The sequence below is a fragment of the Salvelinus namaycush genome, unplaced genomic scaffold, assembly GCF_016432855.1.
Source record: "Salvelinus namaycush isolate Seneca unplaced genomic scaffold, SaNama_1.0 Scaffold204, whole genome shotgun sequence".
Lineage (NCBI taxonomy): Eukaryota > Metazoa > Chordata > Actinopteri > Salmoniformes > Salmonidae > Salvelinus > Salvelinus namaycush.
Window position 1 is genome coordinate 77,897 of NW_024058831.1, and position 60,948 is coordinate 138,844.

The 60,948-nt window shown below is 44.4% G+C and overlaps 1 protein-coding gene across 1 annotated transcript; it reads left to right on the forward strand.

Moving 5' to 3' along the window:
* The first annotated feature begins 40,414 nt into the window (after positions 1 to 40,414).
* Positions 40,415 to 58,580, forward strand: LOC120038022 (2-hydroxyacyl-CoA lyase 1-like). Its single transcript, XM_038983965.1, has 17 exons — positions 40,415 to 40,665; positions 40,988 to 41,092; positions 41,201 to 41,241; positions 41,543 to 41,623; positions 41,787 to 41,859; positions 42,047 to 42,124; positions 42,297 to 42,391; positions 42,704 to 42,816; positions 43,470 to 43,605; positions 45,242 to 45,347; positions 52,554 to 52,637; positions 53,998 to 54,099; positions 54,355 to 54,509; positions 57,220 to 57,378; positions 57,522 to 57,629; positions 57,767 to 57,953; positions 58,076 to 58,580. Exons 1-17 carry the CDS (start codon positions 40,615 to 40,617, stop codon positions 58,106 to 58,108), a joined length of 1,707 nt encoding a protein of 568 aa, XP_038839893.1. The 5' UTR covers positions 40,415 to 40,614; the 3' UTR covers positions 58,109 to 58,580.
* Positions 58,581 to 60,948: the final 2,368 nt, after the last annotated feature.

A 60,948-nucleotide genomic window follows, 5' to 3' on the forward strand; every position in this document is an offset into this window, starting at 1 on the left:
CCAAAACAAGAAAATGCAGTTACACACACATAACCTGGACTAGAGTACCCATGAACTCTTGCATGGACCCCGAGCACCATGTCCCACATCAGATATCCATGTTTGTGGTCAACGGGGGCTCAGATGCAGAAGTGAACAGTTCGTCAATGGCATGGTCAGACTGGCCGGTCGCAGCTGCCGAGTGTGAACGCTGCGTGTATCACATCCGGTATCAGGATAAATAAAAAGCAAGGTCTGCTAACTTTCTTTAATTATGTTTAATTACCGCAAACAATGAATGGCAAATGCAATTTTCGTATATACGGGTTCGCTGTATCACCACGCAGGGTACACAGGGAACTGGCAGGACGTACGTAAACAGCTGTTCTTATACCGTGATGACGTAGTTCCAACGCGTCTGTTGGCCTATCACAGTAGAGGCTGGGCGCGGTTTAGACTTTGCCCCGCCTTTGCTGGCCCTCGGATTTGTCCAAGCCCCTTGGCGCGTTCCTTTTGTCCACATCTGGTTGCTGGGTAGATTAGATCCGTCTTGTGTCTGTCGATTCTACACTGAAACAGTTCCTAATATGGTATTGTCCAGTATTCTAATCTCCTGGTTGGCCTAGAGAGATGCACCCCTCCCCTCTCCAGACTGTCCACAGCTTTTATGGCCTGTGTTGGTCATTCCTTACACCTACACACACACCCCCCTCTGTATTGTGTGTGTAACAAAACAATATTCATCTTCAAACAATATGCTAACAGGCTATAGTGCATAAACATAAATCCTAACAATTTCCCCCTTTTTACACCCCCATGGGGTGTAACCAACTTATATATCCATATACTGGGTTGCCGTTGAACCCAGGAACATGAAACCTTCAACCAGGAGGATAGTTTATTATTTTTTTTATTTTTTTATTTTTTTTTGCAAAACAATATAAAAACATCAGTGGGGTTTTAGATGCCCCCTTTTGACACCCCCCAGGGTGTCATCACAACAACATGATTACATACAGAATATATATTTTAAAAATGTAACCCTCTGGTCTCTCCCTCTATACATCTTGTACCAGGTGGGCTCCTTGCCACCCGGGAACTTCAAACCTTCACAACAGGGAGGACTAATGTAATGACCTGGATAAAAAGTATATTGTTTCTTTTTATTATTATTAATTTTTATTTTTATTATACGACCACTTCACCCACAGCAAACCAAGGTCATCCTCAGTCAGACCCATCTTTCTCCTGTAGTTTGACTCAGTATCAGCATCTCCATCCGGAGCATCAAACAAAGGCATCATACCAGCAGCCTTCGCTACATCTGTAACAGATTTCTTTAGACAAGGTATGATGCAAGCAGCACAACACATTAACATAAGAAATACAACTACTAGGGTCAGAAATCCAGTAACCATCAATGTAGTGTACTTACCAAACCAACCACCCAGCCAGGGGAACAGTCCATCCTCCTCCACACCTGCAAAACCCTTTATCTCCACAGATAACTTTTCCAACCCGCTCAGAGCTTTTGAAATGCTCCCATCCGGACTGGTATTATTAGGAACAAACGTACAACACTGTTCTTCAAACATCTTACAAAACACCTCTCTGGTTGGCCAGAATCATATCTAGTGCTAGCCTATTTTGTCTAGCGGTTCGAGAGGTGGCATCCAATTGTTCAGCCATCCCTATAAGTGCGGTGTGGTTAACTCATTGTTGATTATAGTAAATATAATTGATCCAGGCAGTTTGCTTATCATCAACAATAGCTGGGCCAATAATGGGCAACAAATGCCACAGACCATCATTTCTGTTTAACGCCCAGAATTCGTGGGGGACCCCTACAGGGAACCCCAACAGGTTGGTGTGGATGTTATCTGTACCCTCGGACCAAGGAGCGTCACGTTTCTGCCGTCTCCTGGGTTGGTCCCGCGCCTCTGTGTCATGTGTAGCTCCCAGGAGTTGGTTAGCTGTAACCTTAATAATAGTCAATGGTGTTATCAGACTGGCCAAAGCACATGTGCCCTGCCAGTCTCCTTTCAAAATGGAGGTCAACCGCCTGACAGGTCCACGCATCCACCATACATCAGCAACACCTCTAGTTTGGTTCAGCCCTTCAACGGGCCAGGTGGCATTAATAGTGACATTAGTGATGCAGTAGGGAGCCTCCCATAGTCTATACCCCTACCTGTACCAGTGATACAGCTGTAATATCCCCCATATGCCTCAACTCCCCACGGTGCCTTCTGGGGGGGACTTCTGGGAACACAAGACTCAGAGCTTTACACAGGGTCGAATTTAGCTTATGGTAAAAACCCTCCAATATGCACATCCAACCTCCCCACTGCTTAGGGCAAATGGGTGAGTAGCCAGAACAGGTCTAGCATGTCCACAGATCAGTCTTTTCTATTAAGTGTTCTGGCGGTGTATCTCATATAGGCTAACCACATGTTCTCCCTACCCTCATATCCAGTTTCAGTCCCCAATTGGTCACTGTCTGCGATATCCCTTACATTTATTACCTGTACCGGATTGGAGAGCTTAGGTGATGTGGCACACGGTCTTGAAGTGGTGGAGGAGTTCGGCTGAACCTGGCCTTGGCCTGTTGGAACTGGTGGTGGTTTTGGCAGTACTGTGACGGTAACCATCCCCATCGTATCCGCCCCGATTCTTTCCAATCCCAGGGTATAGGTACCTGCATCGGAGAGCTTAATAGACTTGATGGTTAGTAGGATTTCATCACCTTTACAAACATCAGTCTGCCCCTCACTCCTTCCCCAGATAATGGGAAACCTGTCTACTTTTGTCGGGTTCCCTATGCTGTACGGGTAACCCCTCCTCCATTCCCAATAAGCACACCCATGCCCATTACACAGCTACACTGGCACACTCCTATACACAGGTGTTAAAACCAAACATTTTGGCTCAATTCTCCTGGTTCCACAAATATCTCAATTTCTTCCCTGCTTATCCAGATTAAGTGATCCTTCATGCTTGGTTAATACAAAATCCTCATCGTCTAAACTATGGGTCAGGTTACCCTCTTTAGCCTTCTCGGGGGCTCATGGTGTATCAGGAATATGGCTCCCACAAATCAGACAGCTCAGAACAACCAATACTCCTCTAAAGCCCCACCCTCTCCCAGAGAACACATCATCAGCCAGAGGCCAAGCCACACTTTCACTTCTATGAACGCTCACAGCGGGGAAAGATCGGGTATAAGGAAATCTTCAGTAGAGAGTTGGCCCCCAGTACCCTGTTGGTTCTGGTTCTGCTCCTACCCCTGTGATTGTTCGACAGAGTCAGTGTGTCTTACCCTAATACAATGTGTGATATGCCCCCCAGGTAGCTCTTTCAGTTATCCTCACTGCGAATGCAGTCACCAGGAGTGCTTGGTATGACTCCTCCCACCGTGGCTGCTTCCAGTCCTTTTTCTTTAGTGATTGGACCCAGACCCAGTCCCCTGGCCCATTCATGTGGGTAATCTCCTCCTGTAGTTCTCCTGTAGAGCATAAAATCATGGACATACGGGTTTGGTTAATTAACAGTATTTTAATGTGTTCTGCTAGAACCTCTGTCATTCTATCTGTTCTATCTGATTAGCTAGAATGTCATCCATTATTATCCTAGTCCACCATCTCTAGAAATGTTTAACTAATAGGCCACACCACAACGTGTCCTATTCCATCCCCCTTTTGATACATGGCTCCGCCCTTGTATCAATACTGGCACAAATCTAACAATTCTCTGTCAAGTGTCTTATCTACTTTAAGAGTTATCAGTGCTGTCCCTTAGTTCCTGAAACCAACCAAGTCTTCATTGTGTTTTTAAGCCCATATGCTTAAAATCAGCTTAAAATGTCCAATGGCGCCCTCTAGTGACTTTTCACCATCACTACTATCTATCACATTACCTTAAACTCAGACGCCAAGGCCCTTATATTCTCCATTTTAAGTGGCTCTTCAAGGAGGTTGATCAGACAACCCTGAAAAGTAACTTTGGAAATCATACCCCCACTTTTATGTGTGTGTATCCCTTTAAGATATTTTTTCGCTGGGAAATTTAGAAATCACCCTCTAACCCAAACGTTTACTACAAACAAAACCTAGTAGTTATAACTGTCCCTTTAACATTAGCTATCATAAACTTTTACGATTAAACTATTCTGACCTTCCTATTTTCTATTTGAAACTTTTAACAACTTCTGAAAAGTGGCTCAAAGCTATAATGCACGCATTTTCCCTCTAAATGACACAAACCATTTTCTCTGTCCCTTCTCAGTCACAACATCATTGCTTCGATAAACCAAAACCAATTTATCACCATTGTATCACTAATGTTGGATCTTGAATAGAATTTACAACATCAATCAACATCTCTTAATCAAAATTATACTGCCCGAAGTACAGTAAATAGTGTACCTGAACGGTCAAACCCATTTGCATAACGTTATTGTGTATCCCAAATACTGTCGCAGTTTTACGTTAACTATCGTAAAAGTAAAATCAACTTTCTCCACTCCCAAATTTTTTAAAACCCCATGTACCTCGCTAAATTTATATCGCAAGAATGTATTTTAGTCTCTCGGTACCAAGGCTGAGATACTAACCCGAGTCTCCCGCGCCGCAGTTAAAAAATCTTCTCCGTCATAGCCAACCCTATCTGCGCCTCCCTATCTTGCCTTCTCCATAGCATCTGCAAGTTAACCCCTTCGTAACTCTCCCTCTCTTTTTCTGGCTTCAGACAACCACACTCTAGCATCTCTACCGTCTGCTATATCAACTTTATCATTAATTGTAATCTTTCTACATCCATACTCTCAAACTCGTACATTCCTCTCCACCCCGGGCATTAGATTCACCCAAACATTCCACCGGGTTCCCCGTCGACTGGGAGCCCCTCCTTCCACTCTCTATCTCTTTCACTCCTCTCCTTACCATTATCCATCTCTAGAACAGATTTCAACTTCCTCAAAACCTTTTGTTTCTGGAGACATTATATATTCCGTGCGTATACTCACGTATGTGTGTAAATTAATTAAAAGAAATAAAATCTACCTTATTTCTCGTATAACACTTTTTTTTTTTTTTTACATAAACAAAATTAATCTCAACACATTCAACTATGCACTGTGGGTCCCCTAAGATACCAGCCCCGACTGCAATATCTAATATACTTTCATTCACGCGGTAAAATTATTCCATACAAACTTTGTGTCCCCAAACACTTTAAAACCCGCAGGTCATTCAAACTTGGTATAAGTACACCGACTTAACTCAATGTACTACATTTATTCTATAAACTTATCTTATTTCAAATATAACTGGCCCCTGGCCACTATTATTACTGTTATATTGCCGTTTATTTGCGTTCTCACCTCATATGTAGGCCCCAACCTACGTCATACAAACTTGGCTCAGCCTAGTACATTACTTTCGTTATTGTATGATATTACCCTCAATTATACTTCTAAGCCCCAACTTACGTCATACATTCAGTACATTTCATTTACACATTGCATCTTTGAACGATTTTGATCAAATAAAATTGCATTTGCCATTACCTGGTCCACGGCATTTTAGACTATTCGTATATTGGATATAAGGAATTTGGTAACTTACATCGAACAAGCGTCGCACAAAATAAATTTGGATAATGCCAATGTGCAGAACTTCAGTATTTTATACAATAGGTATCTGCTTACCTTTTTTTTTTTTTTTTTTTAAAGACCGGTCTTTGTGAGTAACGCCGTCCGACGACAGTAAAGGTATCTTAGCTGGCTCGTTCTATGTCCAGCGAGTTCCTTAACCCGGATTACGTCGGGGTCACCATGTGAACGCTGCGTGTATCACATCCGGTATCAGGATAAATAAAAAGCAAGGTCTGCTAACTTTCTTTAATTATGTTTAATTACCGCAAACAATGAATGGCAAATGCAATTTTCGTATATACGGGTTCGCTGTATCACCACCCAGGGTACACAGGGAACTGGCAGGAAGTACGTAAACAGCTGTTCTTATACCGTGATGACGTAGTTCCAACGCGTCTGTTGGCCTATCACAGTAGAGGCTGGGCGCGGTTTAGACTTTGCCCCGCCTTTGCTGGCCCTCGGATTTGTCCAAGCCCCTTGGCGCGTTCCTTTTGTCCACATCTGGTTGCTGGGTAGATTAGATCCGTCTTGTGTCTGTCGATTCTACACTGAAACAGTTCCTAATATGGTATTGTCCAGTATTCTAATCTCCTGGTTGGCCTAGAGAGATGCACCCCTCCCCTCTCCAGACTGTCCACAGCTTTTATGGCCTATGTTGGTCAGTCCTTACACCTACACACACCCCCCCCTCTGTATTGTGTGTGTGTGTAAAAAAACAATATTCATCTTCAAACAATATGCTAACAGGCTATAGTGCATTAACATAAATCCTAACACGAGGTAGCGTCGTCAGACTGGCCAGTGGCAGCTTCAGAGGTAGCGTTGTCAGACAGGCCAGTGGCAGCTTCAGAGGTAGCGTCGTCAGACGGGCCAGTGGCAGCTTCGTCAGACGGGCCAGTGGCAGCTTCAGAGGTAGCGTCGTCAGACGGGCCAGTGGCAGCTTCAGAGGTAGCGTCGTCAGACGGGCCAGTGGCAGCTTCAGAGGTAGCGTCGTCAGACGGGCCAGTGGCAGCTTCAGAGGTAGCGTCGTCAGACGGGCCAGTGGCAGCTTCAGAGGTAGCGTCGTCAGACGGGCCAGTGGCAGCTTCAGAGGTAGCGTCGTCAGACGGGCCAGTGGCAGCTTCAGAGGTAGCGTCGTCAGAGGACAGGGCATCATTTGCCGGAGAGCTACCATGGTTTGGAGAAGCTTGGGATTCTACTTCATTAGTCTCGAAATACTCTAGAGAGAAAACATAAAGGAACAGTTGGGTATTCTACAGCAACACAGCTGTTCTACACGGTCTAGGCCAAATTGCCATTAGAATGTTGAGCAACATGAACCCAACACAGATTTAAAAGTATATGTTTCAGGCCGTACCTTCTGTCTTGTTTAGCGTCAGACCCTATGGATCGGAGCAAGGCCAGGGCATGCACAATGGAGACGTCATTTGATGACAGCTCTGAAAAACGTAGGTTAAGGTACACAAGCAAAATGACCAAATCAAAGGGTTTGACAACATTATTTAGACAACTGAGTTACTCTATGGTGTTGAATGAGTGTCAAGCACAGCAGCACCATAGACACAGTACAAAGCTAGAAGGGTTGTGGAAAGAAACACTTACCTCCAAGTCTCCTCTGCAGAGAGACTTGCTCTTGCTTCTGGGACTTTCCAACAAGGTAACAAGAAACTGAGGAGAAAGTGTTGACAGAAGTTGAGTTGACACAAAATAGCTACATATATTAATAATAGCAGATGACCAATGCGGAACAAACAGACAGTCAAATTTTAATCTCCAACTGATAAAGTTGAGCATATTTCCCAAACAAATGCCTTCAATCCAAATAAAACATTAGTGAACCAACCTTTCACAACCCCCACAGTCAACACAAAGAGCAGCAATTCTCTCACACCTCCCATGATCATGAAAATAGTCTGTGTTATCAACAGGTAATATCTTCACATGGCCTGTATGAGGCTTATATAGGCCACTAATGACAGTTTACCTGACATGGTCTCAGATCAGCAGTAGAAAGAAGTAGGCCATATTGTTTTAGGTGTAATATTCAAAGATATTAGGGGGAAATAAACACTGTACCCAAATCCACTTTTTACAATGCTCCTGGGAAATGGGTAGGCCTCCACCATATAGTCCTCACAGTTTTACAGCTGTGTTATATTCCTTTATTTACATAGATCACATACATAAATATATATGTTAGCTGTAGGTAGCTTTGGGATAAAATTCCCATATTGTATTGTTACTAACATGAATCATAAATATCATATATTCCTCATTTGCTCTGTAGGAGGTTCGTCATATGAAGGACATTCAAGTGGATGTGACCCCTAACCTGCAATAGGGGCTCAGTGGGGTGACAGACATCCTGTAACGGATCTCCAAGCTAGTGTCTGAGGACCTGGAGGAGGCTGTGTCTACAGCTGTGGTTCAGGACATGCATGGTAACCTACCCTAACCTCACTGTATGAAGGATTTTATTTTTATGGATAGTCATCTCCAATCAGTTCAAATATTACTGTTGTTGATAACACACATTACTAAAATTATTCACACTTGTCTTCCTATTTCCACATAATCTGTCATGGTTCCCCACCCCAACAGGGCATAAAACCAACCTCTCTTTATTGCTACTGCCAAATCCAACAGCATTCGAGTATCTTATTGCTTTTCTTCTAACCCTGAATGGCAACTTTTTATCCTAGTACACAAGCATGTCACTTTATCCATCCACACCCACTCTACTGCCGCATGGCCACTGCGGCTGAGACTTTCACCCTCTCGTTGCAGGTATAGCAGGTAACCAACCCCACCCTAGGAGTTACCCTCTACAGGTATCAACCTGTTCGGGTTTACCTTCCAGGACTTACCATATACCACAAAGCTACGACCGGTCGTAATACAATTGGATTACTGAATAAGCTCAGGCTTTCTAGGTCCGTACCCTATAATTGGTTCAGCCTACGACTCTCATCTCCCCAAGTTGTCAGAACTAGTGATAACAGGTGTAGGAACTGTGCCTACCTTGTTTTTTTTTTGTTTTTTTTTGTTTGTTTTTTTTGGGGTGGATCAGCTTAATATTGCGGAAAGAATGTTGCTTCCAATGTAATTGTCTGCATCATTTCCAATCCCCCATATTTTTTTGGGTAAATATATATATCCATACACGCATGCATACATATATACATATATACATACACATACCTATATAGACATACATACTTTTTTAAAGAATATACCTTTATTATTATTCCCCGCAACCCTACCACCGCTCCCCCAATTGGAGTAAACTAATAAACACTTCTGCTTTTACCTTCAATTTATACATCTTATACCTATTTTACAGACACAGACTACTTTATAATAGTTCTCTCTTGTTTGTTCTTAGTCCTTCCTCTATTTCTGTTGTCCATCCAATTTTATTTCCACTTGTAACTGTGCTATTTCACAAAAGCTCCGCACCTATACAAATTTCACAGATCCCGTATGCCCTACATTGTTTATCTTGTTATTAGTCCCACCCTTCAGTTCCACTCAACCCTTCCCATCTATCTTCCAACATCATCCATTTCGGATTTTTATTTGCCATATATTTTTCAACTGTGCTGTGATGCTTCACAAAAGATTTGAACCTTCCTATTCTCATAGCTTCTACAGATTGTAAATTAAAAATAAACATTTTTGCTAAAATAATTATTATATTATTGATTGATTGACTATGGCTTTTCAAATCCCCCAGTATTGCTATCTGTAGCGTTAGTTCTAGGCAAATGTTGCAATTCTTCAGCCATTCCTGGACCTGTGACCAAAAACGAGCTACATATGGACAATACCAAAATAAATGATCTAATGACTCTGCCTCCTCACAACAGAATCTGCAGAGCTGGGAAGATTGTATACCCCATATATATAACATTCTATTAGTTGCAAGAATTTTGTACAGTAATTTAAATTGAAAAATTCGAAGTTTTGAATCCGGCGTTGTTTTGCGTATCAATTCATAAACCATGTGCCATGGAATGGGTACATCGAAAATCTCTTCCCAACTATTTTGCAATTTATATGGCACAGCTGTCAGTTTTTTGGTCCTTAAATGAAATTGGTATATGTTTTTATTTATCACACTTTTCTTTAACCATTTATGTTCTTTAATACAGGGCCGACATACAAGTTCCTTACTTTTTTCCCCTTCTACTTGCCTCTTCCATTTTTGTGGTAATGCTGCAATTAATTGGTTGTAATTTTGGGTAGAGCAGACATTTCCATATGTCTGTGTTAGCTGCATGTGTGACATAACTCCACCAGTCCTATTTATGATATCATTCACAAAAATTATACCTTTTTTAAACATTTCTTCGATAAATACAGTTTTTTTATCAATTACTATATTTGAATTTAACCACAATATTTGTTGTACTATTTGTTCCGTCCTTTCAGGTGGATTAAACTGAAATTGCAACCAACTTTCTAAGGCTTGTTTAAAAAATAAGGATATTTTGGAGATTATTTCCTTTTCAAACAACCGAAAGTGAGCAGGTGTAATCTGAATAAAGGGAAAAAGGCCCTTCTTGAACATAGGATGAGACATTCGTACCAATTTACTAGAGAACCAGTTTGGATTTAAGTATAACTTTTGTATGACTGATGCCTTTAGTGAGAGGTCTAATGCTTTAATATTTAATAATTTCTGCCCTCCGAATTCATATTCGTTATATAAATAGGCCCTTTTAATTTTATCTGGCTTGCCGTTCCAAATAAAATGGAATATTTTTTGTTCATATAATTTAAAAAGCAGGTCACTAGGTGTAGGCAAAACCATAAGCAAATAGGTAAACTGTGATATGACTAAAGAGTTAATCAGGGTGATTTTTCCACAAATAGACAAGTATTTTCCTTTCCATGGTAGCAAGATCTTATCTATTTTTGCTAACTTTCTATAAAAATTTATTGGAGTGAGATCATTTCTTTCTTTTGGGATTTTTATACCGAGTATGTCCACATCTCCGTCAGACCATTTAATTGGTAAACTACATGGCAATATAAAATGTGTATTTTTTAGTGATCCAATACGTAATATGGTACATTTATCATAATTTGGTTTTAATCCAGAGAGGATAGCAAAGGTATCTAGATCCTCTATGAGGCCGTGGAGAGACTCTAGTTGTGGTTTTAAAAGAAAACATGAATCATCAGCGTACAATGACACCTTAGTTTTTAAGCCACGGATTTCTAATCCATTAATATTAATGTTTGATCTAATTTTAACAGCTAACATTTCGATGGCAATAATAAATAGATATGCCGATAGTGGACAACCTTGTTTTACTCCTCTAGATAGTTTAAAACTTTCTGAGATGTAGCCATTATTTACTATTTTACACCTAGGGTTACTATACATAATTTTAACCCATTTTATAAGAGATTCCCCAAAATTGAAATATTCTAGGCATTTATATATAAACTCCAGTCGTACTTTATCAAAAGCCTTTTCAAAATCAGCTATGAAAACCAGACCTGGTGTCCCCGATATTTCATAGTGTTCTATTGTTTCCAGTACTTGCCTTATATTATCTCCAATGTATCGTCCATGTAAAAAACCTGTCTGATTAGGATGAATAATATCTGACAAAACTTTTTTTATTCTATGCGCCAAGCATTTTGCTAGGATTTTTGCATCACAACACTGAAGTGTAAGAGGTCTCCAATTTTTTAATTGGACTGGATCTTTATATATACCACTTGGGTCCTGTTTCAGTAATAACGATATCAGACCTTCTTGTTGCGTGTCTGATAATCTACCATTTATATAGGAGTGGTTAAAACAAGCTAATAATGGTCCTTTGAGTATATCAAAAAAAGTTTTGTATACTTCCACTGGTATGCCATCCAGCCCTGGAGTTTTCCCATCCTTAAAGGCCCCAATTGCATCAAGCAGTTCCTCCTCTGTAATTTGGCCTTCACATGAGTCTTTCTGTACAGATGTTAATTTTACATTATTAATAGGAAAAAAATCCATACAATTAGTTTCAGTTAGTGGAGATGGAGGAGCCTGAAACGAAAACATATTCTTAAAGTACTTTACTTCCTCTTTCAAAATATCATTTGGTGAATCATGCGTGACTCCATCATTTGTAACAAGTTTTAATACATTTTTTTTGGTAGCATTTCTATATTGAAGATTGAAAAAGAATTTGGTGCATTTTTCCCCATATTCCATCCAGTTCGCTTTATTTTTATAATATATTACACTGGATCTTTCTTGAATAAGTTCCTCCATTTCTTTTTGTTTTTCCTCTAACTTATTCTGTGCCTCTATGGTACTGTTTTTATTGCTATCTAACTGTACTGTTAGTCCTTCAATTTCCTTTGTTAATATGGACTCTTTTGATCTAAATTCCCTTTGTTTTATAGATGAGTACTGAATTGCATGGCCTCTAAAGGCTGTGCCTACCTTGTTTCTGTTTCACTGATTCAGAATCTCTAGTTCGACTGCAAATCGTGGTGAACCCTGCTCGCAGTGCCAACTGTTAGGTTCTAATTCTCAGAGTAAAAACTCGATGGACACTATGAAAGCTTAAACCAAGTTTATTCTTCCCAGAGGGTCAAGACAGCTGCATTAGACAAAAAACATATTCACACAAGCACTGATATTTAATCCTTTCTCCTATGCTGAGTCTACTCCTACACCTCTGAACAGCCAATGCATCTCTGTTGCTCGACAGAACCTTTGTGATATCTGTTCTTCCTCACTTCATCTGACCTGACCGCTACCCCAAAGTGCTCACTCCTCCCCAACTCAAGGCTGTCATGGTGATTGGTACCAGACTGTGTCTGGTAGATTTTTCAACCAGAAATTTGCATAGTGTAGCTCTAACTCCAAAAAGTTTTGGGAGGCGGAGCTAGCATGTTGGAGTGAACGGCGGTGTGTGAGAGGCTCCTGCAACTTTTTTGCGAAATAATCTAACTTAACCTACTTTATGATACTTTTTACAACAAACGTTTCTTTCTAATACAACATCGTAACTTTCTGTGTAAAAATGCCGAGTAATAAGCGACCAAAGGACAATAAATCCACATCGGAGGCCTACTCCACACCAAACAACGAGACAGGCATGGCGGAAGGCACAGGCAACAACGTGACACTTAAAGAACTTACCCAGGCTTTGGGAGAACTACGTGTTGCTTTAGCTGAGGATCTTAAGGCTACTATTGCTGAACTGGACACCAAAATCGAGGGCACCATTCGAGCGGTCGCTTCGCAGGGCCAGAGTATTGTGGACCTTGAGAGGGCTTCTGAATTCAGCGCTGGTAGGATCGACGAGTTAGAGAAGCTGTGCTCGTCACTACAGGGTAGTGTGCAGAGGCTTTCTGTGAAAGTGGTCGACCTGGAGGGCCGTTCCAGACGTAATAACCTTCGCGTTGTTGGTCTGGCAGAGGGGGTAGAGGCGGGCTCTCGCCCCACCGACTTCTTCGCCAAGCTATTGAAGGATGCAATGGGATCGGATGTTTTGGCTTCGGACCCCCAGCTGGACCGTGCACATCGCGCCCCTGTCCCAGTGCCTGGACCGGGTCAACGCCCTCGCCCAGTAATCATCTGTTGTCACAGTTTCAAGACCAAGGATCTTATCCTGCGCGAGGCCCGAATGAGGGGCAACCTGTTACATAAAGGGCACCCCTTCCGTGTCTATGATGATTATGCGCCCGATGTGGCAAAGGACCGTGGCGGCTACAGAGATGTCATGACCAAACTCTACAAACTCCATCTTCGCCCAGCCTTGCTCTTCCCTGCAAGACTAAGAATTACCCCGCCCTCCGGTGAGAAGATTTGGCTCTCCTCGGTTTTGGACGCAGAGAAGTTTATCCGGGAACATACGCCAATCCCCCGTACAGGTTAGAGTGCCTTGTCATTGTGTGTTAGGGTCTGCTCATGGAATCGAATCCATACTAAACCATAACGGGTGAAACCGTATTGAACGGTCTCAACAAGGGCTACCGAACATGTAAGATGCTGTGGAGGGCGGTCTTGGCTCTCAATTAAAGTCACTTTCATTCTGGCTGTGTTCAGAGCGATGCCTATTTAGGATGCCTTCCAGGTTTGATCATTGACACTTTCGGATGAATATACTTATATTCCCCCATTTTTTTGTTTTGTTTCGTTATTTATTTTTTAATTCTTACATTTATTGTTATTACAATACCATTTATTTAAAGCTTGCAGGGGACTGGGGGTGATGGTGGGGAAGGGGCAGACACAGACACCTGGATAGCAAGTTGTTGTTTTGTGCCGTTCTGCCTTTGTTATAGCCGAGGGCCGCTCTCCCGATTAGATCCCCACCAGCCCTCTGTAGTGTCTATGTAGGTGTGCGTACATATAATTATTATTTGTACTTTATAATTATTTTCTCTTAGCATTTTACTATTATGTATGTGTATATTTTAAATTAGTGTAGATTATTACTCTGGGGCATGAATGTTTCTGTATGTATGGGTATGTATGTGTATATGCGCATATGTATATATGTATGGGTGTGTGTGTGTGTATATGTATATATTTTTTTTAAATATATACTTTTATATGTATTTTTTGGGGATGTGTGTGTGTGTGTGTGTATGTGTGTGTATGTGTTTGTATGTATATATATATGTGTGTATGTATATATATATATATATATATATGGGTATGTATGTATATATATATGTGTGTATGTATATATATATATATATATATATGGGTATGTATGTATGTGTATGTGTGTGTATGTATACATGTATATAACCTTTTTATTTATTTACTTTCTGACTGGGGGATACGTTTAATTTAGAAAAATTCTTGTTTCCGATCTAACCCACAATATGTAAATGTACGGCTGTCTAAGTTGGTTGCTGATGGTTCATGTTTAGACCGGCAGTGCTTAGCAAAATAATCTTGTGATGCTATATCTTGCTTATCTCAGGGATAGATAGACCCAAGATGACGCTTAAGTGCGCAATATGTTTAAGTTGCAACTTATTCTCTTTAGGTTTATTAGATGCTAATTGGACACTTTATTCGCGGGAGCCTCCTCAGTTCATATGTTAGTAGAAGTTCTAGGATAGTGAGAGGTGAACGTACAGTTGGGATTTTATTTTTGTTTTACCTCTTGTTCGAGGTCGCGCCGTGCTTTTTTGGCATCGGCCAGACAATGTGTTTATTTTTTATTTTTTTTTATTTTTTTCTCTCCTATTTGTGTATGCCTGTTAAAGGTGGGTTGATCGGGGGGGTAAATAGTGGGGAAAGTAGGGGAACAGGGTGGGAAGTAAAGGGGCTTGCAGGGGGGGAGGGGCTGGTTGGATACTGCTCGGGTGTAGCTGCTACATATGCTGATCGTGATGGTTTGGTGCGCTTTCTTACCTTTTTATTGAGTTACAAGTTATGCAGGCCACCATAGGAACTACAAATGAGAGGGGGGCGGGGCTCACATTCACTTCCTGGAATGTCAAGGGTTTAAACGAACCAATTAAGAGAGGCAAGGTCCTAGCCCACTTGAAAGCACTCTCGTCTGATATTATATTTTTGCAAGAAACCCATCTGAAAAATAATTCTCACAGCAGACTTAAATGTAGGTGGGTGGGGCAAGTGTATCACTCTAACTTCTCTGCCAAAACGAGAGGCACAGCGATTCTGGTACGGAAAGGAATTCCCTTTCTACATAAAACCACTATTGTGGATAAAGAGGGTCGTTATGTGATCGTAATAGGAGAGATCCACTCTACTTCTGTAACTCTACTAAATATCTATGGGCCAAACATTGATAACCCCTCTTTTTTCAAAAGAGTCCTTGCCCTGATTCCAGATATCTCCCATACTAACCTGATCATTGGAGGGGACCTTAACTGTGTGCTAGACCAATATTTGGACAGATCCTCTACCCGGCGAACCCCCACCTCCTATTCAAGTGAATTCTTGAATACCTACATAAAGAATTCTAACTTATTTGATATATGGAGGATCACTAACCCCCCCTTTCACTCTCATGTTCACAATGTTTATACTCGAATTGACTACTTTTTGGTTGATGCTAAACTACTCCCCTATACCTGTAATGTGAAGTATCATGATATTATAATCTCGGACCACAGTCCACTCACCTTCTCCCTGAGATTGGGTGACATTGTACCAAACGAGAGGGTCTGGAGGTTAAATCCTCAGCTCCTCACAGAACCAACATTCTGTGAACATCTTAAAGACCAAATAACATTTTTCTTTGATACCAACGACAACACAGAGACTTCCCCAGCATTACTGTGGGAAACACTTAAGGCTTATTTGAGAGGCTGTATCATCTCCTATCAGACTGCCAGGAGTAGGCAAAACAAGGGAAAATTGGTAGAACTGGAGGGACAAATTCACTTACTGGATAGGGAGAATGCTAGACATCCATCTATGGAGAAACATAAAACAATTACCTCTTTAAAATTTGAATATAATCAGATTCTCTCAGCTAAAATTGCTAAATCTTTTCTCTACGCCAAGCAAAAATATTTTGAGTTTGGTGACAAACCACACAAATTACTCGCCAGACAACTTCGAAAAAATGTGAGTGACCGAATGATTCACAAAGTTAAATCTGCATCTGGGGAATTACTCTCTTCCCCCAAAGACATCAATGACAGATTCCGTCAGTTTTATGAGACTCTATATACATCTAAAGCCGATTCTAACCCCTTAATTATGCAAAACTTTTTGGATGACTGTAATCTTCCTGCCCTGAACCAGGAAGATTCTAACTTCCTGAATGAGGAAATATCTCTTGAAGAAATTCGAGAAACAATCAAAACTCTAAAGAGTGGCAAGACCCCGGGCCCAGATGGATACCCTGGTGAATTCTATAAAACATTCAGCAACATGCTCTCTCCCTACCTGCACAAAATGTTGGTTCAGGCCAGAGAGGATGGAGCTCTCCCATCTACTTTGGATGAAGCATTCATTACAGTTATACATAAGAAGGGTAAAGATCCGGAAGAGGTAGGGTCATACAGACCAATATCCCTCCTCAATACAGACCAAAAGATTTTAGCAAAAACCCTGGCTAACAGGCTTAGCACTTTAATTGGCAAACTGGTCCATTCGGACCAGACCGGCTTTATCCCGAACAGAAACTCATTCTTCAATCTCAGGCGCCTCTTCAACATTATGTATTCTCAGAGGTTACCAAACGTGGACCTTGCCATTATATCTCTTGACGCCGAGAAGGCTTTTGACCAAGTTGAGTGGTCCTATCTATTCAAAGTCCTACAGAAATTTAATATTGGAGATGGGTTCATAAATTGGATCCAGCTTTTATATAGGAACCCCTGTGCGAGAATACTCACTAACCAATCATTGTCGCCCCGATTTAACCTCTACAGAGGGACAAGGCAGGGTTGTGCGCTGTCGCCTATGCTCTTCGCCCTAATCATTGAACCTCTCGCTCAGGCGATTAGATCTGATGCAGCAATACACGGCTATAATACTAAAGATACTCTAAATAAGATTTCCCTATACGCAGATGACATTCTCCTCTATGTAACAGAACCCCAAGCTAGTATTCCAGCTATTCTTGATGTGATTAATTTGTTTGGTACCTTCTCGGGATACAGAATAAATTGGAACAAGAGTGAATTAATGCCCATACGGTTACAAAACACCTCCTGGCTAGAACATCTTCCAGTTAAGTTATCTTCAGAAAAATTTACCTATCTAGGAATTGTAGTTACCAAACAATACTCCTTACTATTTAAAGAGAATTTCCCCTCGCTGATGCAAAAACTAAAGACAAACATACAATTTTGGAGAACTCTCCCAATTTCTCTGCTCGGAAGAATTAATGCCATTAAAATGGTCTTCCTCCCACAACTGCTCTACCTATACCAGAACATCCCAGTATTCATACCTAAATCCTTTCATAAACAACTGGACTCAATTATCAATCCTTTCATCTGGGATTATAAAACACACAGGATAGGTAAAAAACACCTCTGCAAATCCAAGATGGAAGGAGGATTGTCTCTCCCAAATTTTATATTTTATTATTGGGCCGCTAACCTCCGCGCGGTTACGTTTTTGCTGGATGACGCACGTCCGTCACCCAGCTGGCTTAATATGGAGCGGGAGGAGTGTCACCCCTTCTCTATTGGTGCTGTGATTTTGTCGCCTGTCAATCTGGAGAGGTCACTTTATCGTAACAATCCTATTATACATTGCACAGTCCGAATCTGGAAGCAAATTAAAACCCACTTTGAGCTTAGACCAATGTCATTCATGCTCCCTGTTGCCAGGAACCCCTCCTTTGCCCCCTCCAACCTTGATAACACCTTTGAGCAATGGGGAGAGTTGGGGATAAGTACCATAGGGGATTTATATATAGAAGGGACCTTTGCTTCCTTTGAGTTGCTGAGGGAAACTTGTAATCTTCCCAGAAGTAACTTTTTCAGATACCTACAAATCAGAGACTATGTTAGGAAACACCTCCCAACATTTGGGAACGCTAAGCCTTCCATGTTTGACGGATGCATAAAAACATCCCCCACCTCAGACAAACTGATATCTCGTTTATATGATTCTTTTCAATCGGTTAGCACACCCTCTACAGATGCCATTAAGGCAAAATGGGAGGAAGAACTAGGGACTGACATTTCGATGGCAGACTGGGAAGATAGCTTGGAGTATATCCACACCTGCTCCATTAACTCCAGACATCGGCTCATACAATTCAAGGTATTACACAGATTACACTATTCCAAAACCAAACTGCATAGGATATTTCCTGATACATCCCCTATGTGTAATAAATGTCAGGCTGCACAGGGTACACTTCTCCACTGCTTTGCCCTATGCTCTAGCTTGTATGGTTACTGGTGTGGAATTTTTAGGATCCTCTCTGAAGTTCTGGAGACTTCAATTGACCCAGACCCGCTTCTGATAATCCTGGGAGTGTCTGATTCCCGAATCGGATTAACCAACCCCCAAAAACAACTCATCTCTTACAGTCTCATTTCGGCAAAAAAACTAATCTTGTTGTTCTGGAAAAAGAGGGAAGCGCCCACTACCAAATTATGGCTCAGCGAATTGGCAAACACTGTACACTTAGAAAGGATTAGATATATTCTGAACAATAAATTATCAACATTTGATCAGATCTGGCAGCCTTTCCTCTCTTACTTGGACCATTCGGCGCTGTGAATTTGTACTTTTTAACGCACTCTCAATTGTAATATTTTAATCCACCTCTGGGCAGCACGTGCTGGCACCGCCACCCGAGCAGTGGGGAGGGGAATAAGGGGAAGGGATAAAGGGGGGGAGGGATAAAGGGGGGGAATAAGGGGGGGGTGACACCCACCCTCTTTCTTTCTACCTGTCCTTGTTTTGTATGTCTTGTTTTGTAATAATTGTTTTGTACCCAGAACTCTGGATCTTTTTATTTCTGTCTGCTCTTTTATGTTTAGTTAAAAATTGTATACCTGCCTTTCATACCTATACACCATTCCTGTGTGTGTTCAATAAAAAATATTTGAACAAAAAGTTTTGGGACACTGTAAAGTCCATGGAGAACAAGAGCACCTCCTCCCAGCTGCCCACTGCATTGAGGCTAGGTAACACGGTCACCACCGATAAATCCATGATAATCGAAAATTTCAATAAGCGATTCTCTACGGCTGGCCATGTTTTCTTCCTGGCTACCCCAACTCCGGCCAACAGCTCCGCACCCCCCGCAGCTACTTGCCCGAGCCTCCCCAGCTTCTCCTTCACCCAAATCCAGGTAGCAGATGTTCTGAAAGAGCTGCAAAAACTGGACCCGTACAAATCAGCTGGGCTAGACAATCTGGACCCTCTCTTTCTAAAATTATCCGCCGCCATTGTTGCAACCCCTATTACCAGTCTGTTCAACCTCTCTTTCGCATCGTCCGAGATCCCTAAAGATTGGAAAGCTCTTCAAAGGGGGTGACACTCTAGACCCAAACTGTTATAGACCTATATCCATCGTGCCCTGCCTTTCTAAAGTCTTCGAAAGCCAAGTTAATAAACAGATCACTGACCATTTCGAATCCCACCGTACCTTCTCCGCTGTGCAATCCAGTTTCCGAGCTGGTCATGGGTGCACCTCAGCCACGCTCAAGGTACTAAACGATATCATAACCGCCATCGATAAAAGACAGTACTGTGCAGCCGTCTTCATCGACCTGGCCAAGGCTTTCGACTCTGTCAATCATCGTATTCTTATCGGCAGACTCAACAGCCTTGGTTTCTCAAATGACTGTCTCGCCTGGTTCACCAACTACTTCGCAGACAGAGTTCAGTGTGTCAAATTGGAAGGCCTGTTGTCCGGACCTCTGGCAGTCTCTATGGGGGTACCACAGGGTTCAATTCTCGGGCCGACTCTTTTCTCTGTATATATCAACGATGTCACTCTTGCTGCGTGTGATTCCCTGATCCACCTCTATGCAGACGACAGCATTCTGTATACATCTGGCCCTTCTTTGGACACTGTGTTAACTAACCTCCAAACGAGCTTCAAAGCCTCCTTCACTCACGCCGCCTAACTTACCCTAGTAAAACTGACTATCCTACCAATCCTCGACTTTGGCGATGTCATCTACAAAATAGCTTCCAATACTCTACTCAGCAAACTGGATGCAGTCTATCACAGTGCCATCCGTGTTGTTACCAAAGCCCCTTATACCACCCACCACTACGACCTGTATGCTCTTGTCGGCTGGCCCTCGCTACATATTCGTCGCCAGACCCACTGGCTCCAGGTCATCTATAAGTTTATGCTAGGTAAAGCTCCGCCTTATCTCAGCTCACTGGTCACGATAACAACACCCACCCGTAGCACGCGCTCCAGCAGGTATATCTCACTGGTTATCCCCAAAGCCAACACCTCTTTTGGCCGCCTTTCCTTCCAGTTCTCTGCTGCCAGTGACTGGAACGAATTGCAAAAATCGCTGAAGCTGGAGACTTACATTTCACTCACTAACTTTAAATATCAGCTATCTGAGCAGCTAACCGATCACTGCAGCTATACATAGTTCATGTGTAAATAGCCCACCCCAATCTACCCACCTCATCCCCATATTGTTTTTATTTACTTTTCTGCTCTTTTGCACACCAGTATCACTATTTGCACATCATCATCTGCTCATCTTTCACTCCAGTGTTAGTCTGCAAAATGTTTATTACTTTGAAACTATGGCCTATTTATTGCCTTACCTCCTTACGCCATTTGCACACGTGTATAGACTTTCTTTTTTTCTATTGTGTTATTGACTGTACGCTTGTTTATTCCATGTGTAACTCTGTGTTGTTGTTTGTGTCGCACTGCTTTGCTTTATCTTGGCCAGGTCGCAGTTGTAAATGAGAACTTGTTCTCAACTAGCTTACCTGGTTAAATAAAGGTGAAATAAACAAAAAATCCCAGAGGATCCCAGATGGCTAACAATAACATATCCTGACATAATGTAAACGTTATACATTAAGCGCTCTCCCTCAGTGACATGAATTAGTATATTTCATATTCTCAGAACCCAACAGTAGGTTTTAAGGTGTGGCTGCATGTTTGTCGTGGACGCATTGTCACTCTTGATGTTCTTTTTCCAGATTGCAAGTGAAACACCTTTAGATGTAAGTGCCAGTTGGTAACTTTCTCACACTTGCTTGTTTAAGGTATGGATGCAACACCCCAGTATGTCTGCAGGGGCTGGTCACTGAGATTTACCATGTTTCACATGCTACTAGACTAACCTTCCAAGTAAATATGTTACAAGTCTGAACTGGCAGTCCTTGTCTTTCCTCAACTAATTGAAACCTCAGGGACAGACATGCTAAACGACTTTGATGTCAGAGCTCCCATCAGCCCTCTACACCTCGCTGTGAGTAAAGCCTACCTGCTCCTGAAGTGGTCTCCATATGACAAATGGTACCCTATTCCCTCTTTAGTACACTACTTTTGACCAGATCCTTATAGGCCCTGATCAAAAGTAGTTAACTACATAGGGAATAGGGTGCTATCTGGGATGCAGGCATGGTGTTGATTTTCCACAGGAAGTTGACTGTCCAGACAGACTCACACACCAAATTCCTATCTATTCCTGATTAGTGTGAAATACATGCATATTCTACACAGTGATGATGAGGATGACTTCCTTATTTTGCCATTTGAGTTAATCAACCTCAGAGGAGAAGTAGAGTGTTTGTTTCTCAATCCCACGCTTGGCAGGGACCTCAGATGTTGATGCTGGGCGGGAGCAAAAATGGGCTCCCGATTGAAAGACTCTGGTCTACTTTAGAGGTCTAGCACTGTATTTCTGTTCGGGCGTACCACTGGTCTACTATAGGACATTGATTATATTAAGAGTGTATATCTATTCAGGCGTACCACTGGACTTTGCTTGAGACTGTGTTTGTGTTTCTATTCAGGCGTACCACGGCCACCACCATGCTATGGAGGTCCTGGTTCAGTCTCTGCTGGATCTAGACGTGAGGGACAGCCAGGGGCGCACCCTCTGGACCTGTCTGCCTTAAAATGCCATGTGGAGTGTGTTGACGTCCTCATCAACCAGGGAGCCTCCATCCTGGTTAAATACTTCACCCTAAAGAGGACCCCCATCCACGCTGCAGGTACACATAGGATATCACACAGAGCTTCTGTAATTAAAAAGTTTTCCTGACCAAGATGGCCATTTGTTTGGTAATGTTGCTAGGACGACAATGTCCACTCTAGGGATGTTACATGGTATAGTGTGAACATTCCCACTAGACACTGATCTAAGGTCATTTTTTGTCATGTTTTCCACTAATGATTGAGGATCTAGGGAGGGTAAGCTGATCCTACATCAATGCACAGGGGAGACTTCTATCCTGAGCCAGGTACACAGCTAGCAGGTGACAGGCTTCGATGGCCTCAGCCCCAAAATTCTTTATTATCTGCTGTGTTAACATCTTGAGGATGTCATCTACCAACACCATTGTTCTACAAATCTGTCTGTTCATGTGAAGGTTATAGTCATCCAGCAATCTGCTCATATCCTCTCTGTTTATCCTCCTCCAGCTACCAACGGTCAATCATCTCACATTCTTATATCCTCTCTGTTTATGCTCCTTTAGCTACCAATGGTCAATCATCTGACATTCTTATGTCCTCTCTGTTTATCCTCCTCTAGCTACCAACGGTCAATCATCTGACATTCTTATATCCTCTCTGTTTATCCTCCTCCAGCTACCAACGGTCAATCATCTGACATTCTTATATCCTCTCTGTTTATCCTCCTCTAGCTACCAACGGCCAATCATCTGACATTCTTATATCCTCTCTGTTTATCCTCCTCCAGCTACCAATGGTCAATCATCTCACATTCTTATATCTTCTCCGTTTTTCCACCTCTAGCTACTGAAGGTCAATCATCTCACATTCTTATATCCTCTCTATTTATCTTCCTCTAGCTACCAACGGCCAATCATCTGACATTCTTATATCCTCTCTGTTTATCCTCCTCCAGCTACCAATGGTCAATCATCTCACATTCTTATATCTTCTCCGTTTTTCCACCTCTAGCTACTGAAGGTCAATCATCTGACATTCTATATCCTCTCTGTTTATCCTCCTCTAGCTACCAACGGTCAATCATCTGACATTCTTATATCCTCTCTGTTTATCTTCCTCTAGCTACCAACGGTCAATCATCTGACATTCTTATATCCTCTCTGTTTATCCTCCTCTAGCTACCAACAGTCAATCATCTGACATTCTTATATCCTCTCTGTTTATCCTCCTCTAGCTACCAACAGTCAATCATCTGACATTCTTATATCCTCTCTGTTTATCCTCCTCCAGCTACCAATGGTCAATCATCTCACATTCTTATATCTTCTCCGTTTATCCTCCTCTAGCTACTGAAGGTCAATCATCTGACATTCTTATATCCTCTCTGTTTATCTTCCTCTAGCTACCAACGGTCAATCATCTGACATTCTTATATCCTCTCTGTTTATCCTCCTCTAGCTACCAACGGTCAATCATCGGACATTCTTATATCCTCTGTTTATCCTCCTCCAGCTACCAATGGTCAATCATCTGACATTCTTATATCCTCTCTGTTTATCCTCCTCTAGCTACCAACGGTCAATCATCTGACATTCTTATATCCTCTCTGTTTATCCTCCTCTAGCTACCAACGGTCAATCATCTGACATTCTTATATCCTCTCTGTTTATCCTCCTCCAGCTACCAACGGTCAATCATCTGACATTCTTATATCCTCTCTGTTTATCTTCCTCTAGCTAACAACGGTTATTCGGAGTGTTTGCGTTTGCTGATTGGAAATGCTGACCTCCAGAGTGCAGTGGATGTTCAAGACGGGAATAGACAGTAACTCATTTGGGTTTCGGATACAATTCCTGAAATAAAGAGATTTTGACACTAGGGCTTCATCCCAAATGGCAACCTATACCCTACTTGATGCACTACTTTAAACCAAAGCCCTATGGGCTCAGGTCAACAGTAGTGTACGATATAGGGAATAGGTTGCCATTTGGGACTCAGCCTGGTTATTACCAGTTTGTAATATGACCTGTTGTCTTGTGTATCAGAACCCCTCTGATGCTGTCGGTGCTGAGCGGACACACAGACTGTGTGTACTCATTGCTCAACAAGGGAGCCAGAGACAAATGGCACAGAACAGCTCTACACAGAAGGGTAGTGAGGAGAGCTGGCTGTACGCGCTCACACACAGAAAGAGAGGGGGAGGCTTGTTCTGATCTAGGGATGGGGCCATTGAACTACTAGGGATGGCTTTGGTGTGGGATCTAGCATGGAATATAAATTATGCCCAAATATACCTATTATGATTCCTTATTATTTAATAGATTATGAATTATTCAAATCCATTCTTGTCTCCCCTCCCTTCCTCCTAGGCGGTGACGGGTCACGAGGAGTGCAGCACAGCGCCAGCTTCCTGGTTCGGAAAGGTAAGGGGCGGAGCCCTGTCCACCTGGTGGCGATGTCCGGACACATCGTGGTGCTGGGGTGGCTCCTACACACCGCCCAGTCAGTGTGGACCCTCCCCGTCATCACAGACAACCAGGGCTACACGCCACTACACTGGGCCTGCTACAACGGTACGTACTGGATAGAGGGACAGCGAAGTGAGCCCGAGGCCACAAACAAATACACACATAAATATAGCGTGTCTTAAATCACCACAGCCAGCTTCGGGAGGGCACGAACCGAGACAGTCCGCACAGGAGCCTTAAAAGTCCCTCAGACTGAGAGAGAGAGAAAAGGGAGGAGGGAGAGGGGGAGGAACAACAGGCTGGCTGGCCCACACTCATCCTCTCGTACCACCAGGTGTCCTTCCAGCAGATACTGGACTTCAGAGGAACTGCTGCTTCTATACCCCATCTTTACCTTTACCCACAAAGGTCCTAAACGGTAGAAAGTGTCCGGCCAACAGACAGACACCTTATGATGGCAATAACCTGTAGTCCAAGGGGATAGTAGCACTTCACTGAGAGCAAAACAGACAGGGACCAAAAGATGTGGAAGAAGCATTTTCAAAACCTGTTTTGACTGTAGATATTGGGCTGAGTGTTTGGGCTGAGAAAAGACATAAGGAGTGATGTTTCATTTAAGTTTCATGAGAGTGATTGTCTTGTTTATCCGCACACTAAGACAGTCAGAACGCACCTAGCCTCTTGTCTGTAATCCATGTGGGAGGAGGGGAAATCATACATTTTTTATGAACAAACATTTTAATAAAATCATTCATGTCTTAAGCTCTGTGGGAATCAAAAAATTGTAGTATTTGCTCTCATGAGTAATTGTAAAGATTTCATGATCCCAAATGGAACCCTATTCCCTATACTGAATAGTACACTACTGTTGAACAGGCCCCATAGTGGTCTGGTCAAAAGCAGTGCACTCTAAAGGAAATAGGGTGCCATTTGGGATGCTGGTTTTGCATACCGGTATGTGAGCAACAGGACTTTTTGATGGGACATATTACATTTGTGTTATTAAACCTACCTGTCCTTTGGCCTCTAGAAAGTATTTTAGAAAGTAAATGATTAATTCATGTGTTCTTTCTTGTGATATTTATGTAATAATTTTATGCCTTCGTTAGTTACTGAGGGGTGGTTAGAAGAGTAGGGGCAGCTGTATGAGCGAAAACAATGATGCACACTAAGTACTACAACGTTTGTGAAAAGCATCGATACTATCCCGAGGCATGTGAGGTGGAAAACATGTCTCCCTTGGAGAGGAGAAACACTGTGTAAACCAATGGTAGGACAGCAGCAATTAGATTTTCTTCTGTTGGAAAATAAATATCTATATTATTTGTCTTTGGTCTTATAATCAATGTTTTTTAACAGGTTTTGCTTGCTTTAACTTCTTCAAAAAATGAAACCACTCAATCCTTGTATGTGATTGCATGTTCAAATCCCAGTTTTTGTCTCTTTTTGAAAATCATTTTAACTGGAAATATGTGCAATACATTTGCTATGTTCACCAAATCAGCAACAAGAGGTTCACAGGTTTTGAACTCTGTGTTATCGGTGTGGGTTATGTTTTCTATTCTATTTTGCATTGCGTCCACAACATTACATTTTTAAAGGCAATAGTAGCCTACATTTGTTTACAACTCGCAGGATTTCCATGCGTGAATTTACAACCGCACAGAGCGTTGCATCAGCACGAGATTGGAAGTGCGTCAAATCTGTACAGCATTGTTACGTCATCACTGATACACGTTGAAACTGATGAGAAACCGCGGGAGCAGTTCAGTGATTCTCGCTAGTGCTGGAGGAGCGTTCATTTTGGCAAGGAAATGTTCTGATTTTGCAAGGACATGGAGAATAAAGAGTTCAAGGTAGGCATGTTATTTAAGCAATAAGGCCCAAGGGGTTGTGGTATATGGTCAATATACCACGGCTAGGGGCTGTTCTTACGCACGACGCAACCCGAAGTGTTCGGACACAGCCCGTAGCCATGTGGTATATTGGCCATATATCACGAATCCCCGAGGTGCCTTATTACTATTTATTATAACTGGTTACCAACATAATTAGAGCAGTAAAAAATACACGTTTTGTCATACCCATGGTATACAGTCTGATATACCATGGCTTTCAGCCAATCAGCATTCAGGTCTCGATCCACCCAGTTTATAATTATTTTTATATCCCCATTTATATTAATTACTGTGGATTAAATATTGTTAAATAAATAAAATTATGTGCTATTCATTCTGTAATATCAAACTACAAAGTCTATGGCCGGGGAGTCATGAGAGTTGGCTAAAGGTACAGTAGAATCTGTTGTGGGTCAAATGGGGGACTAGGGTCAAAGGTTATTATGACACCACCTTCACATTTCCGTCCTAAATGGCACCCTGTTCCCTATGTAGGCTAGTGCACTACTTTTGACCAAGATACATACACTGGTTGGCTGACGTCACGAAAAACATGCGCGCTCATCAATGGCCGGAATGCGTGTATCTTGTTATGACTCTAAACCTCAGCTAGCAAGTGCTCATTATGCAAATGTATTTGTTTGCAATTAACATTTAGAGACTAAATATAGTTTACATGTTGTCAACATTCTAAGCAAACCCTGTCTATTTACCCTGTCTATTTTACCCACAGTTACTTGCCAGTGTTGTTGCTAAACAACCAACCCGTCTATATAGCCCCACAGTGGAGGTGTCATAATACCCATAAAACCTAGCGGTCAAACAGGGAGGGAAATGGTTCCAATCGTTTTTCCACCATTAATTTTTCCCATAGGCGATTTTAGAAACACATAAAACAAGGGCTGTGTTTCATGTGGGTTTACCGTGGTGTGACATTTTTATAACCATGTAAAGCTCTCATGGACAAGGTGACTTTTAGCAATACATTTGGCTCTATTTACTCTCAGATTCGAAATGTCTAATTAGCATCAAAGTAGACATGCAAAACTACAAATCCCTGCAAGCTCCTAAACGTCATTTCTAGCTGACACCTTTGCTAACAGGTATTGTGTCAATTTAAAACTTGCACTAAACAGTTCACAGAATTGTCCATTTAAAGAAATGTAGCCAATTTATTAATTACTACATTTAGCTAACATTAGATAGTTAGTCAAGAGATTCTTACCTTTGCCTCGATCAGCATGATCATCGTGGCATTTGAAATTCTTTATGATAGCCACATTAGCAGCTAATTAGCATTTCATTTTGGGGGGGTAAATACAGGCGAATATATTGACAAAAGTCACCTTGTCCTAGAGAGATTTACACAGTTATCAAAATGGTAAGCCTACCTGAAACACAGCCCTTATTTTAAGTGTTTCTAAAATCCACTATGGGAAAAATGTATGGTGGGAAAACGATTGGAACCATTTCCCTGTTTGACTACTAGGTTTTATGGGGATTTTGACTCATTACTGTGGCACTCTATAGGGCTCCGGCCAAAAGAAGTGCACTATATTGGAAATAGGGTGCTATTTCGGACACAAGCATAGATATGATGCATTATGATGTGACCGTAGAAATAGAATCACTAGAAAGGATAGAGCCTCTGACCATGGCAATTTGACTGGTAAACTGAACTGTACACCTGACATGATGTTCTGGTGATTCTATTTCTATGCATATGATGCATTATGATGTGACAATGAGTGTTGGGTTAATGGTGCTTTCAAGGCAAGTGATCTTGGTCAAATCATGACTTCCATGGTCTTTAGGTCGGAAAGTTGGAGCTCTAAAAAGATGCCAGAGTTTCCGACTTTATTTAATTTAAATTTTTTGTCATTTTTTTGTGATATCCAATTGGTAGTTACGATCTAGTCTCATCACTGCAACTTCCCAATGGGCTCGGGAGAGGTAAAGGTCGAGTCAGGAGTCCTCCGAAACATCACACGCCAAGCCGCGCTGCTTCTGACTTGGAAATCCAAGTTGGATGACTGTTGAAAACGATTTTTCCCTGTCGGAGTTAGTTTTTTCCACCCGGTTGTCTTGAACACACTGAAGTCGGAAGTCAGAGAGTTCCCAGTTGTTTTCAACACGGCTAAAGGCGACACAGTAGGTGACATCCAAACATGACTTTGTGCTGTCTTTCAGGAGTCAGAGGTCAGTGGGAATGACCTCACCCTCATAGACCTGGATGACCCCATCAATGACGGTGATGTTATGAAGGAAGACAGGTAAGTGATTTACACTAATGACACATTTGTGACTGGTTACAGGATCACATAGGTCTACAAATACAGATTCTGTAGTAGGTCAAAGGTCCTATGGAGAGGTAGGCCCAAAGCCATGTATTTAGAGAGATGGGACATCTATCTGCATTATGTTGCATTTACATCAATATGTATACATTATATGACACAGTATAATCAAAGATATCCATATGAGAGCTGGCTCCCCATGCGCAATATTGACATTTTAAACAATAATATGTAACTGAACATCTATTTTATAATTGACTTATTGGGTAAATGAAAGGCTCAAAGGCGCTAACATGGAGTCCTTTCTAAAAGTTTGCCAAATTCTCAAAATACTGTATATACCTCTGGATAGGCCGAGTCATCTCAGAGTATTGGAACCATATAATTCGAGTGATTCTATTCTAATTCTAGAATGATTCATTCTACTTCTATGATTCTAATTCTATAATTGGAACACATCCTCACACTCACATTATAGCACATTATAGTGACCTTAGAGAGATTCCTTTTTCTGTATCTAGATCTGATAAAGATCACAGAGAGGTTGAGAGACAGACCACGTTGGAAGAGGCTGTTCTAGAGACAGATATCCAAACTCTGTCACTAGAGGCTGAAGGAGAGATTGAGATGCAGGAGGCTGATCTGAAGACAGATGGCACGTCTCAGTCACAGAAGGTTGAAGGAGAGATTGAGTTGGACGATGCTGTTGTCATCCCACCTCAGTCACAGGAGGTTGAAGGAGAGTGTGAGTTGGACGATGCCGTTGTCATCCCATCTCAGTCACAGAAGGTTGAAGGAGAGATTGAGTTGGACGAGGCCGTTGTCATCCCACCTCAGTCACAGGAGGTTGAAGGAGAGAGTGAGTTGGACGAGGCCGTTGTCATCCCATCTCAGTCACAGGAGGTATGATGTTTTGTGTTTTAATGACGCATTGAAGATTAAAATGACAAATTAATTTTCAAAGCTTGAGCTAGTAAAGGTCTTCTAATCTAGGAGGCCAAAGGTGAGAGTGAGTTGAAGCAGGTTGATCTGAAGACAGCCACATCAACTCTGACACTGGAGGTCGAAGGAGAGAGTGTGATGCAGGAGAGTGATGATCTACAAACAGCCGGGACATCTCAATCCCAGGAGACTGAACGAGTGGCAAAGGTAAATGCTTCCAGATAACAGTGTGTGTGTACATTTCTGTTTGTGCATGCAGACAGTAGTTCGTAAACAGACATTGCATTAACAGTGCTATGGCGAATTTGATTGAATTCCAGCCTAAGTCTGCTTTCTGTCGTCCCCATCAGGCTGCAGTGGTGACCTTCACTAGCGTGACCCGCAAGGCTGCAGCCTCCCAGACCAGCCTCACCCTCAGCAGGGGAAAGAGAAGCTACCCAGACCTACACACCTTTGTGCAGGACATGAAGGATGGGTAAGTTTCTCTTTGGCTTCCCCATGCATCCCCTAGATATGTTCCCTATTAGAGCCTTGGTCAACAATAGTTCAGTATTTAAGGAATAGGGGCCATTTGGGACGCACCCATAGGGACAATCTCAATTGCATACTCCTCACGTCCTCTCTTCTCGCCTCCTTCTCAAAACCCATTGGATGAGAAAGCCCTCCCTTTTGACCTTCTCGTCCAATGGGTTTTGAGAAGGAGGTGATGAGTCTCGGGCAAATACAAGGGACTCAACTGACCAAATGACCAATCAGGGATGTTTGGATGTGGCCTAGTTCCGTAGAGGTCCATCCATAACGTAATCTAAGAGAATAGAGGTAATGTCATGTAGTTTAATTGTGTACCTTTATTTATTTACTTTTCAGCCATTGGAATCTGCTGAGTGAGAATATGCGTGCCGGGGTGAGTTATAGTCACTTCTAAAGTAGTTCATGTTGGTAAGATGGACCAAACATTCCAAACTCTTATTGGTGGAAATCGTGCAGGACCTTTAATTTAGAGGTTCCCAAACTTTTTCACTCAGGCCCCCCTTTCCAGCATTGGGGAACATCCTGAACCACTGCTTTAATTGACTAGCTTGAGTAAACACATGGTGCAGCAGTGCAGCTCCGTTAACAAACTAACTCTGTATGGTCTTTCAACATTTCAGATGAGCAGACATGAGTTTAGTGCCAGGTGCATGGATATCACAAATTGGGTGATGGAGTCTACATCCACTGTGGTCATTCCCGCCCTTGACCTCACCATGCAGATAGAGCTCTCTGATTCGTCAAGCTCTTCTGGATCAGGAAGTAATGAGGCAAGAGAAGGGACCTCTCTTGGCCGCAGCGTCAGATTCAGCTTTAGTGGAGGACCCAGTAGGCGCACCAGTTCTAGAACCACTTGCAGCACACGAACTCCCACCCCTTTCCCCTCCTCTCACAGGTACTTACCCCTATCCCCTCCTCTCATAGGCACCTACCCCTATCCCCTCCTCTCACAGGTACCTAACCCTATCCCCTCCTCTCATAGGTACTTACCCCTATCCCCTCCTCTCATAGGTACCTAACCCTATCCCCTCCTCTCATAGGTACTTACCCCTATCCCCTCCTCTCATAGGTACTTACCCCTATCCCCTCCTCTCATAGGTACCTAACCCTATCCCCTCCTCTCATAGGTACTTACCCCTATCCCCTCCTCTCATAGGTACCTAACCCTATCCCCTCCTCTCATAGGTACTTACCCCTATTCCCTCCTCTCATAGGTACCTACCCCTATCCCCTCCTCTCATAGGTACTTACCCCTATCCCCTCCTCTCATAGGTACTTACCCCTATCCCCTCCTCTCATAGGTACCTAACCCTATCCCCTCCTCTCATAGGTACTTACCCCTATCCCCTCCTCTCATAGGTACTTACCCCTATCCCCTCCTCTCATAGGTACTTACCCCTATCCCCTCCTCTCATAGGTACTTACCCCTATCCCCTCCTCTCATAGGTACCTACCCCTATCCCCTCCTCTCATAGGTACTTACCCCTATCCCCTCCTCTCATAGGTACTTACCCCTATCCCCTCCTCTCATAGGTACTTACCCCTATCCCCTCCTCTCATAGGTACCTACCCCTATCCCCTCCTCTCATAGGTACTTACCCCTATCCCCTCCTCTCATAGGTACTTACCCCTATCCCCTCCTCTCATAGGTACCTACCCCTATCCCCTCCTCTCATAGGTACCTACCCCTATCCCCTCCTCTCACAGGTACTTACCCCTATCCCCTCCTCTCATAGGTACTTACCCCTATCCCCTCCTCTCATAGGTACCTACCCCTATCCCCTCCTCTCATAGGTACCTAACCCTATCCCCTCCTCTCATAGGTACCTAACCCTATCCCCTCCTCTCATAGGTACTTACCCCTATCCCCTCCTCTCATAGGTACCTAACCCTATCCCCTCCTCTCATAGGTACTTACCCCTATCCCCTCCTCTCATAGGTACTTACCCCTATCCCCTCCTCTCATAGGTACTTACCCCTATCCCCTCCTCTCATAGGTACCTAACCCTATCCCCTCCTCTCATAGGTACCTACCCCTATCCCCTCCTCTCATAGGTACCTAACCCTATCCCCTCCTCTCATAGGTACCTAACCCTATCCCCTCCTCTCATAGGTACTTACCCCTATCCCCTTCTCTCATAGGTACCTAACCCTATCCCCTCTCACAGGTACCTACCCCTATCCCCTCCTTTCATAGGTACCTAACCCTATCCCCTCCTCTCATAGGTACCTAACCCTATCCCCTCCTCTCATAGGTACCTAACCCTATCCCCTCCTCTCACAGGTACCTAACCCTATCCCCTCCTCTCATAGGTACTTACCCCTATCCCCTCCTCTCATAGGTACCTAACCCTATCCCCTCCTCTCATAGGTACTTACCCCTATCCCCTCCTCTCATAGGTACCTAACCCTATCCCCTCCTCTCACAGGTACCTACCCCTATCCCCTCCTCTCATAGGTACTTACCCCTATCATCTTCTCTCATAGGTACTTACCCCTATCCCCTCCTCTCATAGGTACCTAACCCTATCCCCTCCTCTCACAGGTACCTACCCCTATCCCCTCCTCTCATAGGTACTTACCCCTATCATCTTCTCTCATAGGTACTTACCCCTATCCCCTCCTCTCATAGGTACCTAACCCTATCCCCTCCTCTCATAGGTACTTACCCCTATCCCCTCCTCTCACAGGTACCTACCCCTATCCCCTCCTCTCATAGGTACTTACCCCTATCCCCTCCTCTCATAGGTACTTACCCCTATCCCCTCCTCTCATAGGTACTTACCCCTATCCCCTCCTCTCATAGGTACTTACCCCTATCCCCTCCTCTCATAGGTACCTAACCCTATCCCCTCCTCTCACAGGTACCTAACCCTATCCCCTCCTCTCACAGGTACCTAACCCTATCCCCTCCTCTCATAGGTACTTACCCCTATCCCCTCCTCTCATAGGTACCTACCCCTATCCCCTCCTCTCATAGGTACCTAACCCTATCCCCTCCTCTCATAGGTACTTACCCCTATCCCCTCCTCTCATAGGTACTTACCCCTATCCCCTCCTCTCACAGGTACCTACCCCCTTTCCCTCCTCTCACAGGTACCTACCCCTTTTCCCTCCTCTCACAGGTACCTAGCCCTTTTCCCTCCTCTCACAGGTAGCTACCCCTTTTCCCTACTCTCACAGGTAGCTACCCCTATCCCCTCCTCTCATAGGTACCTACCCCTATCCCCTCCTCTCACAGGTACCTACCCCCTTTCCCTCCTCTCACAGGTACCTACCCCTTTTCCCTCCTCTCACAGGTAGCTACCCCTTTTCCCTACTCTCACAGGTAGCTACCCCTATCCCCTCCTCTCACAGGTACCTACCCCTATCCCCTCCTCTCACAGGTACCTACCCCTAGCCCCTCTTTTCACAGGTACCTACCCCTAGCCCCTCCTTTCACAGGTACCTACCCCTATCCCCTCCTCTCACAGGTACTTACCCCTTTCCCCTCCTCTCATAGGTACTTACCCCTTTCCCCTCCTCTTCTTGTAGGTCTTTCTAAAAACATTATTCCCATGTCCCTTGTTATAGGTACAAATATCCATTCCAGATCCACTTAGTGAGAAATACTACTTAGATACTTCCAAATTCTTGGATCATATTTTGTATTTTGTTACCATGTACTATTCATTTCTGTTGTGCCTTCTGCAGGTCCATGACTTCCTTGCTGAGTGAGGATGAAGAGCGATATGTCTCCTCACCTGAGGGTGGTGATAGAGAGATGAGACACAGACCCCACTCAGCACCACTGAGATCTGTGTTTGGAATCTCTGAGGATTCTGTCTTCAACATGGTCCAGAGCGGCCAGTCGCAGAGTGACATCGTACTGTCGTCCAGTTGGAGTAGACGGGAGAAATACAGACCTGTCAAAATACCAACGGACACCAGGTTTATGATGGGTATTGTAGAGTTGGTTATGAACCTTCTCAACTCCAGATTGGCTGAGCTAATGCGAAGTCTCAGTCAGGGAACTCTAGGTCCGCTGTCTGGTAGTATCTCAGCAAGTCAGCAGTTTGCCCAAGAGATGGTAAGCATGGTGTCTGCTAAGATGTATTCCCATGCCATAGAGCATATTGCGCATGGCCACAAGTCTCCCCTTGAGTTAGAGAGGGAGCTTGAGGCCATATTGGGTCCTCTGGCTGGACAGGTTATAGTCATCATCATAGATAGCATCTTCAAGGCTAAAGCCAACGGAGGAAACAAGGAGCGAGCGACCAGCCCCTTTACCTATTTTCTCACTGCCATTTCGGCAGAAGTACAAAGCCTAGTTGTTCAGAGATCGGCTAGCAGACCGTCCACCAGACTGTCCAACAACGACCCACTGCTGAACATTTCCAAGTCAAAGGTCTTAAGATCAGTTCTGCTCAAAATGGCAGAACTCTTTGGTCAAGGTCCAAGTGAAACCTGTCTAGTTCCACTAGTCCAGAGTCAGTCCGACAACTCTATTTGCGACTGGACTCTGAATGCAGGCACCATTCATCCAAGTCAATTTCTGTCCAACAACAGAATGACAGAAGTGTCATCCGATGTTGTGGATCTTGTACTTGAGGTTTTTGGGATAACAGGATTTTTGGATAGCAGGAGCCCGTCAAGGCCACAGAGTGCCTGCTCCTACAACTCAGCTAGTGGAGCAATAGACATGAGAGCTCTTGCTGGGGACTTGGTCAGACAGGTGTCTGTCAAACTCAGACCCTTTGTCTCTGAGAGTCAACTCTCCACCATGTCCATGACAGATCTGTCATCATCTATTTCTGACTCCACCTTGAAGCAGTTGTGTTGTAGCTCTGCTGTTGCTGCAGCAACTGTCTGTCAAGCAATCAAAACGGAGCTCGAGAGCCAGAGACCTACCAACCTGTCAGCCAGAGACCTACTATCGTCTCTGGTAGAGACCATTGAGGACATGGATATCTCTGACGTCCTCCAGGGCCCGTCGGCCATTTTGGAGGAGGCTGCTATGATAAAGCACCCAGAGATGTCCACCTCGATAATATACAGGTCTTTGCTTCTCGACTCATCTCTCGCCTCCTCTAACATGGTCACTGAGAGCATTATCTTCAACAGTCCACGCCCATCAGAGGAGAATGTGAGTATTCAGAAGGTGCTCCCTGCTGATAAAGTTGACATCCTCCATGGTCAACCAGTGGAGGAGTATATCATCAAAGCTGAGCAATGCATCACTCAGGTCATTCAGGATGCAGCTGTGACATATACTGGCGTGCTGGATAAAACCGACACTTGTGGGAAACTGTCGGATGTTCTGTCTGTCTGTGTTTCCGCTGAGAATATTGAGGAAGCATCCTCTGATCTATTTGGTGGAATTATTTCCGACCTGCATGAGGTATTTGAGGTCAATAAGGCCTCCATGCGTACGAAATCAGGTCGCAAAATGTTCTGGGTGGAAGTGAGTTCAGGTTCCCAGAAGATTTATACCAAAACCCTGGACAAACTGAGGAAGCTTTTCACTTCTCACCTTCTCACTGAGGGAAAAAATACTCCTGTGCAAATTGAGCTCTATGACACTGGACTACTTGTAACTGAGACCACTGTGGAGGTATCTCCTGTACAGAAGACAGACAGTAATACCTCTTCTATGTCCTCAGCCTCAGCCCACCAGCTCACCCTCGACACCTGCACTAAAGGGGTCATCAAACAGGTGATCTCGGTGCTGAGGTTGGAGACTTCAAAGGAAGACCGCTTCGCTTCCGTTGGGGAGAACACGTCAAATGCGTCCTTCGACTTCAACCAGAAGTTGGACTCGATCATTTCGAAATTGGAGGACCTCACCATTTCGAGTGACGTGACGTCAGCCGAGATTGCCACGCTCACGCGATCTCGTAGTGCAGCCAGCAGAACCTCTAACATTTCCATCCAGAGCTTTCACAGTGCTGAGTTCCGAGCTAAGGCCAAACAGATTGTGCGTGAGGCCATTCTCAGAGCTGCTAGCGAAGCCAACTGTTCTTTGCCACAGAGCATGCCTAGCATCACCTTCTCACACCATGTGGTTTCTACAACTGAAGATATAGTGAATATGATCATGCAAGACCTTGAAAGTGTATCCCAGTACACAGTGGAGGACGCAGACTCCTTCCCACTAGGAGAGAAAAAGCTGCAGTCCCAGCTCAATCCCAGAGTTGTCTTTGACAACTCATTTTTTGCTGCTCAAATCATGTACCACAGAGTAAAGGATAGACTGAACGTCTTTTTGTCTTTTCCACCCGTGTCAGTCACCACAGCCAAAGATGTGCTGGACTTCACCCCTGTGGAGACACTCAGATGTTCGAAGTCCCCTGACACTGTTCTTCTTAAGGACAGGAGCCGCCCTCCGTCTGTGAGAAGTGAGAAGCCATTTTTAAAAGTCAGTTTGACTAAAAGGTTTAAAGCCCTTGTGTCTTCGAGTGGCTCCTCCACAGACCACCATGTAATTGACACATGCAGTGAGGATGTCAGTCTGCCCACCAGGAGTATGTCAGTTGTGAGCGACACCAGTTTGAAGAGAGCCTCTCCTCTCCATGGTAGTGGATTGAGTGAAAGTTGTGAACCTCTTGTGGCTCTACAAGACGGAACAGTGGCAGTCAGCCAAGAAGGCTTTAGCAAAACTGCAAAGAAGACACTCAGCTTGATCCTAAATGTGATCAAGTGCAGATTGGCCAACTCTGAGAGTTCATCTGTTGGGAAGAATGCAAGCGAGGAGTGTCTGATAGCCACTAACATGTTAGACTCTCTACTGGAGAGCCTTGACCTGTTGCCTGACATGAGCGCTGCCGATGAGATCACAAGGACAGAATGCCATACCTCTAACGCAATGGACAAGACAGGTTCACAGTCAGCGCTTGTGAGCCAACAAGAAATTAACATATCTGACACCGGTATCATAGTGAAAACTATAATGGACACATTGAAGACAGACGACCCAAAATTGACTTCAGCAGAAGAAAATCTGGATAGTCTGCTGTCAATTGAAGCCCTTCAAGATGCGTCTGGCAACCTGATCGCAAAGGTCCATGGTCTCATTCAGGAGATAACCATAAGACGCCAGCTTCAATCCATGACTGGCCACAGAAGCCTCTCTCAACCAGCGCTGCCAAAGCCAGCACTGAGGAAGCTGTCAAAGGACGATGCGTCAGAGCTCGTTTACAGCTTTGCCCACACTTCTGTTAGCAGACTCCTGGGGCAGTGTTTGGGTAGGCCTATGCCACCCACTGCTGACAGGGTTTTGGATCAGGTCATCAAGTTGATGACAGACATGGTGATGGACAGTCTGACTGATCTGTCCAAGTCTGCAATGGAGGGTGGTAAGTGAAAGTACCTCTTTTCATCTGCATAGGACTTCATTGTAACATGATGCTCAATACATTGCGTTTTATGATGTGAACTTTGCTGGTTGTGTCCAAAATGGCACCTTCTTCCATGTTTAGTGCACTACTTTTGACCAGAGCCAGACCCTATGGGCCCTGTTCAAAAGTTGTGCACTATAAAGGGAAGAGAATGCCTTTTGGAACGCAGTGACTGCTTTCCATTGTTGCGTCCTCTTCTCCCAGTTATTGTACCCAGGTCAGTCACACCAGCTTGCTCTTCTTACTTAGACACCAGCAATGCCGCAAGTGACATCACTCATGGTGTTGTGGCTGACATTAATGCTACTGAGGAATTCCCTGCCAGGGGCCTTAGCCCGGCTGATGTAAAGGCTGACGGCATGGCCCGCCTTCCCTCTGCCAGAGGGGAAGAGACTAAGAAGAACAGGAAGTGGCGCTTCCTACCCAAAATTGGCAAGATTCCAAAGATCAGGATGAAGGTAGGGGGCTCTGGGGCTGAAATGTACCCTACAGATTCACTACACCCCTATTGTCTCTCAGCATTAGAACAATGCTGTTGTCATTGTCTTTAGGAGGTTGAGTGAGGCCGCTGTAATACAATCCTAATACACATGGGAGAGAGTCAATGGCTGTGTCCCAAATTGCACCCTATTCCCTATATAGTGCACTACTTTTGACCAGAGCACTATGGGCCCATGTCAAAAGTAGTGCCTTATGTAGCCAATAGGGTGCCTTTTGGGATGCATGCCATATATTTTACACAGGCTCAGTTGTCCTGATGTGTTTTGTCAACAGCTGTTCAAGACAAAAGGGGAACCGAAGAGCCACCCTGAACAGGATGCGCTGCCTACCAAACGTCTCAGAGAGACTCGTATTTCACAGAGTAAGTGATAAGCATCGATAATGTCATATTGATGTATCACCCTATGGCCAGCTTGTTAAAACAGTGACTACAGATACAGGTGGACAGACAGGCAGACAGACAGACGGATAGACAGGCAGACGGACAGACAAACACACACGTTCATTTTCTGATTATGAAATATTCTTATCACAGATGCTGAGTGTGAGGTTCCAGAGGTTCCATCCACTTCCCTACCCAAGGAGGACCTGACAACCACACTGGCCCCTGCTCCCCAGGAGTCCCAGTCCCGTAAACGCCCTCTCATAGTCAGGGTGTTACGAGCTATCTCCAGAGCCGTCTCCAAACCATTCAGAGGAGCTTTTGGGAAGAAGAATTAGCCAAATGCCTGATTTTATTACTATTTTAATCAGAGCCTTTATTTAATAAAACATTACTGCATAGATTTCTGTCTATAGTAGTCTTACTGTTTGTGCAAGGTAATGGTAAAGTACTTCAAACCACATAATCAAACGTATTCATAGTGAATTACTGTTTATGATTATTGATTGTGGAAATCACATTTTAATAGAGAAAAGATGTCGTCACATATAAAGACAGACATATAGGACAAAACTCCGTAGACCATTCACATGATCAAGCCACAACTAAAGCCATGAATGGATCAGATGATTCTACCTTTATTTCAACAAGGAACACAGACTGAGACCAACGTCTCTGTTACAGCTGGGCCCTGCATGTTACACATGTTACACATTCAGTTAAGCTACAATGATTAAGAAACTACACAAAACAAACAAAACGATCACAGATAACACAAAATGAAATACAGCAGCAGATTATTACATTTACACATAGGTTATTCCCCTAACAGCACAAGAACTTGCATTTCCAGAAACAGTTACAAGCAATACAAAAATAAAAATCCTCCAATAAATATTTAAAATGGGCAATGGTGACAAGTGTCTCAAGTTTAAGTTTAAGTTAACAGGATGCAATTATGTAAATTGCATGGGCCTCAATTGTAATCCATGCTTGAGACCTGGTTTTAGGAATTCTAATTCTAATATTGATGAGTGATGATAAATAAGAAGGTAGTTTATTCAGAAATGCTTTATAGACAAACACGAGAGCATGTTGTTCTCGTCTCACGGACAGCAATGTCCAACCCACATTTTGATATAAAACACAGTGGTGAGTTCTGTAGCTAGCACCCATAATAAACCTATGTGCTCAATGATAAATAGCATCCAGCGATTTAAGTGTTGATGCCGTAGCATGCATGTAGATAATATCCCCATAATCTATAACGGACATAAAAGTAGCTTGCACAATTTGTCTTCTATTTGTAGAGGACAAACATGTCCTGTTTCTATAGAGGAAGCCTAGCTTGATTTTTAGCCGTTTACAAAGTTCGTCAATATGCATTTTAAAAGACAGTTTATCATCCAAACATATCCCTAAGTATTTATATGCAGAGACCTGATTAATTTGAGAACCATCTAAGCTTATAAGTGCAAGTGTATTTTCAACCAACTTTTTGACCCTATTAAAAATCATAAAATGTGTTTTCTTTGCATTTAAAACAAGTCACTTGTTTTAAATTTTGTTTTAACAATTTTAAAACAAGATGAACAGAGAACAGTTGTTACACTTTCTATGAAGCCCATATCTATAATGCATACACTCAAGTCATACACTCATAATGACTTCATTGAGTTAAGTATAAGTGCAGTTATAAACACATAATGAGACCTTGGTATGTATTTATTGCAATAAAAACAGAAAAAGGCCACTAGTTCATACATATTCATAACTACTATTGTACGGCTCATGTGATTGGCCCTGAACCCGGAAGTCGTATAAACGGGTCATGCTTTGGGCAGCAGTGCCAAAAGTCGTCCAGTCACTCAAATTTGAACTCTGTGGAGTAAGTGGTTATCGAAATATCTATCGATTGCAGCTACTCATATAATGCATTTTGTAATGCGGACAAAAACAAATGATTTGCAAGAGATCTAAAAACGACGTATAAGCTATTGAGTATCACGAACAGATTTCTGGACAGTAATAATGGAAGATGTGACAGGCGCTCAGCTCGTTGCTGAGGCACTAAAAGCTCAGGTGAGATATGTGCAATTTATATAAAATAGTATTACACTGTATAACGGTATTGCTACGATTTGGTAAATAATATATTAGTCGCTGATCATGTCCTTGGCAGCACTAAGAGTTGTGAAAGTGTGTCAAAGGTCATTGCACTGGTATAGCGAAATATTAATATTGTTGTAGCAAAACATTTAAATGTTTATGTGGATGTTTGTTAACATATGGAATAGCATATGTTAACACCCCTGTTGATGTATGCCAAAGTGTGTGTCAATGCAAAGAACATCTAAACTACACTGTAACAATTCATACTGTATCTACATGTATCTCTCTGCAGAATGTAGAATATATGTTTGGAATAGTTGGTGTTCCAGTCATTGAAGTGGCTATGGCAGCTCAAGCCTCAGGAATCAAGTATGTGGGAATGCGCAATGAACAAGCCGTAAGCCACCTTTTATGTTTATGAAATCAGAATCTTCCCATTACATTTTTTATGTGAATTGGTTGTGGGGACACCAGTAATACTGATGTGGTATGTGTCATCCAACAGGCTTGCTATGCTGCATCTGCTGTTGGTTACCTCACTGGACGGTAGGAGGATTGTCATTATAAGAGAGCTTTAGAGATACTGTCTCTCCTCTCTGAAATCCCTGACCTATGTCGATACATTGTTAATGTGGAAAGCAACCCGTCTGCCTAGGGAGACTACTCTCTCCATACAATACTAAACCAGCTCTCCCCAAATCATGGGATATTAACTAGCCATACACAGACTTGTGTGTGAGGGTTAGTTTCATAGCTGTTTTACATTGCTAATTCTGTCTGTCTCTCTGTTTGTCTTCCTGTCTGCTTATCTTCCTGTGTGTTTGCCTGTCTGTCTGTTCCTCTCCAGTCCAGGGGCTTGTCTGGTTGTGTCTGGACCGGGACTCATCCATGCTCTTGGTGGAATGGCCAACGCTAACATGAACTGCTGGTATGTTAGAACTCTACAAACAGAAGGCCCTTCTACTCATGTTCAGTGGTCCTTCCTTTCAAAAGAAGGGATGCTATCCTTACACTGCAAAAACTGATCTGAGGACTCCAAACTAACTCCGCTTGTCAGTTGATGTCATTGTGTGACACCACTCTCTCTGTAGGCCTGTGATTGTTATTGGAGGCTCCTCCGATCAAAACCAGGAGACCACTGGGGCGTTTCAAGAGTTTCCACAGGTACTAATTCAACCGTGAGGTTTCTGACTATTGAACATTAGGGGGTGGTTTCCCGGACACAGATTAAGTTTAGTCATGGCCTTAAAAGCGAACTCAATAGAGAACCTCTGTCCAGGAAACTGGTCCTAGCAGTTTAATTGCTTGTAGAGGACATCATTTGTTATTTGTGGTCCTCTTTCTCTGTCAGGTGGAGGCGTGCAGACTGTACAGTAAGTTCTCAGCTAGGCCCAGCAGTCTGGATATGATCTCCTCAGTGATAGAGAAGGTATACAGTCTCCTCTGACTCCCTCTGTTTAGTCCTCTTCATATCATTTGGTATCACCTGCAATTGTCTGTTTTCTGACCTCTAATTTTCCAGCTTAGCAAAGTAACTTAAGTGCTTCAGAAGAACACAGCCTTAATTGATTCTGAATGGAAGGGTGTTTGGTCTGTCTTAGGCAGTACGCACTAGCATGTATGGACGTCCCGGTGCTGTATACGTAGACATATCTGGGGACATGGTCAATGCTAAAGTGGACAGGAGCAGAGTCAGGTTGGTGGCTATCACTGTCTTTCATCCATTTAAAATGTATACTAATGTGTTACTGTTGAATATGTATACCTCTGACTTCACATCACCATAGTCATGTAGATTTTATTTTGTTTTACCTTTTAACGTCTGAAGTGAACAAGAAATTACCAGATTTTGTTAAATTAGTTTTAAAATATAGCACTATATCAAAGTATTCTCATCAGAGAATAGCAATACGCCTAGATAGACCTTCGTGATTTATTTACGTATGCAATAAAGTTGACAGGTAACATGTTTAATGTTTGACCAATTCTTTCCTATTTCCTTTGTCAGAGAGATGCCCTGTTGTCCACCTCCTCCAGTGAGTATGGCTGACCATATCGCCATCACAGAAGCACTGGCTGTCCTAAAAGGAGCCAAACGACCTTTACTCATCATTGGGAAAGGTAGGCCAAACGGTCTTTACTCATCATTGGGAAAGGTAGGCCAAACGGCCTTTACTCATCATTGGGAAAGGTAGGCCAAACGGTCTTTACTTATCATTGGGAAAGGTAGGCCAAGCGACCTTTACTCATCATTGGGAAAGTTAGGCCAAACGGCCTTTACTCATCATTGGGAAAGTTAGGCCAAGCGACCTTTACTCATCATTGGGAAAGTTAGGCCATGCTTTTTAATAGCCAAACCCAGAACTAAAATCTTGTGGAATTGCGTCAGGTACTTGATTCAGTTCTGTGGGGAGATATTAAGAGAAAGATACTAACGTGACTTGTGAAGTAGTTGCCGCGTCCCAGTCTGTTGACAGACGCTACTACCAGTTATGTTACGTGTGTCTGTCCAGGAGAGATCCATAGCCAGCTGAAACGCACTGTAACACCTGTAGCACTGTACCAGGGTTCAGCTGAAAACAGGACCACGTTCAGTAGACAAAGGTTGTGGACATGATTACTCATTCTACCTGTCAGAGAGGCATGTTTGTTCTACATGTTATATTTTTATCTGAACATTGCACAACGTTGTGTTCAGCTGAATGCATCCCAGCTGGGAAGGTCAGTCTGTTGATATCAGTGTGGCGGTGCCCTCTGTCTGTTTCCCTCTGCAGGTGCAGCCCATGGAAGAGCAGAGGGGGCTCTGAGGGAGCTGGTGGAGGGGTGTGGCCTGCCCTTCCTGCCCACCCCCATGGGTAAAGGGGTGCTGCCTGACGACCACCCCAACTGTGTTGCTGCTGCCCGCTCCAGGTCAGCCACTCCTTCTCTCAGCTGGCATCATATTCATGTACAGACTTTTGACTGTATAAGTAGGACCAGGATGAACAGACCAGGAGAACTCTGGGCCTTCCTGAAATCCCTACCTATAACTAGTCTCTTTTCATCACATTTTGTTTAATCTGTTTCTGTTCTTTTCCCTGCTCTCCTCCTCCTCTCTTCCTAACCCTCTTCCTCCTCTCTTCCTATCCTCCTCCTCCTCTTTTCCTATCCTCCCCCTCCTCTCTTCCTATCCTCCTCCTCTCTTCCTAACCCTCCTCCTCCTCTCTTCCTAACCCTCCTCCTCCTCTCTTCCTAACCCTCTTCCTCCTCTCTTCCTAACCCTCCTCCTCCTCTCTTCCTAACCCTCTTCCTCCTCTCTTCCTATCCTCCTCCTCCTCTCTTCCTAACCCTCCTCCTCCTCTCTTCCTATCCTCCTCCTCCTCTCTTCCTAACCCTCCTCCTCCTCCTATCCTCCTCCTCCTCTCTTCCTATCCTGCTCCTCTCTTCCTAACCCTCCTCCTCCTCTCTTCCTACCCTCCTCCTCCTCTCTTTCTATCCTCCTCCTCCTCTCTTTCTATCCTCCTCCTCCTCTCTTCCTATCCTCCTCCTCCTCTTTTCCTATCCTCCTCCTCCTCTCTTCCTATCCTCCTCCTCTCTTCCTATCCTCCTCCTCTCTTTCTATCCTCCTCCTCTCTTCCTAACCCTCCTCCTCCTCTCTTCCTATCCTCCTCCTCTCTTCCTATCCTCCTCCTCCTCTCTTCCTAACCCTCCTCCTCCTCCTATCCTCCTCCTCCTCTCTTCCTATCCTCCTCTTTCTATCCTCCTCCTCCTCTCTTCCTAACCCTCCTCCTCCTCTCTTCCTAACCCTCTTCCTCCTCTCTTCCTATCCTCCTCCTCCTCTCTTCCTATCCTCTTCCTCCTCTCTTCCTATCCTCCTCCTCCTCTCTTCCTATCCTCCTCCTCCTCTTTTCCTATCCTCCCCCTCCTCTCTTTCTATCCTCCTCCTCTCTTCCTAACCCTCCTCCTCCTCTCTTTCTATCCTCCTCCTCCTCTCTTTCTATCCTCCTCCTCCTCTCTTCCTAACCCTCCTCCTCCTCCTCTCTTCCTAACCTCCTCCTCCTCTCTTCCTATCCTCCTCCTCCTCTCTTCCTATCCTCCTCCTCCTCTCTTCCTATCCTCCTCCTCCTCCTATCCTCCCCCTCCTCTCTTCCTATCCCCCTCCTCTCTTCCTAACCCTCCTCCTCCTCTCTTCCTATCCTCCTCCTCCTCTCTTCCTATCCTCCTCCTCCTCTCTTCCTAACCCTCCTCCTCCTCCTATCCTCCTCCTCCTCTCTTCCTATCCTCCTCTCTTCCTATCCTCCTCCTCCTCTCTTCCTATCCTCCTCCTCTCTTCCTATCCTCCTCCTCTCTTCCTATCCTCCTCCTCCTCCTATCCTCCCCCTCCTCTCTTCCTATCCCCCTCCTCTCTTCCTATCCTCCTCCTCTCTTCCTATCCTCCTCCTCCTCTCTTCCTATCCTCCTCCTCCTCTCTTCCTAACCCTCCTCCTCCTCCTATCCTCCTCCTCCTCTCTTCCTATCCTCCTCTCTTTCTATCCTCCTGGTTCTATGGTCTTGGTGTGGACTGCAGAGCTCTGCTCCAGTCTGATGTTGTGGTCCTACTTGGTGCCAGGCTCAACTGGATCCTGCACTTTGGCATTCCCCCCAGGTTTGACCCCCATGTAAAGGTCATCCAGGTAGGTCAAAGTTCACCAGTAGGGTTGCTTTTACATTTTATTTTCAGGATTCCAGATTTTCTGCTTATTATGTTCTGATTTCTGGAATCTTTCAACAAGGATTTCTGGGAATTTTGGGAAAGTTGCCATAAATTTGCAACCCTAGTCACAGGTCATGATGTAGTGTACTGCAGTTCATTATAACCAGGTATAAATGTCTTTGAGTCAGTCTATTGGATTTAGTCTATTACCTATATAGCTTCTCTATAAGTCTGTTGTGGTCTCTCCAAATAATGTCATTGCTGTCATAGTGCTGTACAGTACATCTGTAAGGTGGTGTGGTAAATGGCCAATATACCACGGCTAAGGGCTGTTCTTGAGCAGGATGCAACGCAGAGTGCCTGGATACAGGCCTTAGCCCGTGGTATATTGGCCAAAGGGCTGTTCTTGAGCAGGATGCAACGCAGAGTGCCTGGATACAGGCCTTAGCCCGTGGTATATTGGCCATATACCTTAAACCCCAGAGGTCCCTTATTGCTATTATAAATTGGTTACCACATCATTCGAACAGTGAAAATATTTTTTGGGTCATACCCATGTTATACAGTCTGTTATAACCCGGGTGGTTTGAGCCCTGAATGCTGATTGGCTGACAGCCGTGGTTTATCAGACTGTATACCACAGGTATGACAAAACATGAATTTTTACTGCTTTAATTACGCTGGCAGCCAGTTTATAATAGCAATAAGGCATCTCAGGTTTGTGGTATATGGCCAATATACCATGGCTAAGGCCTGTATGGTATATTGGCCATATACCACACCCCCTTGGGCTATATTGCTTAAATATACAGTACCACAGCTTTAACCCAGTCAGCATTCAGTGCTCGAATCACTCGGTTTATAAAAGGGAACGCTATGTATATATACACTGCTCAAAAAAATAAAGGGAGCACTAAAATAACACATCCTAGATCTGAATGAATGAAATATTCTTATTAAATACTTTTTTCTTTACATAGTTGAATGTGCTGACAACAAAATCAAACAAAAATTATCAATGGAAATCAAATTTATCAACCCATGGAGGTCTGGATTTGGAGTCACAGTCAAAATTAAAGTGGAAAACCACACTACAGGCTGATCCAACTTTGATGTAATGTCCTTAAAACAAGTCAAAATGAGGCTCAGTAGTGTGTGTGGCCTCCACGTGCCTGTATGACCTCCCTACAACGCCTGGGCATGCTCCTGATGAGGTGGCGGATGGTCTCCTGAGGGATCTCCTCCCAGACCTGGACTAAAGCATCCGCCAACTCCTGGACAGTCTGTGGTGCAACGTGGCGTTGGTGGATGGAGCAAACCATGATGTGCCAGATGTGCTCAATTGGATTCAGGTCTGGGGAACGGGCGGGCTAGTCCATAGCATCAATGCCTTCCTCTTGCAGGAACTGCTGACACACTCCAGCCACATGAGGTCTAGCATTGTCTTGCATTATGAGGAACCCAGGGCCAACCGCACCAGCATATGGTCTCACAAGGGGTCTGAGGATCTCATCTCGGTACCTAATGGCAGTCAGGCTATCTCTGGCGAGCACATGGAGGGCTGTGCGGCCCCCCAAAGAAATGCCACCCCACACCATGACTGACCCACCGCCAAACCGGTCATGCTGGATGTTGCAGGCAGCAGAACGTTCTCCACGGCGTCTCCAGACTCTGTCACGTCTGTCACATGTGCTCAGTGTGAACCTGCTTTCATCTGTGAAGAGCACAGGGCGCCAGTGGCGAATTTGCCAATCTTGGTGTTCTCTGGCAAATGCCAAACGTCCTGCACGGTGTTGGGCTGTAAGCACAACCCCCACCTGTGGACGTCGGGCCCTCATACCACCCTCATGGAGTCTGTTTCTGACCGTTTGAGCAGACACATGCACATTTGTGGCCTGCTGGAGGTCATTTTGCAGGGCTCCTCCTTGCACAAAGGCGGAGGTAGCGGTCTTGCTGCTGGGTTGTTGCCCTCCTACGGCCTCCTCCACGTCTCCTGATGTACTGGCCTGTCTCCTTGTAGCGCCTCCATGCTCTGGACACTACGCTGACAGACACAGCAAACCCTCTTGCCACAGCTCGCATTGATGTGCCATCCTGGATGAGCTACACTACCTGAGCCACTTGTGTGGGTTGTAGACTCCGTCTCATGCTACCACTAGAATGAGAGCACCGCCAGTATTCAAAAGTGACCAAAACATCAGCCAGGAAGCATAGGAACTGAGAAGTGGTCTGTGGTCACCACCTGCAGAACCATTCCTTTATTGGGGGTGTCTTGCTAATTGCCTATAATTTCCACCTTTTGTCTATTCCATTTGCACAACAGCATGTGAAATTTATTGTCAATCGGTGTTGCTTCCTAAGTGGACAGTTTGATTTCACAGAAGTGTGATTGACTTGGAGTTACATTGTGTTGTTTAAGTGTTCCCTTTATTTTTTTGAGCAGTGTATATATATACATATATACATACATACATACATACATACATACATACATACATACATACATACATACATACATACATACATACATACATACAGTGGCAAGAAAAAGTATGTGAACCCTTTGGAAATACCTGGATTTCTGCATAAATTGGTCATAGAATTTTATCTGATCTTCATCTAGGTCACAACAATAGACAAACACAGTCTGCTTAAACTAATAACACACAAATAATTATACGTTTTCATGTCTTTATTGAACACACTGTCAGTTAAAGCTTGGTCGCACATGTGTCTTCCAAATGGACAATGACCCCAAGTATACTTCCAAAGTTGAGGCAAAATGGCTTAAGGACGACAAAGTCAAGGTATTGGAGTGGCCATCACAAAGCCCTGACCTCAAGCATAAAGAACATTTGTGGGCAGAACTAAAAAAGCGTGTGCGAGCAAGGAGGCCTACAAACCTGACTTAGTTACACCAGCTCTGTCAGGAGGAATGGGCCAAAATTCACCCAACTTATTGTGGGAAGGTTGTGGAAGGCTACCCGAAACGTTTGACCCAAGTTAAACAATTTAAAGGCAATGCTACCAAATACTAATTGAGTGTATGTAAACTTCTGACCCACTGGGAATGTGATGAAATAAATAGAAGCTGAAATAAATCATTCTCTCTACTATTATTCTGACATTTCACATTCTTAAAATAAAGTGGTGATCCTAACTGACCTAAGAATTTTTACTAGTATTAAATGTCAGGAATTGTGAAAAACTGAGTTTAAATGTATTTGGCTAAGGTGTATGTAAACTTCCAACTTCAACTGGATATATATATATGTATGTATATGTATATATATGTATAGAAACGTCCCTTTTTCAGGACCCTGTCTTTCACAGATAATTCGTAAAAATCCAAATAACTTCACAGATCTTCATTGTAAAGGGTTTAAACACTGCTTCCCATGCTTGTTCAATGAACCATAAACAATTAATGAACATGCACCTGTGGAACGGTCGTTAAGACACTAACAACCTTCCGGTAGTAGGCAATTAAGGTCACAGTTATGAAAACTTAGGACACTAAAGATACCTTTCTACTGACTCTGAAAAACACATTTACATTTACATTTAAGTCATTTAGCAGACGCTCTTATCCAGAGCGACTTACAAATTGGTGCATTCACCTTATGATATCCAGTGGAACAACCACTTTACAATAGTGCATCTAACTCTTTTAAGGGGGGGGGGGGGTTAGAAGGATTACTTTATCCTATCCTAGGTATTCCTTAAAGAGGTGGGGTTTCAGGTGTCTCCGGAAGGTGGTGATTGACTCCGCTGACCTGGCGTCGTGAGGGAGTTTGTTCCACCATTGGGGTGCCAGAGCAGCGAACAGTTTTGACTGGGCTGAGCGGGAACTGTACTTCCTCAGAGGTAGGGAGGCGAGCAGGCCAGAGGTGGATGAACGCAGTGCCCTTGTTTGGGTGTAGGGCCTGATCAGAGCCTGAAGGTACGGAGGTGCCGTTCCCCTCACAGCTCCGTAGGCAAGCACCATGGTCTTGTAGCGGATGCGAGCTTCAACTGGAAGCCAGTGGAGAGAGCTGAGGAGCGGGGTGACGTGAGAGAACTTGGGAAGGTTGAACACCAGATGGGCTGCGGCGTTCTGGATGAGTTGTAGGGGTTTAATGGCACAGGCAGGGAGCCCAGCCAACAGCGAGTTGCAGTAATCCAGACGGGAGATGACAAGTGCCTGGATTAGGACCTGCGCCGCTTCCTGTGTGAGGCAGGGTCGTACTCTGCGAATGTTGTAGAGCATGAACCTACAGGAACGGGTCACCGCCTTGATGTTAGTTGAGAACGACAGGGTGTTGTCCAGGATCACGCCAAGGTTCTTAGCGCTCTGGGAGGAGGACACAATGGAGTTGTCAACCGTGATGGCGAGATCATGGAACGGGCAGTCCTTCCCCGGGAGGAAGAGCAGCTCCGTCTTGCCGAGGTTCAGCTTGAGGTGGTGATCCGTCATCCACACTGATATGTCTGCCAGACATGCAGAGATGCGATTCGCCACCTGGTTATCAGAAGGGGGAAAGGAGAAGATTAATTGTGTGTCGTCTGCATAGCAATGATAGGAGAGACCATGTGAGGATATGACAGAGCCAAGTGACTTGGTGTATAGCGAGAATAGGAGAGGGCCTAGAACAGAGCCCTGGGGGACACCAGTGGTGAGAGCACGTGGTGCGGAGACAGATTCTCGCCACGCCACCTGGTAGGAGCGACCTGTCAGGTAGGACGCAATCCAAGCGTGGGCCGCGCCGGAGATGCCCAACTCGGAGAGGGTGGAGAGGAGGATCTGATGGTTCACAGTATCAAAGGCAGCCGATAGGTCTAGAAGGATGAGAGCAGAGGAGAGAGAGTTAGCTTTAGCAGTGCGGAGCGCCTCCGTGACACAGAGAAGAGCAGTCTCAGTTGAATGACTAGTCTTGAAACCTGACTGATTTGGATCAAGAAGGTCATTCTGAGAGAGATAGCAGGAGAGCTGGCCAAGGACGGCACGTTCAAGAGTTTTGGAGAGAAAAGAAAGAAGGGATACTGGTCTGTAGTTGTTGACATCGGAGGGATCGAGTGTAGGTTTTTTCAGAAGGGGTGCAACTCTCGCTCTCTTGAAGACGGAAGGGACGTAGCCAGCGGTCAAGGATGAGTTGATGAGCGAGGTGAGGTAAGGGAGAAGGTCTCCGGAAATGGTCTGGAGAAGAGAGGAGGGGATAGGGTCAAGCGGGCAGGTTGTTGGGCGGCCGGCCGTCACAAGACGCGAGATTTCATCTGGAGAGAGAGGGGAGAAAGAGGTCAAAGCACAGGGTAGGGCAGTGTGAGCAGAACCAGCGGTGTCGTTTGACTTAGCAAACGAGGATCGGATGTCGTCGACCTTCTTTTCAAAATGGTTGACGAAGTCATCCGCAGAGAGGGAGGAGGGGGAGGAGGATTCAGGAGGGAGGAGAAGGTGGCAAAGAGCTTCCTAGGGTTAGAGGCAGATGCTTGGAATTTAGAGTGGTAGAAAGTGGCTTTAGCAGCAGAGACAGAAGAGGAAAATGTAGAGAGGAGGGAGTGAAAGGATGCCAGGTCCGCAGGGAGGCGAGTTTTCCTCCATTTCCGCTCGGCTGCCCGGAGCCCTGGGGTCCCTGCTTGAACACCCTGCCCGAACACCAAAAGAAAGATGCCCAGGGTCCCTGCTCATCTGCGTGAACGTGCCTTAGGCATGCTGCAAGGAGGCATGAGGACTGCAGATGTGGCCAGGGCAATAAATTGCGATGTCCGTACTGTGAGACGCCTAAGACAGCGCTACAGGGAGACAGGATGGACAGCTGATCGTCCTCGCAGTGGCAGACCACATGTAACAACTCCTGCACAGGATCAGTACATCCGAACATCACACCTGCGGGACAGGGACAGGATGGCAACAACAACTGCCCGAGTTACACCAGGAACGCACAATCCCTCCATCAGTGCTCAGACTGTCCGCAATAGGCTGAGAGAGGCTGGACTGAGGGCTTGTAGGCCTGTTGTAAGGCAGGTCCTCACCAGACATCACCAGCAACAACGTTGCCTATGGGCACAAACCCACCGTCGCTGGACCAGACAGGACTCGCAAAAAGTGCTCTTCTCTGACGATTCACGGTTTTGTCTCACCAGGGGTGATGGTTGGATTCACGTTTATTGTTGAAGGAATGAGCGTTACACCGAGGCCTGTACTCTGGAGCGGGATCGATTTGGAGGTGGAGGGTCCGTCATGGTCTGGGGTGGCGTGTCACAGCATCATCGGCCCGAGCTTGTTGTCATTGCAGGCAATCTCAACGCTGTGCGTTACAGGGAAGACATCCTCCTCCCTCATGTAGTACCCTTCCTGCAGGCTCATCCTGACATGACCCTCCAGCATGACAATGCCACCAGCCATACTGCTCGTTCTGTGCGTGATTTCCTGCAAGACAGGAATGTCAGTGTTCTGCCATGGCCAGCGAAGAGCCCAGATCTCAATCCCATTGAACACATCTGGGACCTATTGGATTGGAGGGTGAGGGCTAGGGCCATTACCCCCAAAAATCTCCGGGAACTCGCAGGTGCCTTGGTGGAAGAGTGGGGTAACATCTCACAGCAAGAACTGGCAAATCTGGTGCAGTCCATGAGGAGGAAATGCACTGCAGTACTTAATGCAGCTGGTGGCCACACCAGATACTGACTTACTTTTGATTTTGACCACCCCTTGGTTCAGGGACACATTATTCCATTTCTGTTAGTCACATGTCTGTGGAACTTGTTCAGTGTATGTCTCAGTTGTCGAATCTTATGTTCATACAAATATTTACACATGTTAGGTTTGCTGAAAATAAACGCAGTTGGTTGACAGTGAAAGGACATTTCTTTTTTTGCTGAGTTTATTTTTGTGTCTGTGTGTATGTATGTATGTATGTATGTATGTATGTATGTATGTATGTATGTATGTATGTATGTATGTCTATGTATATATATATATATATATATATATATATATATATATATATATATATTGTGTGTGTGTTTGTTTGTGTGTATATATATGTGTGTGTGTGTTAGCCTTATCATTATGTGGTGGAACCTGGTTATTTCTGTTGTTTGGCCAGTCCTCCAGCTGCTGTTACATGTGTCGCGCACGGTGCTCTTCCTGTCATGTGTCGTTGCTGGTATGTTGTAGTAACGTTCCACATACGTTATTTATGTCAAGGTTGATCTATGTGCGGAGGAGATGGGGAACAACGTGCAACCTGCTGCTGCTCTCCTGGGGGACGTCAATGCTATTGTCAAGCAGGTAACACAACTCAGTCCTGGGGACGTCAATGCTATTGTCAAGCAGGTAACAACTCAGTCCTGGGGACGTCAATGCTATTGTCAAGCAGGTAACAACTCAGTCCTGGGGACGTCAATGCTATTGTCAAGCAGGTAACAACTCAGTCCTGGGGACGTCAATGCTATTGTCAAGCAGGTAACAACTCAGTCCTGGGGAGGTCAATGCTATTGTCAAGCAGGTAACACAACTCAGTCCTGGGGAGGTCAATGCTATTGTCAAGCAGGTAACACAACTCAGTCCTGGGGACGTCAATGCTATTGTCAAGCAGGTAACACAACTCAGTCCTGGGGACGTCAATGCTATTGTCAAGCAGGTAACACAACTCAGTCCTGGGGACGTCAATGCTATTGTCAAGCAGGTAACACAACTCAGTCCTGGGGACGTCAATACTATTGTCAAGCAGGTAACAACTCAATCCTGGGGACGTCAATGCTATTGTCAAGCAGGTAACAACTCAGTCCTGGGGACGTCAATGCTATTGTCAAGCAGGTAACAACTTAGTCCTGGGGACGTCAATGCTATTGTCAAGCAGGTAACACAGCTCAGTCCTGGGGGACGTCAATGCTATTGTCAAGCAGGTAACACAACTCAGTCCTGGGGGACGTCAATGCTATTGTCAAGCAGGTAACACAACTCAGTCCTGGGGACGTCAATGCTATTGTCAAGCAGGTAACACAACTCAGTCCTGGGGGACGTCAATGCTATTGTGAAGCAGGTAACACAACTCAGTCCTGGGGACGTCAATGCTATTGTCAAGCAGGTAACACATCACAGGCATCTAATATGTGCCCCATATCTGTATGTTACTGTATTGCTGGGTCCTGGTGGTCTGTACTGTCTTGTCAAGTCACATTTTATTTACAGTGCATTTAACAAGTCTCAATACACTTTACAATAAAAAACATGTTTAAAACAAATGTCTTTTTTTAAAGAAACGAGCATTGATTATCCTGTCTGTAACAACTATTTGATTTACAGCAAAGTATAAATGGAATTGAATTGGTACAGATGTAGGATCTTATTTGAACCAGTTTGCTATAGCAGGAAAATAATCCTGCAGCAACAGGAATGGGAATTATTAAGTGGATTATAATAATTGGATTTTTTTTGTAGGGGTTGATACATTTTTCATAGAGGAAAATCAAGTCTGAAATGTATAAGAGTAAAAACTTCAGAAGCCTTTTTAAACCTCAAATATACAACACGTTTTACATGTCCTGCATTGCAGGAAAGTTCTCCTGCAACAGGGTGCTCAAATTAAGATCCTACATCTGTACTTGATTCAGTTTGCTTAGTTTCTACTCCTCATCTTTACTTTCAGCTCCTAGAGTATGTTCATAAAGATGGCTGGAATTATCCAGCTGATACAGAATGGTGGACCGCATTGAAAGAGAAGATGGCTGCTAACTCAACAATGACAAAGGTGTGTTGGTGTGTCTGTCCGTGACCTGTGACCTAAGCAAGTTAGCCTGTGTGTCTGTATTACTGACTGTCTTTGTTATCTGTGAAATAACTTGACTTTAATCCAACAGGTAGAATACATTATAGTTGCCAGATCAATTCCCTCCTATTTTTCCAGCACCCGGCCTAGGATTCGAACCGGCCACCTTTTCGGCTACAGGTCCAACAACTTTGCTGCTTGGCCATCTACCAGCCCTGATTGTGTTTCTCTCTCCAGGCATTAGCTCTTCAGTCGACAACACCCATGAACTACTACCAAGTGTTCCACCACATCTCCCAGCTGCTGCCCCACGACTGTGTCATCGTGAGTGAGGGGGCCAACACCATGGACATTGGGCGTACCATGTTGAACAACTACCTTCCACGACACAGGCAAGGCATGCTGCCTCACACAGAGGTCAAAGGTCAAATCCGCCAAGTATCCCGTGCCTTTTCCCTGTAGGCAAGTAGGAATTAGTAGTTGTTGTCCAGGGATCTGTTGATAGTTCTGCCTGGGAAGACTTCTCAATGTAGTGCTGCCTGACAGGTTGACTGGATGACTTCTCAATGTAGTGCTGCCTGACAGGTTGACTGGATGACTTCTCAATGTAGTGCTGCCTGACAGGTTGACTGGATGACTTCTCAATGTAGTGCTGCCTGACAGGTTGACTGGATGACTTCTCAATGTAGTGCTGCCTGACATGTTGACTGGATGACTTCTCAATGTAGTGCTGCCTGACAGGTTGACTGGATGACTTCTCAATGTGGTGCTGCCTGACAGGTTGACTGGATGACTTCTCAATGTAGTGCTGCCTGACAGGTTGACTGGATGACTTCTCAATGTAGTGCTGCCTGACAGGTTGACTGGATGACTTCTCAATGTAGTGCTGCCTGACAGGTTGACTGGATGACTTCTCAATGTAGTGCTGCCTGACAGGTTGACTGGATGACTCCTCAATGTAGTGCTGCCTGACAAGTTGACTGGGTGACTTCTCAATGTAGTGCTGCCTGACAGGTTGACTGGATGACTTCTCAATGTAGTGCTGCCTGACAGGTTGACTGGATGACCCCTCAATGTAGTGCTGCCTGACAGGTTGACTGGATGACCCCTCAATGTAGTGCTGCCTGACAGGTTGACTGGATGACTTCTCAATGTAGTGCTGCCTGACAGGATGACTGAATGACCCCTCAATGTAGTGCTACCTGACAGGTTGACTGGATGACTTCTCAATGTAGTGCTGCCTGACAGGTTGACTGGATGACTTCTCAATGTAGTGCTGCCTGACAGGTTGACTGGATGACTTCTCAATGTAGTGCTGCCTGACAGGTTGACTAGATGACTTCTCAATGTAGTGCTGCCTGACAGGTTGACTAGATGACTTCTCAATGTAGTGCTGCCTGACAGGTTGACTGGATGACTTCTCAATGTAGTGCTGCCTGACAGGTTGACTAGATGACTTCTCAATGTGGTGCTGCCTGGCAGGCTGACTAGATGACTTCTCAATGTGGTGCTGCCTGACAGGTTGACTGGATGACTCCTCAATGTAGTGCTGCCTGACAGGTTGACTGGGAGACCCCTCAATGTAGTGCAGCCTGACAGGTTGACTGGATGACCCCTCAATGTAGTGCTGCCTGACAGGTTGACTGGATGACTTCTCAATGTAGTGCTGCCTGACAGGTTGACTGGATGACTTCTCAATGTAGTGCTGCCTGACAGGTTGACTAGATGACTTCTCAATGTAGTGCTGCCTGACAGGTTGACTAGATGACTTCTCAATGTAGTGCTGCCTGACAGGTTGACTGGATGACTTCTCAATGTAGTGCTGCCTGACAGGTTGACTAGATGACTTCTCAATGTGGTGCTGCCTGGCAGGCTGACTAGATGACTTCTCAATGTGGTGCTGCCTGACAGGTTGACTGGATGACTCCTCAATGTAGTGCTGCCTGACAGGTTGACTGGGAGACCCCTCAATGTAGTGCAGCCTGACAGGTTGACTGGATGACCCCTCAATGTAGTGCTGCCTGGATGACCCCTCAATGTAGTGCTGCCTGACAGGTTGACTGGATGACTTCTCAATGTAGTGCTGCCTGACAGGTTGACTGGATGACTCCTCAATGTAGTGCTGCCTGACATGTTGACTGGATGACTTCTCAATGTAGTGCTGCCTGACAGGTTGACTGGATGACTTCTCAATGTAGTGCTGCCTGATAGGTTGACTGGATGACTTCTCAATGTAGTGCTGCCTGACAGGTTGACTGGATGACCCCTCAATGTAGTGCTGCCTGACAGGTTGACTGGATGACTTCTCAATGTAGTGCTGCCTGACAGGTTGACTGGATGACTTCTCAATGTGGTGCTGCCTGGCCGGCTGACTAGATGACTTCTCAATGTAGTGCTGCCTGACAGGTTGACTGGATGACTTCTCAATGTAGTGTTGACTGGATGACTTCTCAATGTAGTGCTGCCTGACAGGTTGACTGGATGACTTCTCAATGTAGTGCTGCCTGACAGGTTGACTGGATGACTTCTCAATGTAGTGCTGCCTGACAGGTTGACTGGATGACTTCTCAATGTAGTGCTGCCTGACAGGTTGACTAGATGACTTCTCAATGTAGTGCTGCCTGACAGGTTGACTGGATGAATTCTCAATGTAGTGCTGCCTGACAGGTTGACTGGATGACTTCTCAATGTAGTGCTGCCTGACAGGTTGACTAGATGACTTCTCAATGTAGTGCTGCCTGACAGGTTGACTGGATGAATTCTCAATGTAGTGCTGCCTGACAGGTTGACTGGATGACTTCTCAATGTAGTGCTGCCTGACAGGTTGACTGGATGACTTCTCAATGTAGTGCTGCCTGACAGGTTGACTAGATGGTCTCTCTTAGTATCTTACCCCCCCAGATATTGTTCCTTGCTTCCTACTTAGCACACTGACCAACTAAGGTACCTTTATACACACTCTGAGCTCGTATTAACGCAGCCGTGTGTGTGTGTGTGTGTGTGTGTGTGTGTGTGTGTGTGTGTGTGTGTGTGTGTGTGTGTGTGTGTGTGTGTGTGTGTGTGTGTGTGTGTGTGTGTGTGTGTGTGTGTGTGTGTGTGTAGGTTGGATGCTGGCACCTTCGGGACGATGGGGGTGGGTCTGGGCTTTGCCATCGCGGCTGCAACAGTGCAGAGGAACCAGAACACAGGCCAGAGGGTGGTGTGTGTGGAGGGGGACAGTGCCTTTGGATTCTCTGGGATGGAGGTGGAGACCATGTGCAGGTTGGTACAGTCAAGGTCTCTCTCACATAGCAAAACGTGGTTGTAGTAATCACTGGTCAGGTGCATAGGATAATTAAAGTGTCAACCCCCTAACCTAGTCATTGATGCTTTCCCTCGTCATTGATGCTTTCCCCTCTGACCAGGTATAAACTCCCGGTGGTCATCATCGTGGTCAACAACAACGGGATCTACAGCGGCGTGGACGCAGAGACGTGGGAAATGATGGGGAAGATGGGAGATCTCACCACTGTGTGAGTACAGAGTGGTTTGGGTTTAAAGGTCAATTTGGGACTGGGCCTACTCTGACTGGTTATGTCAAGGTCAGGATTCCCTCTTGTGAAGGTATGTTGGTCATCTTGTCCTCGGTTCTCTCCCCTCTCCTCTCCAGAGCCCCCCCTGTGACCCTGCTACCTGAAGCCCGCTATGACGAGGTCATGAACGCCTTCGGAGGACGAGGGTTCCTGGTGCGGACAGAGGAGGAGCTGCGTAGTGCCTTACAGCTCAGCCTCAGTGACTGGGAGAGACCTAGTCTCCTCAACGTCCTCATAGACCCCTCCTCAGACAGGAAGCAACAGGTAACTACAGGACAAATCTGACATGACACCCCATTCCCTGGTCTACACCATGCAAATCAAATCTGGACGTCAAAGCCAGTTCAACTGACTGTCCATGGTCTGTCTCTGTCTGTGTCTCTTAGGAGTTTCCATGGCTAACTCGCTCCAACCTGTAGGCCCGAGAGGAGAGGTCTGCTGTATGGGACAGTGAGGAAGACCTGCTTTCTTCTGCTACCTGATGGAGAAATTGGGTACATCCCAAATGGCAAATCTTCTCTATAAATGTAATTCTCTATGGGCCCTGATCGAAGTAGTGCACTAAATAGGGAATATGGTGCCATTTGGTATGCAGCCTTTGTCAGTGAAGTTTCTCTCTATAACATGGTGTTTGGAGACAATGACAGCTCCTCTAACATGAGAAGGCTGCATGTGTTTTTGTATCTAAAAAATAATCATGTTTCTATGAAATGTTTTAATCAAGTCACATTTACTACACGGTAGTATTACATTTTCGATTTTGGAAATTTATACCATGATTAAGATGTAGATTTGTGAGAAAATGTCAGGTATAATATTTGTCTTTGGCTTGTTTACTATATTTGTACAAGTGTCCTTGAAAATAAACTTTGTTGCAGACAAACTGAAAGATATTAGTAGTTATTTTAGAAAATTATAAGTGATGTCAATGTCTTTCAGAGCAGTAGACTAGAGGACGCTTTGCCACTTCCTTTCGGAGTAAAGGAAATTATTCTGTGTCCTGTTCATCTCCCCAGTCAGTGTGACTTGTCTCCAACAATACCCATGTAACTGCTGATATTACAATGGTATGGCTCTCCAGCTGAAAATAAGCACATGTGTAGCATGTGGTCAACGCAACTCCTTCCTCAAACTAACCTCTTACCCCTCTTCAGGGTTCCTCTGTCAAGGAAACATCATGGCTGACATTGGTTAATGAGAAATGTGTGCCATGTCAGTCTGTTTGACATTGGGTTGGAATCAGTGGAGGCTCCTCAGTAGGAAGGGGAGGACCATCCTCCTCAGTGAATTTCATAAATATAAACAGTGAAACATTAAAGTGAACCTTTTTAGATAAAACTATACTAAATATCACCAAATAGTCTATTAAAACACAGTTTTGCAATGAAGGTCGACAGTAGCCTTAACAGCACTCTGTAGGGTAGCACCATGGTGTCGCTGGAGGACAGCTAGCTTCCTCCTCTGGGTACATTGACTTCAATAGAAAACCTAGGAGGGTCGTGGTACTCACCCCTTCCATAAATTTACAGAAATTCCAGAGGACTTCCTTCAACCTATCGGAGCTCTTGCAGCATTAACTGACATGTTGTTGACCCAATCAAAGGATCAGAAAATTAATCTAGTACTGAAAGCATAAGCTACAGCTAGCTAGTAGTGCATAACATGTGGTGAGTCGTTGACTCAAAGAGAGAGACAGTAATTGAAGTTAAACAAAGGAAATTCTTTAAAAAATTAAACGAGAGAGAGCTATATCATTTTTTCCACTTTCACTTACTTCGCTAGCTAGTTTAGCCTACTCAAACACCTGGCTCAAACAGAGAGGGATGCTATGTTACCTAGCTAGCTATGGCTATCCAACACTGGAACTCTTCCAAGTCAAGGTAAGCTTTTGGTTTTATTAATTTATTGCCACTGGGGCCGCCAGTGTAACTGCTAAACTGCTTGCTGACTATACACTGTAGTGCATTATTGTAGCGGGTTTACTAAAGTGTTAGTTTTAGTAGCCATGTTGACTTGACGTGAGCTAATATGGTGACAACGATGTAGGCTGTGTGTAGCGGTTATGATTTGAAGGTTTGGCTTGGAATGTTTTTTTTCCGCCTGACAGCTGATGTGTTGTGCACTGAAGTCCACAAGTGAAGGGAAAAGGTGAGAGGAGGAGAGCGCATAGATGCGAGAAGGAATTAGCCAACGATCAAAGTCACACTGTGTGTATGGCTGCTATGGAAGTGAACTGTGTTTGTGTGTGCGGGTGTCTTTCATTCCGCCTACTCTGTTGCAAAACATTTCCCAAACAGAACGAAAAGGGGATAAACATACCTGAATTTCTCCAATAGAACTCTTGTTTGCAACTGTTGGACTAATGATTACACCCTAGATCAGCTAGATGCAGCCAAGAGTGTGCAAGGCGGTATTGAATGTGTCACTGTCTGTCACCTTGATTACTGAAATTTCTCTCGACCTACATTGTTAACTTTCCCTCATAGGCTAGGTTGTAGCAACCTCATGATGGCTATAGGGAAAATGTGAGTAGCCTAAACCTATCAATGTTACATTGAGATAGGTGAACGGAATATGAATGGCAGTCATCCAATATGCTGTAATGGAAAGAAAAAAAATCATCCCTCATCTTAAACAGCATCGACCGCCACTGGTTGGAATAAGGCCTGTGTGTGTGTGTGCGCATGCGTGCATTTTCAATGTGTGGCTGTGTCCCCGCCTGGCCCACAGCACCCTGCATGCCTGTCATTCCTCTCTATAGGTCAGGGATTTCCACTGGGACTGGGAGGACAGCTGGGTCCCTGCCTGCTTCCTGCCCCGAGGCCTCCCCAGCCCAGCGTCACCCCCCCACGCCCTCCTCCCCTTACAACCTTAACTCCACCCCAACCTGCACTCAAATAACACATTTTCTCTTTTGTGAGGAAAAAATTATGTATTCACCTTACTTGTTGGATATGTAACAATTGTCCTGCTAATGCTGTGTTTTATGTGTTTTATGTGGTCCCGTGTGGCTCAGTTGGTAGAGCATGGTGCTTGCAACGCCAGGGTTGTGGGTTCAATTCCCACGGGGGGACCAGGGTTCAATTCCCACGGGGGGACCAGGATGAATATGTATGAACTTTCCAATTTGTAAGTCGCTCTGGATAAGAGCGTCTGCTAAATGACTTAAATGTAAAATGTAAATGTTATGGTCTCCACTCTAGCACCCTGCAGCCAGTCTGGGTTATACTAGAGATAGCTTGAAGCTGACAATTGACTT

What these genes read in the sequence shown, in the direction of transcription:
- LOC120038022 (XM_038983965.1), top strand. Translation starts at nt 40,615, where the DNA reads ATGGAAGATGTGACAGGCGCTCAGCTCGTTGCTGAGGCACTAAAAGCT. An exon ending in CTGAGGCACTAAAAGCTCAG is followed by an intron (nt 40,666 to 40,987) that starts GTGAGATATGTG and finishes ATCTCTCTGCAG; the next exon opens with AATGTAGAATATATGTTTGG. An exon ending in CCCATGTAAAGGTCATCCAG is followed by an intron (nt 45,348 to 52,553) that starts GTAGGTCAAAGT and finishes ATTTATGTCAAG; the next exon opens with GTTGATCTATGTGCGGAGGA.